Source organism: Dendropsophus ebraccatus, chromosome 7 (assembly GCF_027789765.1).
Source record: "Dendropsophus ebraccatus isolate aDenEbr1 chromosome 7, aDenEbr1.pat, whole genome shotgun sequence".
NCBI lineage: Eukaryota > Metazoa > Chordata > Amphibia > Anura > Hylidae > Dendropsophus > Dendropsophus ebraccatus.
Genome location: NC_091460.1, coordinates 20,130,643 through 20,202,731, shown reverse-complemented (window position 1 = coordinate 20,202,731; position 72,089 = coordinate 20,130,643). Strand labels below are relative to the sequence as shown.

The 72,089-nt window shown below is 43.0% G+C and overlaps 1 pseudogene; it reads left to right on the top strand.

Annotated features, from left to right (window-relative positions):
• Positions 1–52,179: 52,179 nt before the first annotated feature.
• On the top strand, positions 52,180–52,290 carry LOC138797988 (U2 spliceosomal RNA; annotated as a pseudogene).
• Positions 52,291–72,089: the final 19,799 nt, after the last annotated feature.

The window sequence follows — 72,089 nt, the reverse complement described above, 5'->3', positions numbered from 1 at the left end:
AATTTTTTTTTTCTATTTTCCGCACCCTATCGCCGCTGAGTGTTGATCAGCATGGCACGAAAGTGCGCTGCTAATCAGCAACTCCTCCTTTTTGGCGTAGGGTGGTTTTTTTTTATATCCTACTGCCACGGTCTGCTGATAAGTGCCGAACATAAGTGCGGCATTTATCAGCAACACCATTTTTGGCGTAGGTTTTTTTTGTATACTTACTGTAAAAAACACGTAAAAAAACACTACATTACACCACACTACATTGAATAAAGTTTTACACTACACCACTACATACCCCATATACCAATCCCCGTATAAAGATGGCCCCCAGGGTGTTTTCGGTATCGGACGCATACGTTATTATTGCCTCCGACACTGAAACAGCCAGTGAAGATGAATGGGGGGATCCTTCTTTTCTCCATTCATCCTCATCATCCTCATCATCCAGTGACGTGTCTGGGGGGTAGCGTAGCGTACGCTGCCCCCCAGACACGTCTTTTCCGCCAGTACCGTCCCAATAAGAGATGACGGTATGGCGTGAAATTCTACAAACTCTGTGAGAGTACCTCAGGGTACTCTTACAGATTTAGGGTACGTGCACACTGCGGAATGGCGAAGGATAACCCTTTGTGCATTCCGCAGCTGGCACCCGCCGGCGGACTGATGCAGGCGCGCGTCTCCACCCGTGTCATAGACTCTATCCTATGCATGGGCGGATTCCATCATCCGTCATTCCATCAACACGTTGGACGGAGAGCGGAATCCGCCCGTGCATAGAATGGAGTCTACGACACGGACGGAGACGTGCGCCTGCATCAGTCCGCCGGCGGGTGCCAGCTGCGGAATGCACAAAGGGTTATCCTTCGCGATTCCGCAGTGTGCACGTATCCTTAGAGTGTATGAAGGAAGGGACACACAAATCCTGCATACCCCCCCCCCTCCCATCCTCGGAGTTAGTGGGGAGATCATTCGGGAACTGATCTTCCCACTGCTGGATAAAGGTCACCACCTGTACGGGGATAACTTTTATACCAGCACCCCCTCTTCTGGTCCGTCGCTGCCCGAGCTACTGTAGCTTGCGGCACGATCCGAACATATCAGAAGCAGTAATAAGCCCTAATATTTAGCAGCCATGGAGCGGCCCCAGCGCTTCTGGATATGAAGGACCCCGTATCGCACCAGGAGAACATTTTCCAGGTGACGTCCCCCACACTGGAGAACGGGAGACCCCAGAAGAAGTGCAGAGTGTGGCGTAACAGGGGGATCAGGAAGGACACCATTTTCCAGTGTGACACCTGTCCTGATCCCCCCGGCCTCTGCATACTGGATAGCTTCAAGGCGCACTACACGTCACTGGGGTTCTACATTATCTAAATTCTGTCCCTTATTCCTATTTCAGGGGTCACGTTCATCCAGGGATTATTCTGATTGCCATTATGGAGTAGGGAAGGAATTTTTCCCCTGTGATGAGGCTACTGTCTGCCTCACGAGGGTTTTCTGCCTTCCTCTGGATCAACACAGGTTGAGTTTGATGGACACCTGTCATTTTCAACCTTATAAACTAATAATTGGCCTAATACCCCCAAATAAATTAGAATTGTCCCTTTTCCCCAGCTAAATAGGTATGGCCGCCATTCCCATTAGAGGAGGCCATGATGCAATTACAAAGCCTCTGTACTGCCAGGACAGTAGAAACCCCCCACAAGTGACCCCATTCTGGAAACTACACCCCATAAGGAATCTAACAAGTGGGGCAGCGGGTATATGGCCCCCTGGTGACGGCCACATTTGGGACGTGAAAATGAAAAAAATTGTATTTTTTATTTTCACGGCACATGTTCTACACATGTGCCCATCACCAGTGGGGTCCATATCCTCACTGCACCCCTTGTTAGATTCCTTATGGGGTGTAGTTTCCAGAATTGGGTCACTTGTGGGGGGTTTCTACTGTTCTGGCAGCACAGGAGCTTTGTAATTGCGACATGGCCTCCATCCCCCATTCCAGCCTCTAAATGGCGCTCTGTCCTTTTGGTGACTTGCCCTGTGCCCATATGGCACATTATGTCCACATGTGGGGTATTTTCGTATTCAGGAGAAATTACCCTACACGTTTTGTGTTCATTTTCTTTTTTAACCCCTTGTGGAAATGGAAAAAAATCAAGGCTAGACCAACATTTAGTGTAATTTTTTTTTAATTTTTACTCTAAATCATTGATCTTGTCTTGATTTTTTCATTTTCACAAGGGGTTAAAAGATAAAAAAAAACACAATGTGTAGAGCAATTTCCCCTGAGTACGGAAATACCCCACATGTGGACATTAAGCGCCATGCGGGTGCAGGGTAAGCCTCCAAAGGGAAGGTGCGCCATTTGGTTTTTGAAGGCTGGATTTGGATGGAATGGATTTCGAGGGGCCATGTTGCATTCAAAAGGCCCCTGTGTTGCCAAGACAGTTAAACCCCCAACAAGTGACCCTATTATGGAAACTACACCCCTCAAGGAATGTAACAAGGGGTGTAGTCAGCATATGGACCCCACTGGTGACGGGCACAAATGTGGAACAATGTGGCGTGAAAATGAAATATTAAATTTTTTACACTATAATGTTGGTCTAGCCTTGAATTTATCATTTTCACAAGGGGTTAAAAGAGAAAAAAAAACACAAAATGTCTAGAGCAATTTCCCCCGAGTCCGTAAATACCCCACATGTGGACATAAAGCGCCATGTGGGTGCAGGGCAAGCCTCTGAAGGGAAGGAGCGCCATTTGGATTTTAGAGGTTGGATTTGGCTAGAATGGATGATGAACGCCATGTCGCATTTACAGAGCCCTTGTGCTGCCAAAACACTGGAAACCCCCCACAAGTGACCCCATTCTGGAAACTACACCCCTCAAGGAATCTAACAAGGGGTGCAAAGAGGATATGGACCCCTGGATGACGGGCACATTTGTGCCATGAAAGTGAAAAAATGAAAATTTTCACTTTTACGTCACATTTTTCCACATTTGTGCCCGTCACCAGTGGGGTCCATATGCTCACTGCCCCCCTTGTTAGATTCCTTGAGGGGTGTAGTTTCCAGAATGGGGTCACTTGTGGGGGGTTTCCAGTGTCTTGGCAGCACGAGGGCTCTGTAAATGCGACATGGCCCTTGAAATCCATTCCATCCAAATCCAGCTTCCAAAAGCCAATTGGCGCTCCTTCCCTTTGGAGGCTCGTCCTGCGCCCGCTTGGCACTTTATGTCCACATGTGGGGTATTTCTGTACTCGGGAGAAACTACGCTACATGTTTTGTGTTTTTTTTTTCCTTTTATCCCTTTGTGAAAATGAAAAATTGAAGGCTAGAACAACATTTTAGTGTAAAAAATACTTTAGTCTTTTTTCAAGCCATATTGTTTGGAAAATCTGTGAAGCACCTGTGGGGTCCAAATGCTCACCGCACCCCTTGTTACATTCCTTGAGGGGTGTAGTTTTCTAAATGGTGTCCCTTTAGGGGTGTTTCTTAGGTTTTGGCACCCCAGAGCCTCTGCGAACCTGAAGTGGTACAGTCAAAAATGACCAAAAATAACGGAGCCATTGAAATTCACTAGGCGCTCCCTTATATCTGAGGCTTGTGGTTGCGTCAAATAGCGCAATAGGGCCACATATGGGGTATTTCTATAAACTGCAGAAACGGTGCAATCAATATTGGGGTGCATTTCTCTGGTAATAGGCTTATAATTATGAAAAATATTGGATTACAATAAAATCTCTGCACAGAAAATTAACATTTTCAAATTTCTTACACACTTAGCTTTTATTTCTGTGACTCCCCTAAAGGGTTAAAAACTTTCTGGATGTGCTTTTGCAGAGTTTAGGGGGTGCAGTTTCTGAAATGGGGTGCTTCGTGGGGCTTTCTAACACACAGTCCCCTCAAATACACTTTGAACCTGAACAGTTCCCTAAAAATATCTGATTTTGAAATTTTACTGAAAATTCGGAAATTTGCTGCTAATGTTTTAAGCTTTCTATTGTCTATAAAAAATGAAATATAGTTTAATAAATGCTGCCAACATAAAGTAGACATGTTGCTAATGCTATTTAATATATAATTTATGTGGTATAACCATTTTCTGTATAAGCAGAAAAGTTTTAAAGTTGGAAAAATGCATTTTTTCACAATTTTTCACGCTATTTTGGGTTTTTTCATAAAGATTCGTTATAAGTATCGACTCCAATTTACAAGAAATGTGAAGTACAATATGTCACGAGAAAACAATCTCAGAATCAGCCGGATAGGTAAAAGCATCCCGAAGTTATTAATGAATAAAGTGACACTGGTCAAATTCATATAATTTGCTCCGGTCCTTAAGGCCATTTCAGGCCCGGTCCTTAAGGGGTTAAATAACAAACATAACATTATTGAATGGGTACTACGGTGGTAAGCTTCTCTCTTAATCTGGCATGGCATGACTAAGTTATATAACATTGTTGTGCTGTACTATTACCTAATCTTCCTGCTAGGGATGGTCTGAACAGAGTTTGGTTCGGGTTCGGGTTCGTACGAACCCGAACCCTCGGTAACGATTCCCGCTGTCTGCCCGCTCCGTGGATCGGGCGGATCCAGCGGGAGGACTGCCTGGAAAACTGGGATACAGCCACAGCCATAGGCTGTATCCCAGTTTTCCAGGCGTTACTCCCGCTGTATCCGCCTGCTCCACGGAGAGGGCAGACAGCGGGAATCTGCTGCCGAGCGTTCGGATTCATACGAACCTGAACCTCGGCAGGTTCGGACCATCCCTACTTCCTGCATATACCTCTCACCCCCCACTCACTAGAAGTTTTCTTTGCCATTGTGCCATCCCATACCGTCCGTCCCATGGCTAGGCCAGCCCCCACCTCTTTGTCGTCAGGTTATGTTGTTTGCATAGGTACAATGGGTCTGTAGAGAGAAGGACCAGTCCAGCTCGCAGCACCATATGAATTGTAGGATTTAAATGTTGTGCACCATACTGCCGAAACAGGAAATTGGGATGAGTGAGAGATGGACGCTTTCCGGGATGAATCGAGCTTCCAGTCTTACCAATGAGTATTGGTAAGACTGAATTTTTTTTTTTCCAAATGTCAAAGTACTTCTTTAGTTCTATAACCAATGGTGGAAAACTAACACCTGTAAACTGGATATTCCGTTAATAAAATTAGACAAATTAAAATAACATTACTTTAAATAATTACAATAGTATTACACTATTTTAAATAATTAATTCATTTATAGTTTAAAAAAAATTCCTGTTTCCTTTGTCCTGTACTCTTCTTCTGCGGCTGCCTCAGGATATTGTAACATTTCGGTAAAAACATGCAGCACAATATTCCTCCCCCTGAGGCCAATATGGCGAATATCTCTACAGTGACCATGTGTTTCCCTGTACTGCTCAGATAGGCCGGGATGGCACAGATCCAGACACTGCAGAACACCAGCATGCTGAAGGTGATGTACTTGGCTTCATTGTAGATATCAGGTAATGTCCTCACCAGGAAAGCTAGAACAAAGCTCACTGCTGCCAGAAACCCCATATAACCCAACATGAGGTAAAAGGCCAAGACTGACCCTTCATTACACTGAATGATGATCTTCCCAGGATAATCCAGGTTATACTCCTGATATGGAGGAGACAGTGACAACCAGATAACTGCATTCAGGATCTGAATAGATGAACAGACCAACACTACAGTATAAGGAAGCTTAACCCCCACACACTTTCTCCAGGGACTGTCAGGTCTGGTGGCCTTGAATGCTATGCAGACTATGATGGTCTTGGCCAGGACAGAAGACACGGCTACTGTGAAGAAGACCCCATAGAAGATTTGTCTCAGCATGCAGGTTATATCCACTGGGCGACCGATGAAGAGAAACACACAGAGTAAGCTGAACATGAGAGAGATCAGAAGAATGTAGCTGAGGTTCCGGTTATTGGCTCTGACAATGGGAATGTTCCGGAATAAAGTGAATATTCCAATTATACATAAAGTTATAAGAGAGAGTAATATGGAGATGATGGAAAAGACTAAAGCAACAACATCAGTCTCATAGGACAGAATCTCATCATCTCTCACAACACATTGGTTCTTCCCCTCATTCGGCCAATTATGATCAGGACATCTCTGGCAATTTTTACTGTCTGGGGAAAATAACAAAAAATAACTCAAAAGCAGAAAATAACACAGACAAGCCTCAGAAATATTGCTGTGGGGAAAGATAATTAGAGACATAACAGGTCATTGAAGAGGAAATGTGGTAAATATGAGCAGGAAATCATGTGGAGCATCTGTGAGAAAGAGGGAAACTTTTTTGCAAAAACAGCAACACCCTGACCGAAGGTTGTGTGTGGTATGACAATGAATGTCAATTGAACTGAGCTGAAAAACCACAACCAAACTGAAGACAATCGCTACTGGTAATAGCGGTGGCGAAACACGTTGGGATGCGGACGGAGTAAGGACGACTAACCAGGGTGAGTGTGATATCCCTGGGATACAAGATCTGAGGGACTGAGTAGCTGTGTTATTGGTTATTGGGCATGGGCAACATAGTTGTGTGATAGAAATAGGTAATAGGTGTATGTGTATTAGTCCCTGAACTATTCAAGTGCTCATTGTTACTGTCAGATATAAACTATAGGGTTGGAGTATATCTAAGTGGTGATTTACTTTTTTGTGCAATATACAATTGCTGCCACTTCTATCTTGGTACAATATTCAGTTGCTGCTATTTCTATTTTTTTGTGTAATATATAGTTGCTGCTATTTTTGGTTAGGTGCAATATCCAATTCCTGCTAACTTTAATTTGAGCAATATACTTTATAGGTTCTGTTTTTTACATTGGTGCTACACAAGCCAAAGTAATGGAAGATAACTAATCATGTATACCTATAATATTTGTCCTGATTCCTTCTGTTTCTAACATCTCTATGTGTGTGTGTATATGGTTTTTATGGGACTACGGATTGTTGTGAACAAATAATAAAAAATATAATTTGGATTAAAAATGTATTTGATTAATGGGGTTATTATAAGAAAAATAAGTTAGAAGGGACCCTATAGAATATTTTTGGATCAAATCCAATTTTTTTAGATCAAATATATAGGTTATTTATGAAGACAAGAGCTATTTTGTTTCTAAAAGAAAGCCTTGATAACCCCTTTAACCTTTTGGTGACTTTTGCAGTAAATGTACTGTGCATTGCATATGTGTCGGGGGAGCGGAGTTGACTCTGGGGTTTTCTTCATACACAGGAGGTGTCAGCTCTTTTGTGCTTACTGTCATCATCAGTGACTAGCATCAGAGAGGTGACACCCAAGAAACAGGTCTCTGTGACTGCATTATTTATACTCCTATTACACTCTGTAAGACCATAGGTAGTGATAAAGACGTGTAGAGACTTACAGACCATTGCTGCTCCACTGAAAAACTGCAGATGGTATTTTTTTTCCTTTTGGAGAGATTGTTTGGCTTGGCATAAAATCCCCAGTCAATGTTCTAAGGCTCCTTGACTGAGCGAGACTTGACTTGTAGGGATATCTCTTTGCTTAAGAGGTGTGAGAGCTATGTATTTTGCATTTCCTTTCTTCCCAGAATTCTCAGTGGAGCAGCAATGGTCTGTAAGTCTCCACACGTCTTTATCACAAGCTCTCCTTAAGGAGAGTCACTACCCCTTTGACCCACGTCGATAGACCTCTCACTAGCCAGACTACCCCCTGCTCTCACTGATGAGGGGCAAAAACCCCGAAACAGCTGTCTGCAGATGGGAAATCTTTCCTTTTGGAGAGATAGTTTGGCTTGGCATAAAATCCCCAGTCAATGTTCTAAGGCTCCTTGACTGAGCGAGACTTGACTTGAAGGGACATCTCTTCGCTTAATAAGTGTGAGAGCTATTTTGCATATCCTTTCAGACCATAGGCAGGGCATAATAGGGAAACTGTAAAAAGATAGGAAACTGCAATAAACTAGTTTACATCAGTTTTGAGGTTGAAAAGGGGGGGGGGGTGTTAAAAAAAAGGAAAGAACAGCAATAAGCAATATATATGTTGTTGTTTTCTGTTGTTATTGGTTTTTTTTTTAACACTTTAGTGCTGTGTAAGTTACATTAGTGGCCAGTGGTAACCATAAAATCATTACCTGTAGCGTTTGTAAATTCTCCTTCTGGACATGGGGCGCAGTCATAGCAGCAGCTGTGATATCCCTCCCTGAGAACCTTCCTGGTTCCTGGCAGACAGGGGTCATTACATCGGCCTTTTGGCTTCTGAAAGTATAAAATATTTTCTTAACCCCTAGACGACCCAGGGCGTACCCATATGTCCTGGCATCGCTAGTGGAGTTAAGAGCTGGGCCGCGCAGCAGCTCTGCTTTAAACCGCGCAATCCCAGGTGCCGCTTATAGCCTTGGACCGCGGCTATTAGAGGGCACGATCTGATCGCCGTGCCCGCTAATTAAGTATTCATATGCAGCTGTCAAAGTTGACAGCTGCATCTGAATACTAACTGTAGCCTGTTTCCTGGTGTCTAGTGGGCGGATCGTCCCCCCGCAACGCGATCGCGGAGGGGCTATCCCTGCTTCTGACGTGGGCCAGGGCCTACGCCGTAATGGCGCTGATGCCAGCTCGGCACTCTATTGCTTTCAGCTGCAGCAGCCGAAAGCAATAGAGTACCTATCTCATTGATCAATGCAGTATTACTATACTGCATAGATCTTAATGAGAGATCAGTGTACTTTTACTAGGAGTCTCCCAGGGGGAATAACCCTAACCCCAGGGGGAATAACCCTAACCCCAGGGGGGCTTCTAGTATAAGTGTAAATCAGGGGCGGATTAAGTTTACCATTGGCCCCGGGCTGTTCACCCCACTCAACTGTAACTATGGTAACACTAGCGTGGTGCTAAGAGTACAGGAAAGATAATGTCCTGATGCCCTGATTTGTGCAAAACTGCGGTAAAAAAGCAGCAATCTCAATTTTTTGTAAATCATGGCAGAAGTGTAACCAGGTAACAATACACCACTGAAAGTATAAGAATATTTGGGTGGTCATGGGCCCCCCAGGAACTCAGGGCCCTGGGCTACCGCCCGAAACACCCCTATTATAATCCACTACTGGTGTAAATAAAGGAAAAAAGTGTTATTAATAAAAAAAAAACCTCCCCTAATAAAAGTTTGATCCCCCTTTCCCCATGTTATAAATAAAAATAAATAAACATTTCCCTGCATGTGTAATTGAACGAACTATTAATTAATCACATTCCTGATCTCGTACGGTAAACGGCGTAAGCGCAAAAAAATCTCAAAGTACAAAATTGCGCATTTTTGGTTGCATCAAATCCAGAAAAATTATAATAAAAAGTGATCAAAAAGTCGCATATGCGCAATCAAGGTATCGATAGGAAGTAAACATCATGGCGCAAAAAATGACACCTCACACAGCCCCATAGGCCAAAGGATAAAAGCGCTATAAGCCTGGGAATGGAGCGATTTTAAGTGACGTATATTTGTTAACAATGGTTTGAATTTTTTAAAAGCCATCAGATAAAAGAAAAGTTATACATGTTATATATCGTTGTAATCATAACGACTTGAGGAACATGCATAACAAGTCAGTTGTACCCCAGGGTGCACAAAAAAAAAAAAAACACAAATAAAAAAAAAGTGTTTTGTTTTTTTTTCAGTTTCACCAAACACATTAATTTTTTTCTGGTTTTGCATTGTACTTTATGCAAAAGTTCAGCCTTTCATTGCAAAGTACAATTAGTGTCACAAAAAAAAAAAGGCTCATGTGGGTCTCTAGGTGAAAAAATGCAACTGCTATGGCCTTTTAAGCAAAAGGAGGAAAAAACTAAAACGCAAATAATTAAAATGGCCCAGTCCTCTAAGGGTTAATGGCTTCTTGTATAAAATGTATAAGAACAGTTTTAAAGTTAAAATATGTCTATCTATCTATCTCCTATCTATGTATCTCCTATCTATTTATCTATCTATCTCCTATCTATCTATCATCTATCTCCTATCTATGTATCTCCTATCTATCTATCTATCTATCTATCTATCTATCTATCTATCTATCTCCTATCTATCTATCTCCTATCTATCTATCTCCTATCTATCTATCTATCTCCTATCTATCTATGTATCTCCTATCTATCTATCTATCTATCTCCTATCTATCTATCTATCTATCTATCTATCTATCTATCTATCTCCTATCTCCTATCTATCTCCTATCTATCTATCTCCTATCTATCTCCTATCTATCTCTCCTATCTATCTCCTATCTATCTATCTATCTATCTATCTATCTATCTATCTCCTATCTATCTATCTATCTATCTCCTATCTATCTATCTATCTATCTATCTCCTATCTATCTATCTATCTTCTATCTATCTATCTATCTATCTCCTATCTATCTATCTAATTATCTATCTAATTATCTATCTATCTCCTATCTATCTATCTCCTATCTATCTATCTATCTATCTATCTATCTATCTATCTATCTATCTCCTATCTATCTATCTATCTATCTATCTCCTATCTCCTATCTATGTATCTCCTATCTATCTATCTATCTATCTATCTATCTATCTCCTATCTATCTCCTATCTATCTATCTATCTATCTATCTATCTATCTATCTCCTATCTATCTATCTCCTATCTATCTATCTATCTATCTAATTATCTATCTCCTATCTATCTAATTATCTATCTATCTATCTATCTTTCTCCTATCTATCTATCTATCTCCTAATCTATCTATCTAATTATCTATCTCCTATCTATCTATCTATCTAATTATCTATCTATCTATCTATCTATCTATCTATCTATCTATCTATCTATCTATCTCCTATCTATCTATCTATCTATCTCCTATCTATCTCCTATCTATCTATCTCCTATCTATCTATCTATCTATCTATCTATCTATCTATCTATCTATCTATCTATTGCAGTTGCACTCCAATAGTAGTGAAAAAAATTCAAGTGTTTATTGTGATACAGATCATCTTCAGCACAGCAAAGAAATTAGGCAACGTTTCTGTGGCCTCTCGCCACCATTTTCAAGCCAAAGTGTGTGAACAATCCACTCATTTAAATACTGGTGTGTTAAGTCAGACACTGTCTTTCTATTGGTGCCTGATGGTGTCAGTCAAAATAATTATGTGCACATGTTTCAGTGTTCTCCCCAATACATATCAAAGTGAGCCATAACATTATACATCTTAAATATTGTCATATACTTCTGTGCTTCAAGTCCCAATGTGTAATAAAGTTCATCTCAGTCCTTAGAAAAGAATGTCTGCTTGAAAAGATAAATACATGTTGCAACAATGTGCGGATCCACTTCGGAACTCATCTGGTCGTAGAGCTGAATGTGTGTAGTAAACAAGAAACTCCCAGTATCCAGGACCCAGTCAGCGCTTGGCAGTTAAAGGCATCGTACACTATGTTTTAGTCATTAGCAAACCTGGCAGTCCGCAAAAACTCCAGTAGCAACCACTCCATAACCGCATGTGTTTCAATCTTTAGCAGACCTGGCAGTCCGCAAAAACTTTTAGTAATAGCCGCTTCATAACCGCATCACGGTGGAGTGATCTCCACCCCTCCAGAGCTTGTTAGTCCGCAGGCAGGATCCAGCCGACCTCGTAACGCAACACACTATTAGACTTATTTCTCAAAAGTGCTTAATCTGAACTGGTCCTTACCGGTAGAGGCTGAAAAAAACACATTCTTGCTCAGATTTATACGATCCAGTAGTGAGTTCCATTCGTATCTCCATATTCCATCTAAAAGAGTTAACAACAGGGAAACTATTAGTTATATCATAATATAATACATGATTTTTACGGCTGGTGAATTGTTCACTCTCCACCGGTTACACTGTTTCTTATCCTGGGGCCGTTGGGGAGAATTACCTTATATATGTCTAGCTGTTTTGTATTCAATATTGAGACCATGTTCACCAAGGGCATCTGTTTTAAAAATCCACTCCCAATTCTTTTCTTTTTAGAAGGAGTTGTCTATCCCCTCCTCTCTGAGGTTTTTCCACTCTGTCCACTATCATGAATCTGATGTCCCTTTCTGTATGTCCTTTCTCAGTGTAATGTTTGGCTACGGGGAGATCCAACCTCTGCCTCCTGATCGTGTATCTATGGTGGTTAAGTCTGGTTTTTAAGTCCCAGGAGGTCTCTCCCACGTAGATCAACCCGCATGGGCACCATAGGACATACACAATCCAATCCGATGCACATGTCAGGTACTTGTCTATTTTGAACCTTTTTGTGTGATGGGGTGCACAAATTCTGAGCCTTTATTCATAAGTCTGCAATTGACACAGTTCAGACACGGGTAAGATCCTGTGTTCTTACTGCTCATGTAGAACTGAAAGTGATTTTACACCCACCAATGTCTCACCTGCCATTGATACATTTGCACAGCTCATTAGGGATCAACCGAAGGAACTAAGAACCCAGAGTGAAACACATGAAATATTACACCCCAACTTATCGACATTAGACATGACTGCACTTAAGGAACTCACCCATAATTCACATATAGTGATAAAACCGGACGATAAAGGCGGAGCTATAGTGATAATGGATAAACAACTATATTTACATGAGGCACATAGACAACTCTCAGATAGAGAAGTTTACACTCCGATAGGAAATGACCGAGACCAAAAATAAAGAAATTGATTGAGAACGTCACACTGGAAGCCCTGAATCAGGCCATTATAGATAAAACGGTAGCAGATTTTCTCACAGTCGAGCACCCAAAAATGCCTGTTATTTATTTTTTACCCAAACTACACAAAGACCCAGTTAATCCCCCGGGTCGGCCGATAGTCTCGGGCAGGGATTCGGGATGAATCACATATCTATATTTTTGGATAAAGTGCTCAGACCATTAGCAACCAACACAAAATCCTATGTACGTGATACTACACAATTTCTTCGAGACATTAAAGAGTTACAAATAAGTGCACATAGCATTTTGGTTACGCTTGACATATCAAGCCTTTATACCTCCATTGAGAACAATATGGGGAGGGAAGCAGTCACAACTAAGTTGGGAGAATTAACACTAAAACCGAAAGAGCAACTTCTGGACATTGCTCTTACTAATAACCACTTTATATTTGAAGGTCAGACCTACATACAAAAACGCGGAGTGGGGATGGGTGCTAAATATGCACCAACATATGCAAATATTGTGGTTGCACATTTAGAAGAGACACGCATCTATACAGCGCCCCTCTTCCAACACGTGAGGATGTGGAAACGTTATATAGACGACGTGTTCATGGTATGGGACAGTGACATGACACATCTGGTTGATTTTGTCAACTTTTTGAACACCATTGATTCCACAATTAAATTTACGATGCAATGCGACTACAACAGGATCAACTATCTAGACGTGCTTGTAACTAAAGAAGGACAGAGACTCATGACAGACATTTATAATAAACCAACTGACTGCAATAACATTCTGAAGTATGACAGTTGTCACCCACGACGCATGGTGAAAAGCCTACCAAAAAGCCAGATGTTGGGAGCTAAACGTATAATAGAAAAAGGGACTGACTTAGACAAAACCTTGACAAAGATGACTAAGGACTTTAGAGACAGAGGGTTTCCAAGCAGAATTCTCGATGAATGCAGAAAAGAGATAGAGGGTATAGACAGACAGCAATTATTGGAAGACAAAAGTGTGAATAGTAAACTAAACAGAATACCCTTTGTCTCCACTTATACGGACATGTCACCTAAAATATCAAGAATTATTAATAAATATTGGTATGTAATGAGAGATGCGCACAAAAAATTTTTGGAATTTCAGGTACCCCCATTGATGTCATACCGAAGGGGGAGAAATCTAAGGGATCAGGTAGTGAAGACCCTGGTTAGTAATGAACGTGGCAGCAAACAAACGTACATGAGCAGTAAGAACACGGGATCTTACCCGTGTCTGAACTGTGTCAATTGCAGACTTATGAATAAAGGCTCAGAATTTGTGCACCCCATCACACAAAAAAAGGTTCAAAATAGACAAGTACCTGACATGTGCATCGGATTGGATTGTGTATGTCCTATGGTGCCCATGCGGGTTGATCTATGTGGGAGAGACCTCCTGGGACTTAAAAACCAGACTTAACCACCATAGATACACGATCAGGAGGCAGAGGTTGGATCTCCCTACCTGCGGACTAACAAGCTCTGGAGGGGTGGAGATCACTCCACCGTGATGCGGTTATGAAGCGGCTATTACTAAAAGTTTTTGCGGACTGCCAGGTCTGCTAAAGATTGAAACACATGCGGTTATGGAGTGGTTGCTACTGGAGTTTTTGCGGACTGCCAGGTCTGCTACGGACTAAAACATAGTGTACGATGCCTTTAACTGCCAAGCGCTGACTGGGTCCTGGATACTGGGAGTTTCTTGTTTACTACACACATTCAGCTCTACGACCAGATGAGTTCCGAAGTGGATCCGCACATTGTTGCAACATGTATTTATCTTTTCAAGCGGACATTCTTTTCTAAGGACTGAGATGAACTTTATTACACATTGGGACTTGAAGCACAGAAGTATATGACAATATTTAAGATGTATAATGTTATGGCTCACTTTGATATGTATTGGGGAGAACACTCAAACATGTGCACATAATTATTTTGACTGACACCATCAGGCACCAATAGAAAGACAGTGTCTGACTTAACACACCAGTATTTAAATGAGTGGATTGTTCACACACTTTGGCTTGAAAATGGTGGCGAGAGGCCACAGAAACGTTGCTTAATTTGTTTGCTGTGCTGAAGATGATCTGTATCACAATAAACACTTGAATTTTTTTCACTACTATTGGAGTGCCGTTGACCTTACTGCAATATATACGGAAGCTTTTTGGTTGGAAGCTACAACTGGCACCCTCAACTTTTTTTTGTGCTGCTGAACATACAGTGGATATCTATCTATCTATCTATCTATTCCAAGGAATCGCCCACAGCACTCCAAAATACGGTGAAATCAAACGTGATTTATTTCAGATCATAGTGATACAGCACAGCAATACAGTCCATAGCCTATGGACTGCTATGGACTGTATTGCTGTGCTGTATCACTTTGATCTGAAATAAATCACGTTTAATTTCACCGTATTTTGGAGTGCTGTGGGCGATTCCTTGGAATATATACAAGAAGGTTACTGGTCAAAACCACCTGCTGGCACCCGCCATCTTCATTGTACAAGTAGTGCTGCTTACAAGATTCTTCAGACAATCTATCTATCTATCTATCTATCTATCTATCTATGTATCATTCAATCATCTATCTATCTATCTATCTATCTATCTATCTATCTATCTATCTTTCTACCATCTATTTATCTATAATTTATTTCATCATGTGAAGAAGTATAACATTGTGCATCTATATCATAAAAATGAAAGTCTGTCTGTCTGTCTGTCCTCTATAGACTTCCAAACGCCTGAACCGTTTGACCCCAAATTTGGCACACAGATACATTGGGTGCCTGGGAAGGTTAGAGCGAAGATCCCGTCCCCGCCAGATGTACAGGAGGGGAGGGGGAGGGGGGGAAGAGCGCCCCATAAAAAGGAATGGGGAATTCTCCACACTGCACACACAGGTGATATAATTAGCTGCAGCTCTGCCCAGGAGCAGTTGGGAGCCTTAGCAACCAATAGGATTACTACTTTCATTTTCATAGGGAGCTGGAATCTAAATGGTTGCTAGGGCAGTTTCCTCACAACAGATCCACAGAAATAACTGGTAGACCCCCTACTCCATCTATACAGTACATGTATTCAGGACCCCCTACTCCATCTATACAGTACATGTATACAGGGACCCCTACTCCATCTATACAGTACATGTATACAGGACCCCCTACTCCATCTATACAGTAGATGGAGTAGATTTTCTGGCAAGTCTGAACAGGAGGTGAAAGACTAGAAAAAAAAAAAAAATTAAAAGTTGTTTCCTTCCCCCTGCTCCCTGGTGCTGCCCTAGGCAGGTATACAGGCAGGTATACAGGACCCCAAACTATACACTACAGGTATACAGAACCTCCACCAACTATATACTGCAAGTATACAGCACCCCCACCAACTCTATACTACAGGTATACAGGACCCAAAACTATACACTACAGGTATACAGGAACTTCACCAACTATATACGACAGGCATACAGGACCCCAAACTATACACTACAGGTATACAGCACCTCCATCAACTCTATACTACAGGTATACAGGACCCCCAAACTATATACTACAGAAAACTACAGGTATGCAGGACCCCAAAAGTATACACTACAGGTATACAGGACCTCCATCAAATATATACTACATGCAGGCCTGGACCCCTAACAGTGCTGAGTGCCTGGCTGTCCATACCGCCCTTCCCAGGAACTGCTGGGCTTCGTCTCTGTGATGTGTACAGTTAGTTCCTTATACTTTGCACTGCAGTACCCTTATGTATTAAGGGGGGGGGGTGTCACATAGCACAGTTGCTTTATTAACCCCTGCTATATCATATATGTACTGTATACTGTATATATAACAGTCCTCCCCTATATAGTGTACACATTGTCTGCTGTTTCATATGTGTGCTTTATATAGAACAACTTGCCCCTATATAGTGTAAACATTAACTGCTATATCATATATTTACTGTATATATAATACTCCTCCCCTATACAGTGTATATATAGTCTGCTGTATCATATATGTGCTGTATACTGTATATATAACAGTCCTCCTCTCCTTTTTAACCCCTCCAGCACTCTTATGTTATGTATTCTGTGGGGTGGGGTGGGGAGTTTTAGGGATGCACATGGCACAGTGACTTTATTAACCCCTGCAGTTGAATAAAGTCATTGTGCCATATGCACCCCCCTCCCCCACTTGAATACATTAGGGTGCTGCAGTGCATGTATGTATGTATGTATGTATGTATGTTATGATGTTCTGCAGCAGCTGAGGTGTAGTGTGATGTTCTGCAGCAGCTGAGGTGTATGATGAGGTTCTGCAGCAGCTGAGGTGTATGATGAGATTCTGCAGAACATCATAATACATAATGAGAAAATAATAAGTTTACTAATAGCTGAGGTATTGACGTGAAAATACATGAGAATAGTTCCAACACAATTGATTCTAGTATCGGGGGAGGGAGGGCACCATTTTAATTTTCGTCTCAGGCAGCAGAAAAGCTAGAATCGGCCCGGACTACATGTATACAGGACCCCAAACTATACACTACAGGTATACAGGAACCCAAAACTATACACTACAGGTATACAGCACCCCCACCAACTCTATACTACAGGTATACAGGACCCCAAACTATACACTACAGTTATACAGGACCACAAAACTATACACTACAGGTATACAGAAACTCCACCAACTATATACTACAGGTATACAGGACCGTTAAACTATACACAACAGGTATACAGGACCCCCGCCTTATATACTTCAGGTATATAAGATCTCCACCAACTCTATACTACAGGTATACAGCACCTCCACCAACTCTATACTACAGGTATACAGGACCCCCACCAACTCTATACTACAGGTTTAAAGGATCCCAAACTATATACTACAGGTATACAAGACCTCCACCAACTATACACTACAGGTATCCAGGACCCTCAAACTATAAACTACAGGTATAGAAGACCTCCACCAACTATACATTACAGGTATATAGCACCTTCACCAACTAAATATTACAGGTATGCAGGACCCTCAACTATACAGTAGAGGTATACAGGACCTCTACCAGCTATACACTGCTGGTATACAGTACTTCCCAAACTATACAGTACACAGCCCACCCCCCACCCCCAATTATACACTACTGGTAGGGGCATATAGGGCTACTGGCGATTTCCCCTTAAACAAAAAAAACAAGGACATAGATGGCCTCCTGGGCACCTTAGAATAAATCTAATTGACACACTGAAACTTTATACCCGACAGCGCCGGGTACATTTTCTAGTATTTACTATTTCTAGAGTAACTGTTCCAAGAGTCTGAACACCTCAACTTGTGTGGAAGGCCTCCCGTCTTTAATAAAAGTTAACTAACCAGTTGACCATTCAGTTGGCATGCCAGTAGAAGGTGGATACAAATTGTTGTCTGAAGGACAAAATATGTCTTATGTTTTCTTGAAGGAAAAAGGTCTTGAATAGAAAAAAGCTCACTGCCGTTACAGGGCTCCCAGCTGTCCTAGATCCAGCAGGACAATCCTGCATTAGGCCATGTTCCCACAACGTAAGTTTTGAATTAATCACGGCCATTGTTGTAGATTGTTGTAGGAGTCATATATGTGATATCCCAGAGTGATATTGGGTAAAATATATATGTGATTGTTGAGAGATTCAATTGTATACAGAAAAGCCAACACATGTGCGTATTCTCTGTTGTGAACTCTATGGAAAATATTTCACAGTGAGGCAGTTATACATGTTATCAAAATTCAAGGGGCATTTCTATCATATCTATCTATGAAATATTCATACACTACGATAACAATGTCTTCTAAATGTAGGTATCATCACCGCCTGTATGATGGTAAATTTACAGTTACCTACCCCGGACCTGCCTGCTCCGCCAATCACTGGCTAAGATGGGACACCTCTGGAGCCATTCATTGGTTGATCAGGCATGTTCTGCTCTAAGCTCATCTAAGCAGAATAAAGTTGGGAAAATTAGGGGTCTGAAAAGAGGCAAACAGAAGCAAGGGGAAACAGAGGGACACCCGGGGGTAGGTAAGCTTTTAAATAGTTTACAAAGGAAGGATTATTTAAAGAAATGTTGAAAAAAAGTTATAGCTTAACTGTGAATTTAACAATGAGACAGATACAATAGGCAGTAATAAGTACAGAAAGCCTGCAAAGAATACATTTTAAAAGTAAAGTTGCCTGAAACTTGGTGTTATTCCTCAATAGAAACATAGAAGATTGTCGGCAGAAAAAGACCACTTGGTCCATCTAGTCTGCCCTTTCCTTTCTTATTATCTTAGGATAGATATACTGTTTGTATACACCAGGCTGGCTTATATTCACTTACTGTAGATTTACCAACCACATCTGCTGTAAGCATTTACTACTTTCAGTAAAGTAATATTTTCTGACATAGATTCTGATCTTTCACCCAACTAACCTCTCAGTCTTGCTCTAAAAACACTTCCCTCTTGCACGTTATTTAGTCCTTTAACATACATACTTTAATATGACCCACGGATAGAACGACGCCGTCATGGGGAAGCTGGTGCAGCGGTCCGGTTTTTGAACTGTGGCCCGGTTCCCGTGTATGGCGCCTTTCCATCCACGGGTAGCGGGCCGGGGCTGAAGCACTATCCTTACCTACCAAACCTTCTCCTATGTTACTATCCTTACCTACCAAATCTTCTCCTATGTCCCTTACAAACATATTAAAAAGAATAGGACCCAGAACAGACCCTTGTGGCCACCACTTTTACCAGTCTCTGCTTAGAATACACACCATTACCAACAGTCCTCTGATATCTATAATTCAGCCAACAAATCTACTGAACTATACAGGGATTAAGTACAATTTTCACTGGCTTCAATATAAGCTCTTTATGGGAAACTGTATCAAAGGCTTTGCTGAAGTCCAGATAGGCGATATCCACGGCACCACCTTTATCCAACACTTTTGTGTACGGATTTAGTGGGAAAACAGTTTCTCTTTCAATCTAAACTTAAAAATAAGCCCGTATTTTGTACCATAGGAGCCCCTATTTTACACTAAAGTACACTAAATTTTTCATTTTGTGTTATTGTTTGTACTTACCCTGCACAGTTTGTACTTACCCTGCACAGAAAAGGTTAAGTTGAGAAAAGGTTCCAGGGACAATGTTCCTTCTGTCATTCCAATAAGACACCAATGAATGTACCATGGAGATTCCTCCTATAATGATGTCTCCTTCCTGAGAATATTTGTAGTCAAAGGTGTAATTCTTCATTACAAGATGACATTGAGCTGTAGGCTCCTGGATCTCATAGATGCAAAAGGTCACACAGAGAACCAATATCAGGAACATTTCCAGAAACTGATAATATACAATGAGAGTAATGCTCCTGTACACGTCTGTCACAGCATTGTGTACAGCATCATAGAGAATTGTGCAGGGGATGGAAGAGAAAGATTTATATAGTCATACTTACATCTCAAAATAAGAATAAGGAAGTATTGTGGAGTAACATCAGAGAGACACCACCGTAAAATAGTTACATCCACCAGAGACCAAACAGAACTACAGCAAGAAAAGTAATCTCTAGATTGTCAATCTTTTATTAACTATATATCATCCACATTACCTCAATAAATTATTTTGTAACAGAGGTTTTACTATTATTTTGGGTTAATTCATATGACTGGCTTACCAAACTATCTAGGCTAGGCTGCCAGGAAACAACCAGAAACAGGACAGGTTACACAAGGACAGTGAGCACTGGACTGGTCCAATCCCTGCCTACTTGCCATTGAACAGCCTTAGGCAACTTGGTGACGGTCCCTTACCTGAGACCAAGGTGTAAACACAAAACAAGGACAAGACAGAAAATAGTGATGAGTGAACATGCTCGTCGGAGCTTGGTACTCGTTCGAGTATTAGGGTACTCGATGGTACTCGTTACTCGGACGAACATCTTGTGATATTGGAGAAAATCTCATCATCCATTTCTTGTAAGTTTGGGCGCTATTTCTCAGCCAAGAAACATGCAGGAGACTCTTTGGTACATCCTGCGATGACGTGGGACCCATACATGTCGATAGCAGCAATTGTTTGGCCAGATCAGATGACCCTGCCATATAAAAATCTCGGCCGCCAAGGCTCGGCTCACATGCATGCTGGAAGAGATTAGGGACAGAGCTGCTGCTGGCCAGGGAGAGAGCGTTAGGGAGGGAATTAGTGTTCCAGTAGGCAGGGAATACTAGCGAAACAACCAAACAGCCCTTGTAAGGGCTTCAAATCGTTTTTTATTTGTATTACTCCAGACTGCTGGCTGGGACACACTGTGGTGATCGGCTGCTGGCAGAAAGGGGACATTAGGTGTTGCATATAGACCCCTAAGAAGTGCTCAGTACTATTTTATGATTTTGTGGCTGGTGCTGCTGCTGTCGTAGATTGTATTGCTGTGATTTGTAGTACAGCTGCATAGAACTTCACTGCTCATTGTCCAGTGTAACAGGTGCCATAGACCACAGACCACCACTTACACACAGACTCTATACGACAGCCTCCATATACTAGTGTGACCTGGCCACCAGTATATTTTCTGATTTCTGTATTTCTTACTGATGGCATACCCAAGCTCACTGCAAATTGCCCTGTATTAGGGGGTGTCATAAAGTGTATAGCTGCAGTCAGCAACAGATTGTATACCACAGCCCCCCAAAAACTAGTGTGACCACCAGTATATTTTCTGATTTCTGTATTTCTTACTGAGGGCATATCCAAGCTCACTGCTAATTTCCCTGTGTAAGTGCTGCTATACACCATATACTATGTACTATATAGCACTTACACACAGACTCTATACGACTACCTCCAAAAGTAGTCTGAGTATATATATATATATATATATATATATATATATACAGATGTAGCCAGGGTTAACATGATCCCTGACACAACAATTGTGTCAGGGAGCTGGGTTAAGTCAATTAGAGTGTCTAGTTAAATGCGTCATTGTGATCAAGTTAACACAGTCTACATCTATATTTATTTATTTAGTTTTTATCTATATATATATATTTTTTTTTTCTTGGCTTGCTGTGATCTGTAGTCCAGCTATCTCAGTCTTGATTCTGCAGTGTCCATAAAATGGTGAAGCCCAGGGGTAAGGGTCGAGGACGAGGGTGTGGGGTTCCAAGCGATGCAGTGGGCACAGGCCGTGATTCTGGTCAGGGTGACACAGCAGCACCCGTAGAGGAGGGAGCAGTGGCACACCACAGACGTTCCCTCCCTAGCTTCTTCTGGCAACTTACGGGGTCTCAAAGTACACCATTATTGAAACCACAGCAGTGTGAACAGGTGCTGACGTGGATAGCGGATAATGTGTCCAGTAACTTATCCACCACCCAGTCTTCCACGCAGTCCACCCACGCTAGCCAAGGGAGTAGAACCCTTGCTCCAGAAGCTCAGCCTCCTTCCCCACAGCCTGTGGCCACCAGTATATTTTCTGATTTCTGTATTTCTTACTCAAGGCATATCCAAGTTCACTACTGATTGCCCTGTGTAAGGGGGTGTCATACAGTGTATAGGTGCAGCCACCAACCACCAAGCGCAGTGTTCAACTGTCCCTACAACAAACCTTTGAACGGAAGCGCAAATACGCTGCAACTCACCCACATGCACAGCCCTAAATGTGCACATAGGCAAACTGCTGACCCTGGAGATGCTGCCCTACAGGCTGGTAGAGACAGAGGCTTTTAGTCAGCTTGTCAGTCACTGGCACAGTTCAAAGGAGCAGAGAGTGAATATGGTGGATCCTAATTTAGCATCCTTGTCTTCTCCATTTTTGACAACACCGATTACTGGGTGTTCACCCTCCTTACTTACGATCTGACACCACTAGCACCAGAGGACGTAGTTCTGTGGGCCAAAACGCGGGGGAGAGGAGGGGTGGAGCAGGCAGCTTGTCAATGGGCAGGGGAACACTCTCCAAGGCCTTTGACAGTTTCATGGCACCTCAGCAAGACTATGTCACCGGTCCCCAGTCTAGACAGAGTAGGGGGTAGGCCTTCAGAAAGATAGTGAGGGAGTACATTGCTGACCATATCAATGTATACAATCTGTGGGTAACTGTAGCTACATAGTATATGCCACCCTCTTACACAGGGCAATTAGCAGTGAGCTTGGATGTGACTGCAGTCATAAATGTAGAAATAAGAAAATATACTGGTCACACTAGTTTCTACAGGTTGTCGTATACAATCTGTGGGAAACTGCAGCTATATAGTATATGCCACCATCTTTCACAGGGCAATTAGCAGTAAGGTTGGACGTGACTCACCACTTCTCCCCACCGCTGATTCGATTTTGAGTTTGAGTTTGACTTGGAGGTGCTGGGCTGCCCTGCCCCTAGCGTGTTGTCAGAGCGGGTCTTCAGTGCAGCTGGTGGAATCATAAGCACACCCGCCTGTCAAGTGACAGTGCTTACAGGCTAACGTTTATTAATTTTCTTATTTCTTTATTTCTTAGTGCAGCCATATCCAAGCTCACTGCTAATTACTCTGTGTAATTAGCAGTGAGCTTGGTTGCGTGTGACAACGGGCGGAACCTGGTGGCAGCTCTGCAACTCGGCAACCTCACACATGTACCATGCCTGGCCCACATCTTCAACCTAGTTTTGGTGTAGTTCCTTAAAACCTACCCCAATTTGTTTGACTTGCAGGGAATGTAACCCCAACTGTTACAGTCAAATTCAAAGTCAAATTCAATTAAGCATGCTTGTCTTGTCCATTTTGAACCATATTATGTGTAATTGTCATCTTATGGATGTCCTCTGCCGTCCTTTCACCAGTAATAATAATAATTTTTATTTATATAGCGCCAACAGATTCCGCAGCACTTTACAATTCTGTACCTTCTACCTTCTTTGGATGTTGTAGCCGTTTTGAAGACAGGATTGGTCAGGTCTTTTTGATAAAAATGCGGGGCCTTTTAAGAAGACTGTATTGTTATTCTTCATCCCTACCTCCAAAGATGTGCCTCTCACGCACAACTGTATGAGGTTGTGAGGCTAAATCTAGCCATAATCCGGCTATTTTAATAGGATGATTGTATTGTCCATCTTGGTCTGGGTCAGTGGTGTCAGGCTAAGTTTTTGGGTGGTCCATATGCTACCTGTGTTTGAATGGTTCCCTGTGTCCTCACTGCCATGCTGTGTCAGTGTCATAACCGCGCCTGAAAAGGCATCAGTGCCACACTCTGTTGCAAAGGTTGGACCTGTGCGCCAAAGACTGCGCTTTTGGCATTAGGTCCGTGCCTGGTTTTCTTATGTTCTTTGCCTATGTCATCTGTGTTCCGGTCCATGTTTTCTTTAGTTCTCCCTGCACTTTCCTTGCTGTGGTCTGTTCACTGATTGTTATCTGCTGTGTTGTGATGGACAGGTCTCCTCACCTCTGGCTTTCTGTGATTTCTTGTGTTTCTCCTGTCCTGAAGGGGACATCTATAAGGAAGGGGGGGGAGAGGGACATCTATAAGGGAGGGGCAACTTAGGGGGAGAGGGGGCCATCTATAAGGGGACAACATAGGGGAGAGGAGCACAACATAGGGGAGAGGGATATTATAAAGGGACAACATTGGGGGGGAGGGGAACATCTATAAAGGGACAATATAGGGGGAAAGGGGGCCATCTATAAGAGGACAACATAGGAGGGGCCATCTATAGGGGGGGCAACATAGGGGACCATCTATTAGGGGACAACATGGGGGGCATCTATAAGGGGGACAGCATGGGGGGCTTCTATAAGGGGGGGCAACATAAGGGGGCTATTTATAAGGAGGGGCGACAGAGAGGAGGGCCATATAATAAAATGAGATCACATAGAGTCAGCCTTCCCACTAAATGAGGGTGTAAAGGGGCCAATGCAGATGTGCAGTATAGAGAGATGAGGATGGTGCCAGTGTGAGGAGACTAATATGTTTTTCTGGCAGATTCTGTGGATTTGTGGCTCGGAGAAGGAGATGGAGAAGAAAATGAAAAGGGAAGAACTCCGATCAGAGAAGACGTCCCCTGTAAGTAACCTGATATAACTGTACTGTAATTTATATGGTGTACAGGACCTGTGTAGAGCTGAGTGTGTTGATGGCGTAGTGGTCGATCGAGAGGGGATGTTCCTTCGTCTGTCCCCTCCAAACCTCTGCCTACTATGTCTCGTCCTCTGGTCACCATGGAGGAACCTTCAGAACTGGGCAAAATTAAAAGATCCCTGGCCCGTAAAGAACACAGAAGACTGAATGGACTATGTTTTTATTGCGGTTAAAGTGGACACTTCATCAGCTTTTGGGGCAAGCGTCCTTCAAAGCCAGATCATCAGCGTCCAGATGACTACCAGGAGGGTCATCTGGGCGCCAAGGTGGGTGTATTTGGTGTGCATTGTCCCGCTGATAACATGTCAGTAAGTTCGTGCAATGTGGAAGTTGGCTCTGTGTGTCCCGCCGAGGATACCATGTCTGCTAATTCGTGTAAGGTGGAAATTGGCTCTGTATATCCTGGTGATGGTACTAGGTTTGTGTCCTCATGTAAGGCAGAATTTGGATTTGTGTCTGGTATTGATTTGAGCAGTTATGGGAGATCTGCCAGAAGACCGGTTACCTATCTCTTGGAGTCTGATTCTGATGAGTGGGAGATGGACGACGATATTTCTAGCGATGTTGAGACATGTATTGTAAGAGGTCCGTTTCCTCCCAGGTCTGGTTCGTCTGGTAAGGGTCCGGAGGCCCCTCTTAAAAGGGGGGGTACTGTCATGACTGTGCCTGAAAAGGCATCAGTGCCACACTTTGTTGCAAAGGTTCGACCTGTGCGCCAAAGACTGCGCTTTTGGCCTTAGGTCCCTGCCTGGTTTTCTTATGTTCTTTGCCTATGTCATCTGTGTTCTGGTCCATGTTTTCTTAGTTCTCCCTGCACTTTCCTTGCTGTGGTCTGTTCACATTGTTATCTGCTGTGTTGTGATGGACAGGTGGTCTCACCTCTGGCTTTCTGTGATTTCTTGTGTTTCTCCTGCTCCACCTATCAGCTTGGAGTCCGGAACTTCTGATCCCTTATACCTGTGCCTCTCCCTTCACTCAGTGCTCTTGATAGCGTTGTTCAGCTTGTCTGTCTGCTAGATCCTGCTTTTCCTCAGATTGTCTGTATTCCTGGGTAGGTGAGCGTCAGCGCCGCTGACAGACAGCAGGCAGGATGTGTAGCACTAGGTAAACCTTGCTGAGGAGTTTAAACAGCAGAGTGATCCCATGTGCAGCAGTAGTAATAATCAAGAGGTCTAGTAGCAGGACTCTGGAATAAGAGGACCGCAGGGATATACAAACAGGAGAGTTTGTAAGCTAGAGGCAGACAGAAGCTAAGTTCTAACTGATACTCAGGCAGGGAGGGGCACAGGTGCACACATTATTATAGCCTCAGAGAGCAGGTAAGATGGCCACTGAAGCTGCAGTGGCCATCTTGCAAAGAGGCAGAAATGCCCACAAACACAGCAAGCATAAAACCAGGACAGGATCCTAACACTACCCCCACCTCAGGAGCGGCCTCCGGAAACCCTTTGGCCAGGCTTCCCAGGATGTCTTCGGTGAAACTCGGATAACAAGCTGGGAGCATTAATATTTTCCACAGGTTCCCAAGAATTTTCTTCGGCTGGATACCCTTCCCACTTGACTAAATATTGCAGCCGGTTCCTATGGATCCTGGAATCGAGAATTTCCTCCACCACAAATTGTTCCTCACCATCAATCAAAACCGGAGCGGGTGGTTGGGCAGAGCGTCCGGGGAAAGGATTAGGGACAGCAGCCTTCAATAGTGAGACATGAAATACTGGATGGACCTTCATGGTCTTGGGGAGCTTTAGCCGAACAGCCACTGCACTTATGATAGCACTTATTTTGAATGGACCCACAAATTTCTGCCCAAGCTTCGGAGAAGGTACTCTCATTTTTAAATTTTTAGTGGAGAGCCAGACAGAATCTCCTACTTTGAACATGGGTGCTGGTCTACGAGACTGATCAGCTGATCTTTTATATCTCTCCTGGGCTGAGGTCAAGGTTTCCTTCAGCACTTCCAGGTTCTGCTGTTACACGTTCTGCAACTGCTGGCATGGCAACATCAATTGGCAGTCTTGGTACAATCTTGGGATGGAACCTCAGATTGGCATAGAAGGGTGACATCTTTGTGGAGGCACTCTGGGAGTTGTTGTAAGAGAACTCCGCCAGAGTGAGAAGATCCAGCCAATCATCCTGCAAATGACTGATTAAACAAGGCAAGTACTGTTCCAAGGTCTGGTTCAGCAGTTCCATTCTCTCCAGTTCGTGTTTTACAGTTCTCCCTCTCTGAACAGCTAGCACTCCTTTATAAGACCCACATGACCAAAATTAGCAGGATATGCCTGTGCTCACATGTCTGGACCCTATGTCTTCCCCATTCTGTGAGAGCAGCAATGGTAAGTGTAATACCATATCCATACTTGTGTCGTTTGGGGGCAGCCTTCCCCGCCGGTGGTGCTGGCTGGGTTTTGGTGGGGCTTTTTGGGTCTGGTCTTGTGACAGTGGGGTTGCAGGGCTGTTCCATGGCCTCCCTTCCCTGCACGTGCACGCTTTGCGGGGTTGGCGGTCGCTGACCGACACAGTGTGGAGTTAGCGTAGGGACCCGTGTGGACCAGAGGACCTGCGCGGTGGTACACGGGGCAATATGGCTTGATCAATTCATATACAGACACTCTGGTGTTGATTTTTAATATAGGCCTAGCGGCATTAGTATCAGCCATGCATGGGATGTGCAGCAGTTCCATTCTCTCCAGTTTGTGTTTTACTGTTCCAAGGTCTGATTAGTCCGTTCGGTCTGTCCATTTGACTGTGGATGATAAGCAGAAGACAAGCAGACCTTGATGTCCAATGCCGAACAAAATCCTTGCCAGAATCTTGCCATAAATTGGGCTCTTCGGTCTGAAATGACTTTGTCGGGGACCCCGTGTAGCCGAAAGACATTTTGAATAATTAATTCCACAGTGTCCTTCGCAGATGGTAGTCCAGAGCAGGGTATGAAGTGAGCAGCCTTGGTTAATCGGTCAACCACTACTAGAATGGTGTTCATTCCCTTAGAGGTGGGCAGTTCGACAATGAAGTCCATAGAGATGGAACCCCATGGACGAGAAGGCACCGGCAACGGTTGTAGTAGTCCAGTCGGAGGAGACCTGGGTGTCTTACACCTGGCACAGACCTCACAGGAGCGGACATAGCTCTTAACATCCCCCTGATAGTCGGGCCACCAGAAGAATCGTGAAAGGAACTCCTGAGTCTTCTGTACCCCTTTATGACCTGCCACCTTGGAGTCATGCATCAGTTTCAGCACTCTTAATCTAGCAGTTTTAGGCACATATAGGCATTGACCTTGGAACCATACTCCACTTTTGAAGGTTAAGTGCACGTCATCAGCCGGCCGGGACAAAAGAGGGTCATTGGCATAGGCTTCCTTAACGATATTAATTAGGTCTTGATTCTGTATCACTCCTACTACATTAGCATCTGGTACTATGGTCTTAGATGATGAAGCAGAATCTAATTCAGTAGAGAACATCCGGGAAAGGGCGTCAACCTTGCTTTTACGGCAGCCTGGTCGGTAGGAGATGATGAAATTAAATTGGTTTAGAAATAGGCTGCAGAGAACCTGTCGGGGGGAAAGACATCTTGCTGAATTGGACAAATTCCAAATTACGGTGATCGGTGAGTACGACAATTTGCTGAGAAGCCCCCTGCAAGTGATGCCTCCATTCCTTGAACGCGGAGATGATCGCCAGTAGCTCCTTGTTTCCAACATCATAGTTCCTCTCAGCAGATGATAACTTTCGAGAGAAGAACGCGCAGGGGTGCCACAGACCTTTTTCCCCCGTCCTCTGGGATAAAACAGCCCCCACAGCACAATCTAAGGCGTCCACCTCAATTATGAATGCCAACTCTGGATCAGGATGTATTAATACTGGGGCAGATGTGAATTTTGATTTAAGGCGGGTGAATGCCTCCTGGGCCTGAGGTGTCCAATGAAACACTGTCCCCTTCTTGGTAAGTTGGGTGATAGGACTGACGATCTCTGAAAAGTGCTTGATGAAGCGCCGGTAAAAGTTGGCAAAGCCTACAAAGCGTTGTACTTCCCGGATGTTCTTTGGGACTGGCCAATCAATAACTGCTTGGATCTTGCTGGTATCCATATGCAACCCTTGTGGCGAGATTACATAGCCCAGAAACTGGATCTCAGTCTTGTGGAACTCGTATTTTTCAAGTTTGATGTAAAGATGGTTTACTCGAAGGCGGTCCAGAATGGTCTTCACATGCTCCTGATGTTCTTGTAGGGTATTGGAGAAGATAAGAATATCATCGAGATAGACCACCATGAACTGATCCAAGAGATCCCGGAAGATGTCATTAGCAAGGTGCTGGAAGGTAGCTGGGGCATTGCAAAGCCCAAATGGCATGACGAGGTACTCAAAATGTCCATAGTGACACCGAAAGGCAGTCTTCCACTCGTCCCCAGGTCTGATCCGCACCAAATTGTAAGCTCCACGAAGATCTAATTTAGAGAAAATTTTGGCATGACGAACTCTTTCCAGAAGTTCAGGGATCAGAGGAAGCGGATAGCGATTCCGGACAGTTACTTTATTTAGCTCCCGATAATCAATGCAGGGTCTAAGGGACCCATCTTTCTTTTTCACAAAGAAAATTGGAGCACCCGCTGGGGATGAAGAAGGACGGATAAATCCCTTTGCCAGGTTCTCATCAATGTACTTCTTGAGGGCCTTTAACTCTGGTCCAGCCAGGGGATAAATGTGACCAAACGGTATTGCTGCACCGGGCAGAAGCTCAATCGGACAGTCGTACGGCCGGTGCGGAGGAAGCTTATCCGCATTCTTCTTGTCGCATACATCCAAGTAGTCATGGTAGACTAATGGAAGATTGTTTGAGACACTGTCAGGAATAGATTTGGCTGGGCAAATGGCTGACGTATTACTTGCTGGGAAGCGTATCTCGCTAGTTTCCCAATTGATAACTGGGTTTTGCTTCTTCAACCATGGGAGGCCTAAGATGATGAGGAGGAGAGGAGATGAGCATGAAAGAGAGTATCTCTTGATGATCGGGTGGCATGGAGACCCTCAGGGATCTTGTTTCCTGATCTATCGGCCCTGAGGCCAGGGGGGAACCGTCCACGGTCTCCATAAGCACAGGTGAAGCTTTTAGTTGGGTGGCAATACCATGTTCCTTGGCAAAGGCAAGATCCATGAAGTTGCCGCTAGCCCCAGAATCCACCATAGCTGAAGTGGGGACCCAGCACTTGCTGGTCCAAATCTGAATAGGCAAGAAGCAATGGGTGTTCTTTTTCTTCTTCTCGAGCTGTGGTGCCACAGAAGACAGGGTCTGAATAACTGCATTCAACTGCTGTGATGCTTCTGAGAGCTCTGATTCAGAGTCAGACAGATCACCTTCTGCCAAGGCTGCGGCTGTTCTGCGAGGCCGATTAGGGAAATTTATAAGAAAGTGGCCAGACTCTCCACAATAAAGACATAAACCTTCCCGCAGCCTGCGCTCTCTGCGAGCATTACTCTCTGATCTCTGTACTGCATCTAATTGCATCGGCTTAACATCCTGTGGGGATTTGTTAGAAGGTTCCCTGGGGTATGCAGATGGGGAAGCTGATGGACTGTCCCTTCGATTCAATGCTGCCCACTTCTCTTGTCTCCGTTCAGATAAACGAATATCTATCCGAATGCAATGATGTACAAAATCTCCAAATTCTGAGGGAGCCTCACTGCGGGCCAGCTCGTCCTTGATGGCGCTAGATAATCCTTTCCTAAAGAGAGGGAGTTGGGCCTCAGAATTCCAAGCCATATCAATGGACCATCTCTTAAATTCCATGGCATATTCTGTGACGGAACGTCGGCCTTGTCGGAGCGCCAATAAGTTGGTCTCTGCGGTGATGCGACGATTTGGATCATCAAACATTAGCCTCATGCCAGCCAAGAGTCAGACTGTTCAAACAGGGATCACCGGTCTCAATTAGTGGATTTGCCTATGCTAGAGCCTTGTGTGTCAAAAGCATGATGATACAGAGTACTTTGGCACGGTTATTCGGGAACTGGCTGGCGTGTGCATCAAAGTATAGCTGACACTGATTAACAAAGCCATGGAACTTGTCACGATCTCCACCGAACCTGAACGGTGGCAATTTAGGAGGACCCAGTACTACAGGGGAAGCTGGCATCTGCGCCTCAACAGAGGTGGTCCGAGCGCGCAAATCCTGGATTGCTATGTTAAGTTCATGCGCATTTTCATTTGCTTGTGTCTCCAGAGCAATTATTTTAGTCTTTAGTGACTGTACTTCAGTATGTATAGAAGATGTGATTTGATGAAGTCTCTTAAGACGGGCTTCCAAATCCCCAGACCCAGCGGCCTCCATCTTGTGGCCTGAGTATCCTGTTACACTTTATGTGGATACTTTGTGGAAGCCTATGGCTGGTAGGGGTGTACACAGCAGATAACAGTCACAGTAAGTATATGCAGACTCACGTTTTGTTGCAGCAGCGCCGGAAGTTGTCCGGCAGGTGAGCAGTGTGTGGTTCAGCAGAGCTGGAGGTGGTAAGCGGCTGTTCCACTAACGGATCTGTGGGAAGATAGCACACAGCAGGAGCGGGTCCTGGGTAGGTGAGCGGCAGCGCCGCTGACAGACAGCAGACAGGATGTGTAGCACTAGGTAAACCTTGCTGAGGAGTTTAAACAGCAGAGTGATCCCATGTGCAGCAGTAGTAATAATTAGGAGGTCTAGTAGCAGGACTCTGGAATAAGTGGACCGCAGGGATATACAAACAGGAGAGTTTGTAAGCTAGAGGCAGACAGAAGCTAAGTTCTAACTGATACTCAGGCAGGGAGGGGCACAGGTGCACACATTATTATAGCCTTAAAGAGCAGGTAAGATGGCCACTGAAGCTGCAGTGGCCATCTTGCAAAGAGGCAGAAACGCCCACAAACACAGCAAACATAAAACCAGGACCGGATCCTAACAGTTAGTTTGTCTCGTCTTGTTTTGTGTTTCGCACTTACTGCAGCGTAGGGAACGCCGCCCAGTTGCGGGCGGTCGTTTAGGGCCTGCTCTGCAAGTAGGTAGGGACAGCGTGAGGGGTCTTAGCCATAGGGCCCACTTGTCCTGTGTGTCTTTGTTCCAAGGGGCCCTGACAGTCAGGCTAAATTTTGGGGTGGTTCATATGCTACCTCTGTTTTTAATGGTTCTCTGTGTCCTCACCGCCATGCTGTGTCAGGCAAAGTGTTTGGGTGATTCATCATATGCTACCTCTGTTTTAATGGTTCCCTGTGTGCTCACCGCCATTCTGTGTCAGGCTAAATTTTGAGGTGGTTCATATGCTATAAAGAGAAAATACACACGGAATACTATGCTCCAATTTTCTTTATCCAACCATATATACAAGGATACAAATGCACAAAGGTATATTCACCCCACTCTAGTGCTCAAAGTCCAGATGCTGTGTGAGAGACAAAGTCTTTTTCAGAATCAATCAGAGAGCTGTCATCCTCATGAAGGTAATCGGCGTTGCGGAGGCAGACGCCGGATTCTGCGATGTTTCGTGGAAATGTTCCACTTTGTCAAGCATCACGTGATCATCCCACCACCAGTATAAAAAGCTAGAAGGCATCGCGAGACTTCCCTGGCTACAGATACAAAAAGATGCATTATAACCTTATACAAAAGTATATACAAATTTTGTACATTATACCCAATATGCAGCATTATACATTGTAGGCACCCACTTGCTAGGAAGCATCTCGCGATGCTTCCTAGCTTTTTATACTGGTGGTGGGATGATCACGTGATGCTTAACAAAGTGGAACATTTCCACCAAACATCGCAGAATCCGGCATCTGCATCCGCAACGCCGATCACGAAGATGACAGCCAATTTGCATTTCCGCACTTCTGTTTTTTTCCTCCTTGTGCTTAAAAGGCCATAGCAGTTGCATTTTTTCACTTAGAAAACCACATGAGCCCTTATTTTTTGCGCCACTAATCGTACTTTGCAATGAGAGGCTGAATTTTTTCATAAAGTACACTGCAAAAGCAGAAAAGAATTCAATGTGTAGTGAAATTGAAAAAAAAAACAACAGCATTTCTTTTATTTGTTTTTTATTGTTTTTACGCTATTTGTTCCTCAAGTCGTTATGATTACAATGATATGTAACATGTATGACTTTTATTTTATTTGATGGCTTGTAAAAAATTCAAACCATTGTTAACAAATATATGTTCCTTTAAATCGCTCTATTCCCAGGCTATTCCCAGGCTTATAGCGCTTTTATCCTTTTGTCAATGGGGATGTGGGAGGTGTCATTTTTTGCACCATGGTCTGTACCTTGATTGCGCATATGCAACTTTTGATCGCTTTTTATTACTATTTTTCTGGATTTGATGCGACCAAAAATGCGCAATTTTGCACTTTGTGATTTTTTGCGCTTACGCCGTTTACTGTGCGAGAACAGGAATGTGATAAATTAATATTTTGGGCGATTACGCATGCGGCGATACCAAACATGTTTATTTATTTATTTTTAACATGGGAAAAGGGAGGTGATTCAAACTTTTATTAGGGGAGGGTTTTTTATGAATAATAACACATACGAGAAGTCCCCCTGGGACCCCAAGCAAGGAGAAACTTGTTGAGACCATGGTGTGTCACCATATGTGTCATTATATTGGTTTAATTGCATACATTTCATTTCAATTGACGTAGTGTATTTGAATGCGTAAAGTATTTTAATGCATATCCAATAAAGTATTTTAGTTTTAATTTACATGTTACGGTAATGGGCCAAACCTTAAAAAGGGTAAGACTTCTTTAGATACTTCAACATCCTTGCAGAGGACAATTTATTGCAACACAAGGGGAGGTGAAAAGGTACTTGAAGGGTGATTAGAACTTAAATTGTTATTGTTTATTACCAAGATTTTCAAATCAAATTAAAATTTAACTTAAAAATTTTAATTAAACTCTGAATTGAATTGAAATAAATTTAAAAATTTAAATTAATCTTCAAATTGAGTTGAATAAAAAAAACTTCGAATAGAATTGAAATTGAATGTAATATATATTAAAATTAAACTTCTAATTAAATTGAAATTTCATCTAAACAATATTAAAAATAAACTTGGATAATTAGATTCACATTGAAATAAATTTAATAAAATTGAATTAATTGAAATTTATATGAAATTGACACCTAGATTGATGCGAGGTTGCTAAACAAGAGGTGGTGAAAGGGCACTTGAGAGGGGTATGGAACGTGTGAAATGTTTTATTAGACAGATTTCCAATTTTATGCAGTTGATACTACAATGTCCACTGCTCTCCTAGGAGAAAGTTTATAATATGCTGCTAATTCACCATGGTCCACTGCTGCCCAATGGCGGAAATTAAATGATTGACTGGCTCATCCACATTTTTTTTTAATTGTCATTTTCCAATTTTTGACACTGACACTTTAAAACTCACTACTAGTTTAATACAAACGAGATTCATTTGTATCAAATTCGTGAATAATTACCAATCCAACCCAAAAATTGTGAACCTCGCAAAAGGAATTTTCAGCTGCTTCGCTCATCCCTAGTCCCAGCCCAAAAAAAAAAAAGGGTGTTCAACACAATCACAATGACTATTATTATTATAAATTAGTTTTCATTTGGAAAATGTGATTTGCTGTTTTTTTTCAGGCTCCATTAGGATATTGTAACATTTCGGTAAAAACATGCAGCTCAATATTCCTCCCCCTGAGGCCAATATGGCGAATATCTCTACAGTGACCATGTGTTTCCCTGTACTGCTCAGATAGGCCGGGATGGCACAGATCCAGACACTGCAGAACACCAGCATGCTGAAGGTGATGTACTTGGCTTCATTGTAGATATCAGGTAATGTCCTCACCAGGAAAGCTAGAACAAAGCTCACCGCTGCCAGAAACCCCATATAACCCAACCCAATAGTAATCATTTTTATTTATATAGTGCTAACACATTTCCCAGCACTTTACAATTCTGAGGGTACAAACATAGACAAAACATAGACAAATACATTACAGAGATACACATGTAATTATCAAGCCAAACATGAGCAAGATCTTACAGACTACCTTACCCTTTCTCTGTGTCCAGTTATATTGAAGGACAACTCAATAGCGTTTTGCTTTTTTTTGCTTAAATTTACTACCCCTACTGGGAAGTGAAGGAGACCAAAAGAAGCCGATCAGAGCTGACAGGCACGGCCGGTAGGAAATTCAAGCGGTGATCCTCATCGGAGGGATGGTGAGTATAAAATGTATGTGCACAAACTGGAGAGGAAGGAACGGCTGCACATCCCATCTATGGCTGATACTAATGCCACTAGGCCTATATTAAAAATCAACACCAGAGTGTCTGTATATGATTTGATCAAGCCATAATAGCCCCGTGTACCACGTGCAGGTCCTCTGGTTCACACGGGTCCCTACGCTGACTCCACACCGTGTCGGTCAGTGACCGCTACCCCCGCAAAGCGTGCACGTGCAGGGAAGGGAGGCCATGGAACGGCCCTGCAACCCCAATGTCACAGGACCAGACCCAAAAAGCCCCACCAGAACCCGGCCAGCACCACCGACGGGGAAGGCTGCGACCAAACGACACACGCATGGATATGGTATTACACTTACCACTGCTGATCTCACAGAGTGGGGCAGACATAAGGTACTGACATGTGAGCACAGGCATATCCTGCTTATTATGGTCATGTGGGTCTTATAAAGGAGTGCGAGCTGTTCAGAGAGGGAGAACTGTGAAACACGAACTGGAGAGGAAGGAACGGCTGCACATCCCATCTATGGCTGATACTAATGCCGCTAGTCCTCTGGTTCACACAGGTCCCTACGCTGACTCCACACCGTGTGGGTTTTGGTGTGGCATTTGTAGGTCCCTCCTGTCTGTCCCTTTCTATCTGTGATAGCTATGGCGAGTGCAATACCTTATCCAGACTTGTGCTGTTTGGAGGGCAGCTTCCACCGCCGGCGGTGCTGGCTGGGTTTTGGTGTGGCATTTTTGGGTCTGGTCCTGTGGCATGGGGGTTGCAGGGCCGTTCCATGGCCTCCCTTCCCTGACTGTGCACGCCTGCGGGGGTGGTAGTCACTGACCGGCACAGTGTGGACTTAGTGTAGGGACCCATGTGTATCAGATACCTGCACGAGGTACATGGGGCAGTGTGGCTTGATCAATTCACATACAGAATTCTGATGTTTTTTATGCAGCCGAGAGGCACTAGTATCAGCCATAGGTGTGAGGTGCAGCACTCTTTTTCTTCCCTGAACCATAAAATGTATGTGTGTCTGTGTTTCCCCACCCAACACCCCCCCACCCCCCAAAACGCCGGAGTTGTCCTTTAAATGCTGTGCTGGACAGTAAGGAAATAGAGTCTACGGCACAGGTGCAGCCGCCAGAGTCCGTGAACAGGTGCGAGCTGTGGAATCCACAACAGGTTTTCCGTCGGGATTCCATAGTGGGCACCAGTGGCGTAGCTACCATAGAGGCAGGGAAGGTGGTTGCTATGGGGCCCGTGGAGGGAGGGGGCCCAGGGAAGATAAGAGCCTTCTGTGTCCTTTTGCTTAACCCATTATGTACTGCAGTGTGTAAGTGACCCAGTGTTCTCTTACATGCTGCAACACAAAATAGGGTTAATAAGCTCAAGACAATTAGCTCTCTGATAACATCTGACCTCTGTTCTCTGAGCTCCTGCAGAGGTCAGGGGTTTTTAGTGCAGAAGTAGTGAGGGAATTGTCTTCTGTATTAACCCTTTGTTTGTGTTGTAGCATGTAAGAGAACATTGGGTCACTTACACACTGCAGTAAATAAAGGGTTAAGCAAAAGGTAGTCAGCTTCTACACCTATGTATATAACCATGAGGCTCTTAATAGGCTGTTATAGTTAAATACAGTGGATGGACAGAACAAGCAGACATTGGCTTTCTCCTCTGCCAGTCATTGTTGTGGGGCTGCACGCAGGATTCTGCCTCTGGCCACAAGAGAATTTTTTTTTTTGCCACATCACTGTGTGTATATATATATATATATATATATATATATATATATATATATATATTAGTGTGTAGGGGAGGGGGTCCCATACAGTTTTTTTCTATGGGGCCCCATGAATCCTAGCTATGCCCCTGGTTGGCACGTACCCTAGGACGGTAGGGCATTTATAGATGTGATAATCTACTTAGTGTTTTGGGTATATTCAGTATTCCATATATTGGCAGTAGATGGTCCAGAAGAGCCTAAAACCAGTTACTATCTGCTGTTTAGAATTGCCATTATTCATTATAATTGTAGATTAACATTTATATTTTTACAATCTCAGCAGCCCACTACAGTGTATGGCGCACTACATTTGACTCTTGCAGTTCACATATAGTGACAATCGGTTGTTAAAGAGAACCAATCACTTGAAGTTAACTGTCCCTATAATAAAAGATTCTCTGTCCCTAAGTCTATTCCTGAAGATACAGACTGCCTGTGCAGTCTGTATCTTATGCTTTTACCTAATCCAGTACAGTGGAGAAGTAAGGCCGGGGGCGGCCATCTTGATGACATCACAGTGGTGCGTTCCAGCACTGGAACGCAAGGGACGTAATCAAGATGGCGCCCCGCCTTTACTGCACCGCTACAGAGGAGTAGGTAAAGTATAAGATACAGACTGCCTTTGCAGTCTGTATCTTCATGAAGTTTATTTCTGAAGATACAGACTGCCTTTGCAGCGCTAGAACGCACCACTGACGTCATCAAGATGGCCGCCCCCGGCCTTACTGCTCCGCTATACAGGATTAGGTAAAAGCATAAGATACAGACTGCACAGGCAGTCTGTATCTTCAGGAATAGACTAATAGGCCCAGTTAGGACATTTATACACAGCGATCTCGCGCTATATAGCGCGGGATCACTGTGTATTTACAGAGCGGTGGCAAAGGCTCATGGGAGCCCTTCCCGCCGCTCGGCATGCCGGGAGCTTCCTGTCGCGCGCCGGATCTTTTCAAAAGAGCCGGCGCGAGACAGGAAAAGAAAATAAGTATATTGTGAAAACGCGGCCCTAAAAGTAATTAATTCAAATTACAAATATTAATAAAATAACAATTTTAATCTAATTATCGGGAAAAAAAAATTAATTTTCGCCCATGATTGGTTCTCTTTAACAATCATCAGCTGCATTCAGCCTATAAAAGCCGAGAGAGTAGTAACTGGATTAAAACTATAAACTTAGTCCTACACATTTCTCCACTAATGTGGCATCCTCAGGGGTCCAAGGCTAATGATGGGGCTTTCACAATTTCAAAAGATTTTAGAACCTCCCCTTACCACATCATCATTCCATATGCTGCTGCCTTCAAGTCTTCAAATACAAAAGTGTCATGAGTCAGGTCAGGGCTCAAGCACTTAGAGTAAATGATGAAGCAAGCACTGCACAAGCCCAACCACTTTGTTCACACCATAAACAAGACCTACACAATGTCCATGGGAAGAATAGATGTGGTACTGCAAGACAGCTGGGGTTGTAGCACAACCACTAAAGTCTATGAGCATACACAGGCTTTGGGGTCTAGCTGGCCACCTATGTCCTCTGATTGTCCTACAACTTTTTGTAATTGGGAGGTCTGCACAGATATACAAGTCCTTGTCTGGGTGTTTCTTAACATCCAACATAATATTAACATTCTAACTGCATAACCTATGAAGTAATAATAATAATATATTTGAGTATAAGGTAGATTGGGACTGCACAATGGAATTATGGAATACAAGTGTCGCGTTGGGGTTGTAATAATGGTATTTTAATAAAGTTCTATCATAAGCTTCATCTTCTGTGTAATCGTTATTAACGTTCTCCTAGTTACTGCAGGGAGATCTACATAAAGACTATATGATACTGTCACTCTGTCACTCATAGTTGAATTGTCCCTAAGATAAAAATTACAGAACTTTATTCTTTGTAGGTGTAGTACAGTATCTGCAGTGTATCAACAACTTATTCCCCCCCCCCGTAGGTATATATAACTACTAATTCTCTGCTATTAATGATGTTATCTATACGTAGCAAAGTGACATTTGTTAAAGAAAAGGTTTGAGGATAGAGTATAGGTTTTATGCTTCAGACCCTCCACCATTTTTGTAGAACTTCTTTGGACCTGTTCTATTTTATCAGTATCTTTTTGTAGGTGATTTCTCCAGAACTGGACACAGTATTCCATGAAATGGCTCAGTACGAGAAAGGATTTGGTCATAAGGAGGGCGGATAAGGGGGGGAATACTGTGCTAATGACAAAGAAATATTATATGGAAGAAGCACATAGACAGCTTACTAACACCACTACTTACACCTTGTTATCCACAGATCCAACAGCAAAAATACAGAGAAAGTTATCCATGTTACTTGGTAGGTACGAGCAACAACAAATTCTTACACCTCAACATGTCAAAAAATTACAATATGAATTTCCAATAAAACCTGTATGGCACTTTTTGCCTAAAATCCATAAATTCTTAAAGGCCCCCCCTAGGAAGACCCATAGTCGCCGGCATCGGCTCTGTGTTAGAGCCATTGTCTAAATATATAGATTGGGCTTTATGCCCCTTACTAAAAACCATTCCTTCATATTTGAAGGATACTGGCGACTTCTTGGAGATTGTTAGGAACATAGATATACAAGATGGTGATATGCTATGTTCGATCGATGTTGAAAGCCTGTTTACCAAAATCCCGCATGATTTAGGTGTGCATCCCGGAGCCGGTAGGTCTGAATTATACCTAGATTTCATATGCGATTCCCTTAATCTTATTTTGAAAAATAACGCTTTCTTATTTAATGATAAATGGTATATTCAGAACACCGGCACGGCGATGGGCACTCCTGTCTCATGCACATACGCAAATTTATTTTTGGCTTATTTTGAAAAATGCTTTATTTCCACTGCTCGGAATCCCTTTTCCAGATTTTTTAAAAATTACCATCGGTTTGTCGACGATATCTTTGTAGTCTGGACAGGTACAGAAGAACATTTCATACAGTTTGTCCAATATCTTAATGCTAATGATATGGGAATGTTTTTTACAAGTAATATGGGGGGAAATACACTAGAGTTTCTAGATGTTAAAGTATCCATTCAGGAAGAGAGACTGAACACCACAGGATATAGAAAGCCTACAGCCACTAATTCACTCCTTCATTACTGCAGTTTTCACCCATATCATGTAAAGAAATCATTACCGTATGGCCAGTTTATGCGACTAAAACGCATTTAACAACACTTATGAGGCTTATTCAGAACAAGCGCAAGAACTCCAATCTAGATTAAGGGAAAGAAGTTACCCCAGGGATCTATTACACCAAGCTAGAGATAGGGCGGATGCCACTACTGTATATAACATCAGAGCTAAGAACAATAATAAAAGATTCAATTTTTCTTTTAGACACACCGTAATGAACGACACCAATAGATCAGCTATAATGAAACACTGGCATATAATACAAGCCGATCCCGGCCTCAGAGACATTACCCTTGAAAAACCACTAATTTCCTATCGCCGAGTGAGAACACTGAGTGACATCTTATCCAATACAATGGTCTGCACAGATTCCAATAACTGGCTAAAAAATAAATATATATATATATATATATATATATATATATATATATATATATATACAGCCCAGCATAAAATTTGTTTTCCTTAACGCATAGCTGCACTGGTGACTCATTTTAAGGCTGTCAGAAATCTCTCCCCCTAAATCCTTCTCTTCTGAAGTCTTTGCCAACACAGAACTGTTAAATCCTGTTAAGGAGGGTGGATAGCCATATCTTTTAACAGTTACTACTCTGCTCTGTGGCTTGCAGATAGTTGAAGGACTCTAAAGAATCCATGGGATAGTTGTAAGCTATGGGACAAAATACTGAGGTATTTATAGTCTAAAATTCAGAATTGTTTTTTCTAGGAAGCTTTAGTTTTGAACATTTAAAAAATTTACAGTTTTAGAGATATGGTCAGCAATTATTCATTTTAACATTTTCCACAGGTTTTAGTATATACTGAATGGGAGTAATATCTACAATATGATGCAAGGAACGAGTTTAAGTTCCTTGTAAATCTTACATCACTTTAATATCATTTATAAATCAATTTCTCATTTTGTTCATTGAAACCTATAGAGATTACAGATGGGAGAAAAAGTTTCTACAAAGTGTCTTCATTGCATCAGGCCTATAGGGAGCGCTCATACTGGGGCATTTTACAGTTAAACTCTATGGGGAGGTATAGAAGACATATGCTGTTTTCAGTTTTGTAAATATATCCCACTTAACTGTTTGATTATCCAGCATAGTAAGTGATAGAAGTTATGATTGTAATATTATACAGATTGGGGCATATTGTTTTTATAATGCACTCAATGTGCTAGAACTAGAATTTTATGATGTTCTAGAAAATGTACCCGGCGCTGCCCGGGTATAAAGTGTCAGTGTGTTAATTAGATTTGTTCTAAGGTGCCCAGGAGGCCAAGCTAAAGGTATTGTTTCATCTGAGTTAATCAGTGGAATTAGTGTGTACCTGTAGTGCATAGTTGGAGGGGTTCTGTATACCCACAATGTATAGTTTTTAGGGGTCTCGCATATCTGTAGTGCATAGTTGGGGGGGGGCTGTATACCTATAGTGTATAATTGTGGGGGTCCTGTATACCTGTAGTGTGTAGTTGGGGGGGCTGTATACCTGTAGTGTATAGTTGAGGGAGGTCCTGTATACCTGCAGTGTACAGTTGCTGAAGGTCCTGTATACCTGTACTGTATAGTTCGGGGGTCCTGTATACCTGTAGTATATAGTTGGTCCTGTATACCTGTAATGTATAGTTGGTGGAGGTCTTGTATACCTGTAGTTTATAGTTTGAGGGTCCTGGATACCTGTAGTGTATAATTGGTGGAGGTCCTGTATACCTGTAGTGCATAGTTTGAGGATCTGTATAACTGTAGTATAGAGTTGGTGGAGGTCCTGTATACCTGTAGTGTATAGTTTGGGGTCCTATATACCTGTAGTATATAGTTGGTGGAGTTCCTTTATACCTGTAGTATATAGCTTTGGGGTCCTGTATACCTGTAGTGTATAGTTTGGGGTCCTGTATACCTGTAGTATATAGTTGGTGGAGTTCCTGTATACCTGTAGTATATAGCTTTGGGGTCCTGTATACCTGTAGTAAAGAGTTGGTGAAGGTGCTGTATACCTGTAGTGTATAGTTTTGAGGTCCTGTCTACCTGTAGTGTATAGTTTGGGGTCCTATATACCTGTAGTATATAGTTGGTGGAGTTCCTGTATACCTGTAGTGTATAGTTTTGGGGTCCTGTATACCTGTAGTGTATAGTTTGGGGTCCTGTATACCTGTAGTATATAGTTGGTGGAGGTCCTGTATACCTGAAGTATATAGTTGGTGAAGGTCCTGTATACCTGGAGTGTATAGTTTTGGGGTCCTGTTTACCTGAAGTATAAAGTTTGGGGTCCTGTATACCTGGAGTATATAGTTGGTGGAGTTCCCGTGCACTTGTAGTGTATAGTTTTGCGGTCCTGTATACCTGTAGTGTCCTGTATACCTGCAGGGTCGTATTTACCATTAGGCACCCATGGTCTGGTGGGCATATGGCAGTGTTATTCAGTCACAGTGTGTTGGTATTGGTCATGTCTGGTATGGCGGTGTTATCCAGTCACAGTATGGCGGTATTGGTCAGGTCTGGTATGGCAGTGTTATTCAGTCACAGTGTGTCGGTATTGGTCTTGTCTGGTATGGCAGTGTTATTCAGTCACAGTATGGCGGTATTGGTCAGGTCTGGTGTGGCGGTGTTCTCCAGTCACAGTGTGGTGGTATTGGTCAGGTCTGGTATAGTGGTGTTATCCAGTCACAGCATGGCGGTATTGGTCAGGTCTGGTATGGCAGTGTTATCCAGTCACAGTATGGCGGTATTGGTCAGGTCTGGTATGGCAGTGTTATCCAGTCACAGTATGGCGGTATTGGTCAGGTGTGGTATTACAGTGTTATCCAGTTACAGTATGGCGGTATTGGTCAGGTCTGGTATAGCAGTTTTTTCCAGTCATAGTATGGTGGTATTGGTCAGGTGTGTTATGACAGTGTTATCCAGTCACAGTATGGTGGTATTGGTCAGGTCTGGTATAGCAGTGTTATCCAGTCACAGTATGGCGGTATTGGTCAGGTCTGATATGATGGTGTTATCCAGTCACAGTATGGCGGTATTGGTCAGGTCTGGTATGGCAGTGTTACCCAGTCACAGTATGGTGGTATTGGTCAGGTCTGGTATGGCGGTGTTATCCAGTCACAGTATGATGGTATTGGTCAGGTCTAGAATGACAGTGTTATCCAGCACAGTATGGCGGTATTGGTCAGGTCTGGTGTGGCAGTGGGGTCCTGTTTTCCTGAAGTGTAAAGTTTGGGGTCCTGTATACCTGGAGTATATAGTTGGTGGAGGTCCCGTGCACCTGTAGTGTATAGTTTTGGGGTCCTGTATACCTGTAGTGTCCTGTATACCTGCAGGGTCGTATTTACCATTAGGCACCCATGGTCTGGTGCGTAGGGTAGCACCTTGCAGAGGGGCAGTACCCTCCCGTTCAGACTTGCCAGAAAATCTTTGGTCAGGTCTTGTAAAGCGGTGTTATCCAGTCACATTATGGCGGTATTGGTCAGGTCTGGTATGGCAGTGTTATTCAGTCACAGTGTGTCGGTATTGGTCATGTCTGGTATGGCGGTGTTATCCAGTCACAGTATGGCGGTATTGGTCAGGTCTGGTATGGCAGTGTTATTCAGTCACAGTGTGTCGGTATTGGTCTTGTCTGGTATGGCAGTGTTATCCAGTCACAGTATGGTGGTATTGGTCAGGTCTGGTGTGGCGGTGTTCTCCAGTCACAGTTTGGTGGTATTGGTCAGGTCTGGTATAGTGGTGTTATCCAGTCACAGCATGGCGGTATTGGTCAGGTCTGGTATGGCAGTGTTATCCAGTCACAGTATGGCGGTATTGGTCAGGTCTGGTATGGCAGTGTTATCCAGTCACAGTATGGCGGTATTGGTCAGGTGTGGTATGACAGTGTTATCCAGTTACAGTATGGCGGTATTGGTCAGGTCTGGTATAGCAGTTTTTTCCAGTCATAGTATGGTGGTATTGGTCAGGTGTGGTATGACAGTGTTATCCACAATGGTATGTGGAGAGGGTTTCACCGGCACTACTCCTAGCACTTAGTCAGTCAGTACAGCTGGACGTGAAGTGGACTGATGTGGTTCGAGACCGGGGGTGCTCCTTATTTAGTATAGGACATCATAATGCAATTTCATGTAGAGAAAAAAGAAGAAGCCAAGGGCACTCACCCGTCGGTAGTGAAGATTCTTTTATTCCTTTATTTTTATTGCACTATGAAATAAAGGAATCTTCACTACCGACGGGTGAGTGCCCTTGGCTTCTTCTTTTTTCTCTACATGAAATTGCACAGTGTTATCCAGTCACAGTATGGTGGTATTGGTCAGGTCTGGTATGACAGTGTTATCCAGTCACAGTATAGCGGTATTGGTCAGGTCTGGTATGACAGTTTTATCCAGCACAGTATGGCGGTATTGGTCAGGTCTGGTGTGGCAGTGTTATACAGTCACAGTATATGGCAGTATTGATCAGGTCTGGTATGGCAGTGTTATCCAGTCACAGTATGGGTGGTATTGGTCAGGTCTGGTATGGCGGTGTTATCCAGTCACAGTATGGTGGTATTGGTCAGGTCTGGTATGAAAGTGTTATCCAGCACAGTATGGCGGTATTGGTCAGGTCTGGTGTGGCAGTGTTATCCAGTCACAGTATATGGCAGTATTGATCAGGTCTGGTATGGCAGTGTTATCCAGTCACAGTATGGGTGGTATTGGTCAGGTCTGGTGTGGCAGTGTTATTCAGTCACAGTGTGTCGGTATTGTTCATGTCTGGTATGGCGGTGTTATCCAGTCACAGTATGGCAGTATTGGTCAGGTCTGCTATGGCAGTGTTATTCAGTCACAGTGTGTCGGAATTGGTCAGGTGTGGTATGACAGTGTTATCCAGTCACAGTATGGTGGTATTGGTCTTGTCTGGTATGGCAGTGTTATCCAGTCACAGTATGGCGGTATTGGTCAGGTCTGGTGTGGCGGTGTTCTCCAATCACAGTGTGGTGGTATTGGTCAGGTCTGGTATAGTGGTGTTATCCAGTCACAGTTTGGCGGTATTGGTCAGGTCTGGTGTGGCAGTGTTATCCAGTCACAGTATGGCGGTATTGGTCAGGTCTGGTGTGGCAGTGATATCCAGTCACAGTTTGGTATACCTGTAGTGCCCTGTATATACATGTACTGTATAGATGCAGTAGGGAACCCTGTATATACATGTACTGTATAGATGGAGTAGGGGGCCCTGTATATATATGTACTGTATAGATGGAGTAGGGGGCCCTGTATATATATGTACTGTATAGATGGAGTAGGGGGTCCTGTATATATGTACTGTATAGATGGAGTAGGGGGCCTGTATATATATGTACTGTATAGATGGATTAGGGGGCCCTGTATATATATGTACTGTATAGATGGAGTAGGGGGTCCTGTATATATATGTACTGTATAGTTGGAGTAGGGGGTCCAGTATATATATGTACTGTATAGATGGATTAGGGGGCCCTGCATACATGTACTGTATAGATGGAGTAGGGGGTCCTGTATATACATGTACTGTATAGATGGAGTAGGGGGCCCTGTATATACATATACTGTATAGATGGAGTAGGGGGGTCTACCAGTTATTACTGTGGATGTTGTGAGGCAGCTTCCCTAGCAACCATTGCTGCCTGTGAAAATGAAAGCAGTAATCCTATTGGTTGCTAAGGCTCCAACTGCCGTGTCTGCTGCAGCTAATTATATCACCTGTGTTTGCAGTGAGGAGATTTTCCCATTCACCTCTATGGGGCACCGCTCTTTCCCCTCCCCCTCCCCTCCTGTACATCTGGCGGGGACGTGACCTTCGCTAAAACCTTCCCGGGCACCCAATGTATCTGTGTGCCAAATTTGGGGTCAAACGGTTCAGGCATTTGGAAGTCTATAGAGGACAGACAGACAGACAGACTTTGATTTTTATTATATAGACTAGAAAATGTACCCGGCGCTGCCCGGGTATAAAGTGTCAGTGTGTTAATTAGATTTGTTCTAAGGTGCCTAGGAGGCCAAGCTAAAGGTATTGTTTCTTGTGAGTTAATCAGTGGAATTAGTGTATACCTGTAGTGCATAGTTGGAGGGGTTCTGTACACCCACAATGTATAGTTTTTAGGGGTCTCGCATATCTGTAGTGCATAGTTGGGGGGGCTGTATACCTATAGTGTATAGTTGGGTACTGTATACCTGTAGTGTATAGTTGGGGGGCTGTATACCTGTAGTGTATAGTTGAGGGAGGTCCTGTATACCTGCAGTGTACAGTTGGTGAAAGTCCTGTATACCTGTACTGTATAGTTCGGGGGTCCTGTATACCTGTAGTATATAGTTGGTGCTGTATACCTGTAATGTATAGTTGGTGGAGGTCTTGTATACCTGTAGTTTATAGTTTGAGGGTCCTGGATACCTGTAGTGTATAATTGGTGGAGGTCTTGTATATCTGTAGTATATAGTTCAGGGGTCCTGTATACCTGTAGTGTATAGTTTGGTTCCCATATACCTGTAGTATATAGTTGGTGGAGTTCCTGTATACCTGTAGTATATAGCTTTGGGGTCCTGTATACCTGTAGTATAGAGTTGGTGAAGGTGCTGTATTCCTGTAGTGTAGAGTTGGTGTAGGTCCTGTATACCTGTAATGTATAGTTTTGAGGTCCTGTATTGTATAGTTTGGGGTCCTATATACCTGTAGTATATAGTTGGTGTAGTTCCTGTATACCTGTAGGGTATAGTTTTGGGGTCCTGTATACCTGTAGTGTATAGTTTAGGGTCCTGTATACCTGTAGTATATAGTTGGTGGAGGTCCTGTATACCTGAAGTATATAGTTGGTTGAGGTTCTCTATACTTGTAGTGTATAGTTTTTGGGTCCTGTATACCTGTAGTGTAAAGTTTGGGGTCCTGTTTACCTGTAGTATATAGTTGGTGGAGGTCCCATGCACCTGTAGTGTATAGTTTTGGGGTCCTGTATATCTGTAGTGTCCTGTATACCTGCAGGGTTGTATTTACCATTAGGCACCCATGGTCTGGTGCGTAGGGTAGCACCTTGCAGAGAGGCAGTACCCCCCCGTTCAGACTTGCCAGAAAATCTGGTGTCTTTTCGAGGGGGGTATGGCGGTGTTGGTCAGGTCTGGTATAGCGGTGATATCCAGTCACAGTATGGCGGTATTGGTCAGGTCTGGTATGGCGGTGTTATCCAGTCACAGTATGGCGGTATTGGTCAGGTCTGGTGTGGCGGTGTTCTCCAGTCACAGTGTGGCGGTATTGGTCAGGTCTGGTATAGTGATGTTATCCAGTCACAGTATGGTGGTATTGGTCAGGTGTGGTATGGCGGTGTTATCCAGTCACAGTATGGCGGTATTGGTCAGGTCTGGAATGGCGGTGTTATCCAGTCACAGTATGGCGGTATTGGTCAGGTCTGGTGTGGCGGTGTTCTCCAGTCACAGTATGGCGGTATTGGTCAGGTCTGGTGTGGCGGTGTTCTCCAGTCACAGTGTGGCGGTATTGGTCAGGTCTGGTATAGTGATGTTATCCAGTCACAGTATGGTGGTATTGGTCAGGTGTGGTATGGCGGTGTTATCCAGTCACAGTATGGCGGTATTGGTCAGGTCTGGAATGGCGGTGTTATCCAGTAACAGTGTGGCGGTATTGGTCAGGTCTGGTATAGTGATGTTATCCAGTCATAGTATGGTGGTATTGGTCAGGTCTGGTATGGCAGTGTTATCCAGTCATACTATGGCGGTTTTGGTCAGGTCTGGTATGGCAGTGTTATCCAGTCACAGTATGGCGGTATTGGTCAGGTGTTGTATGACATTGTTATCCAGTCACAGTATGGCGGTATTGGTCAGGTGTGGTATGACAGTGTTATCCAGTTACAGTATGGCGGTATTGGTCAGGTCTGGTATAGCAGTTTTTTCCAGTCATAGTATGGTGGTATTGGTCAGGTGTATTATGACAGTGTTACCCAGTCACAGTATGGTAGTATTGGTCAGGTCTGGTGTGGCGGTGTTATCCAGTCACAGTATGGCGGTATTGGTCAGGTCTGGTATGGCAGTGTTATCCAGTCACAGTATGGCGGTATTGGTCAGGTCTGGTATGACAGTGTTATCCAGTCACAGTATGGCGGTATTGATCAGTTCTGATATGATGGTGTTATCAAGTCACAGTATGGCGGTATTGGTCAGGTCTGGTATGACAGTGTTATCCAGTCACAGTATGGCGGTATTGGTCAGGTCTGATATGATGGTGTTATCCAGTCACAGTATATGGCGGTATTGGTCAGGTCTGGTATGACAGTGTTATCCAGCACAGTATGGCGGTATTGGTCAGGTCTGATATGATGGTGTTATCCAGTCACAGTATATGGCAGTATTGGTCAGGTCTGGTATGATAGTGTTATCCAGCACAGTATGGCGGTATTGGTCAGGTCTGATATGATGGTGTTATCCAGTCACAGTATGGCGGTATTGGTTAGGCAGTGTTACCCAGTCACAGTTTGGTATACCTGTAGTGCCCTGTATATACATGTACTGTATAGATGGAGTCGGGGGTCCTGTATACATGTACTGTATAGATGGAGTAGGGGGCCCTGTATATACATGTACTATATAGATTGAGTAGGGGGTCCTGTGTACATGTACTGTATAGTTGGAGTAGGGGGTCCTGTATACATGTACTGTATAGATGGAGTAGGGGGTCCTGTATATACATGTACTGTATAGATGGAGTAGGAGGTCCTGTATATACATGTACTGTATAGATGGAGTAGGGGGTCCTGTATATACATGCACTGTATAGATGGAGTAGGGGGTCCTGTATATACATGTACTGTATGGATGGAGTAGGGGGTCCTGTATACATGTACTGTATAGATGGAGTAGGGGGTCTACCAGTTATTACTGTGGATGTTGTGAGGCAGCTTCCCTAGCAACCATTGCTCCCTGTGGAAATGAAAGCAGTAATCCTATTGGTTGCTAAGGCTCCAACTGCCGTGTCTGCTGCAGCTAATTATATCACCTGTGTGTGCAGTGAGGAGATTTTCCCATTCATCTCTATGGGGCGCCGCTCTTCCCCCTCCCCCTCCTCTCCTGTACATCTGGCGGGGACGGGACCTTCGCAATAACCTTCCCGGGCACCCAATGTATCTGTGAGCCAAATTTGGGGTCAAACGGTTCAGGCATTTGGAAGTCTATAAGGGACAGACAGACAGACAGGCAGGCAGACAGAAGGACAGACTTTAATTTTTATGATATAGATGATTTACATGTAAGGTATAAATCAGATGGGGAGTTATGGAGAGGGCTCAGAAGTTTAACTTACTCAATACTGGGCAGCTGTCATATACCTCCCTAGATGACATGGTCAATAGCGACAATTCCATTTAGTGTCAAGAATTTACCTGTCCGCAGTCATTGTCCTGCCCCTACTTGCTGCGGGGAAAGAAACTGGGCCGGGGTTTGGGATCTGGCAAGTCTGCTGATGCTGTGGTCATTGCTGCAGGAACGTCAGGCCAATCATGCGGCTCAGCGCTTATGCAGTGAAATTGCACATTCACTTTAAGTTTCTCACATGGATGGAACGGCGATGGCATGGGTAAGCTGCGGGGGGGTCCTTTTTTTAACTTTTTTTTTTGTTCCATTGAGTCTAATGGAGCCGGGTCATAGAGGGGAGGGACTTCGTCCCATTGGGGGGCGGGCTGCCCCACCTCCAGTGTTTCAGCCTCAGCCGTAGCCCATGAATAGAACGATGCCATAAGCAGGAACCGGCTCAAAAAAAAAGACTGCAGCACTGGCTTCCCCGCACCGATCTATCCATGTGAAGAACTTAAAGTGTCACTGTCGTTTTGTTTTTTTTCCTGAAATCAATAGTACAGGTGATTTTAAGAAACTTTGTCATTGGGTTTATTAGGCAAATATGCTATTATCTGCATTCAATAAGACTTTTCCCAGGTCCCCCTCCCCCTCCTCTCTCTCATCCACTGCTCATTATCAGGAAATTATGTCTTGTTGCATCAGACATGCCCCTGTCTGTTCTATGAAGAGTGAAGAGGGGAGGAGGAAGGAGCGAGATTAGTCAGCAGCAGAGAGCAAAGAACAAAGGATTACACAGAGGGAGCTGTGTGAAAGCTGTATTCAGAGGTCAGTGCTGAACTCAGAGGAGATTTCTCTCGGGGGAGAGTTTCAAACTGCTTTTTCATGATTAAAAATGCATTTTTCGCCTAATAAACCCAATTACAAAGTTTCTTAAAATCGCCTGTACTATTGATTTCTGCAAAAAAAATATAAAATAAACGACAGTGACACTTTAAAGCCAATGTACTGCTGGTACATTCACTTTAAAAAGCCGACTGCCTCCAGCAGACATCTGTGATAGTTTGTGGCATGCCCATGTACACCAGCGTTCTTATCCTTCTGCATTGTCTGTGTACCTGACCTCTCTTTGTATTCCTGATTATCTCAGGCCATTCCATTACTGCATGCACAAAATGTCGGCAATCCGGAGTGTGGTGCTCAAGGACAGGATATACGGCAAAATAGGAAAAATACCCGGCACTCAAGTTGCTTGCAATTAGGTTTTATGCCATACGAAGGTGCACATAACAAACAGCAGGACGCGTTTCGTCCTGGTCCGCCTTTTTAGACAGTTGAGAGAAGCGGACCACACTGAAACGCACCCTGCTGTTTGTTACGTGCATCTCCCTATGGAATAAAACCTAATTGCAAGCTAGGAGCTGAGGAAGGAGCTGAGGAAGGTTGGACATAGACAAGTGTATTACCACTGTAGGCAAGGTCTGCATCTAGGCCCCAAGAGTGTGGATGATCAGGTTGTGTGGCATAGAGCTAGATAGCAGCTAGCCACTACAGGGACAAGTTCTGGACAACTGGTGCAACTATGGTTCCATGTTGTAGTATTCAGTGGGGTAGAGAGGGTCTCCTCAATGACCTGAAGAGGAACATAGGTTTTGAAAGAGTCACTTTCCGGTCACTTTTTAGGCAGTCTCCTAGGTGGTTAAACACCAAATAAAAGATTGATCTGGTAAGTTCAATATAATAAACATTCAGAGTGTTTAACTACTTAGATGCCACTGTCAATAAAAAGGGGAGAGTCCCTCTGAAAGTGTGATCATGTTCTGATGAGTTTCCATAGGTGGATATATATGAGATATTGTTGCATATGGAGATGTCTGTGAGATGGGTGTATATAGATACCCAATAAGACATGTAAGCATGTAAATTGTCTGTGAGACATGGCAGTATATGAAGTTGTCTGTGAGACATAGGAGTATATGAAGTTGTCTGTGAGACATGGGAGTATATGAAGTTGTCTGTGAGACATGGCAGTATATGAAGTTGTCTGTGAGACATGGGGCATATGGAGTTGTCTGTGAGACATGGCAGTATATGAAGTTGTCTGTGAGACATGGGAGTATATGAAGTTGTCTGTGAGACATGGGAGTATATGAAGTTGTCTGTGAGACATGGGGGCATATGGAGTTGTCTGTGAGACATGGCAGTATATGAAGTTGTCTGTGAGACATGGGAGTATATGAAGTTGTCTGTGAGACATGGGAGTATATGAAGTTGTCTGTGAGACATGGGAGTATATGAAGTTGTCTGTGAGACATGGGGGCATATGGAGTTGTCTGTGAGACATGGCAGTATATGAAGTTGACTGTGAGACATGGGGGCATATGGAGTTGACTGTGAGCGGGGTTTGTAGGAGGAAGTTTGTAAAATGGAGTCATATGGAGCTATCTTTGAGATAGGGGCATATAGGGCTGTTTGTCAAACATGAGGGCATATGAAGCTGTATTTAAGACATTGGGCATATAGGGTTGTCTTTGAGACTTGATGTATATGTAGCTGGTTATCCATTCCCACTGGTTTTGCTGTAGACTTTTGACTGTTCTTCCCTGACAGCCCCAGCACTTAGCAGCGTATGGACCATCACCCAAGTGGGGTCAGCCACCGACAGCAGCACATCGAGTGTGCAGGGGCAGAGGGCCGGGTTCAGAGTGGTTAAATTGTCCTACAATTGCTCTACGTAGGACCCCTCCCCAGCCCCTCAAACGTCAGATCCTATCGCTTCTCGGCCTTTTGGCTAAGATCAAGTTTAGTGTCTGTTGTTATCAGTTTGATGTCTAATGCATCCCCTATCTGGGGATTCTGGTCCTGCTTTATCTCCACTTATTCACAAGCAACTTAGTTCAGCAAGAAAAGTTAGAGCCCCTGTTATTCTATAATGTAATGGGGATGATGTATAGTTAATAAAAGTTTGACAATCTGAAGTTCTGTTCTTCAGTTCTGTTTGGTCTCTGGTGGATGTAACTATTTTACTGTTGTGTCTTCTGATGTAACTGATCAGCAATACAGCCTTGTGCTTATTTTATTATATAAACCTCTCCCTGTCATACCCTGAGCGGCATTGCTGCCAATTCCTTATAATGCTGTACACAATGTAGCCATACACGTGTATAGGACCTGTCTTCCTGTCATTGTATATTATTTGATTTTCTGAAAATGTTCCTGATGTTGGTTCTCTGTGTGACCTTCAGCATCTCTCAGATCCAGCACTCCGCAGCTCAATGTCATCTTACAATAGATGATTATTTATTCGAGTACAAATATTCTCAGGAAGGAGACATCATTATAGGAGGGATCTTCACTGTCCATTCCTGTATGGACCAATGGTTCAACAAAAGGAGGCTTGTCTACCATCGTGTATGTTCAGGGTAAGTACAAGCACCAAAAATTGCAGGGATACACACACTGGCATCTTTACAGACAATTCCTTATAGGACTATAGCAGGAGCATAAACACAGGGGCTCATATGTGCAAATTACACAGAAATTTTATGTGATGTAATGTATGCTGTATATTAGTTTTCTCTAAATTCTTCTTCCACTAAATGTATATATCCATGACCCTCATATGCAGATAGCCGGGGAGTTAATCTTTAGGCTGAGTTTATTCATAGTATTTTGGTCATTACTTTGGTAATTACAAAAATTATAAATCCCGGCACTCGCTCTCATCCACTATGCTTGTTGTTTATTCACAGAGAAATGCAGAGACCATAGCTTTTCCCCACTAAATAAAATACAGAAACACATCCTGCGTTGTCTGTATTCACTTTCTTTATATGAATATACCACAGGCATAACAGTAAACAGTGAGTGCCGGGATTTATGTATCATTTCTGCACCACAGCCTAAGCACTGAGTGCCGACCCATTCACCTTATTAAATGTTATTAATCAAAACCAGGATTAGGTCAAAAACACAAATCTTTCTATTATATTTTGTCTCTCTCTGTCTCACTCCTGGCTAAAATAAAAATACTGACTAAAGATGAGCGAGTAGTAGTCGATAGAGTAGCTATTCGATCCATTATTATACTATTTGAAATATTCGTTTTCGATCAAGCATCCGACTGAAAATGCAGTAAAAATTAGTTTTTCCTCCCACCTTGCCTAATGCTTTATTCTAGCCAATAACTTTGCAGGGGGGGGTGACAGGCCCTAGGAGCATGCAGGCATCGCAAGAATAATCATTGACTGGCTTAATCATGTGACCTCCAAACTATAAGAACTAGGCTCTTCCTGCTCGTCATCAGATGCCATCTTAAAGGTAAAGAAGGAGAGATCCTGGAGTAGGGACAGTGCGGATCTTAGCAGATTGTAGGCAGGCAAGACCCCAAAAGCCCTTCTTAGGCTCAGCACAGCATATATTGAAAGATTTACTCTGAATAGGCTGGCTACCAGGATATCTGCAGCTTATTCTCACAGACAGCCAGGCAGCTGCTCATTGTGAAGAATAGGCTTCAGTTCATCTATTTGCTCCTACAGTCTAAGTGTTGCAGGTAGTTGAGGGATAGATACTGGAGTAGGGACAGTGAGGATCTTAGCAGATTGTAGGCAGGTAAGACCACTAAAGCCCTTCTTAGAGCTACTACACAGCACAGCATAGAGCTCCTTCCATACAATGCATAGACTAGCAGCATATCAGCTAGTTAGACAGACATACAGATTATAATTCTCCAGTATAGACCTGTGTTTGTCTATTTTTTCCTACATTTGAATTGGTGCTGGACAGTTTATTGCGCCCTGCACCAAGTTAAAAGAACAGAAAAACCCTTTTATGTATCACCTGCTGCCATACGTGAAAGGTCAAAAATATACTGTACACGCCAGGATTGTCATAGTTCCATTGTGATATAAAGGTGGCGCAGAAGTTTATTGCGCTCTGCGCCAGGTTGAAAGACAGAAAAGCCTCTCGCCTATTACCTACTGCCATTTGTTAAAATTCAAAGATATACTGTATATGCCAGGATTGGCATAGTTCTGTTGTGATATAAAACTGTTGCAGTAGTTTATTGCGTTCTGCGCCAGGTTGCTGCCATACGTCAAAGTTTATATCTATACTGTACAGGCCAGGATTGGTCGTAGAAAGACAGTATACAAGGATATCAGAATATCCATGTCATTCAGTCAGTAAGTTACCAGAAAGTAGTAAAAGACAAAAAATATATATAAGGTTTTTAGAGAATCAAGGGACTCTCTTTGTGTATGTGAGTGGGGGTAGGTAGTGGCCCTAACAGCCATTGCAGACATATTCAGTCAATTGAGTGTGACAAATTACTGCTGAACCTTTCAGTTTCTTTATTAACCCATCTCCATGTGACAATTTAAACTGTGTTGTGTATTGCTCCTTTCAACATGCCTTTCACACAAGTGGTGATTTGACTAATATTGTCTATATGTATGTTGAGGGGAAATGTAATACAAAGTCACCAGTGCCACTTACTGTGCTACCAACTGGTTGGGTTGTGAGCTACATTCTGGAGCAAAGTCTTAGTACTTTCTGGGTTTAAATTTATACGCCTCCTGGATGCAAAAGCTGGTCTTAGCTGCCAGAAGGTACCCAATGGGGTAGACAGTACTGGTGCATGTCAGGCAGGAATGCATAGACAGCAGGTCAGACTGCACACTGGAGAATAAGAATATCACTCATTGATGAGTTGGGGACATAGTCCAATTTCGGGAGATAGTCAAGGAAAGTTTGGAAGGTTCAGGTTAGCAATTGGAAAGTCGGAACAGTACAAGGTGTTCCTGGAAACCAAGGAACAGACACAGGTCAGGCTAAAGAATAGAACAGGATATCATACTGTCCCTGGATTCAAGGGACAAACAAGTTAATAGTTAATACCATATATCATACAGTATATCTACTTGATGGCATCATTTGTTAAATATCCTTTTTCTCTTTAGGATGTTAGAAGCTTTAAAGATTTAGCAGCAGTTTATTTAATGTCATTTCCAAGATTTTTTTTGCACAATTTTTTGGGGAACAATTAAGCACTAAGGTGTACTCCATTTTAAAAACTGTATACTTATATTAATTCACATTTGGTAAAACTGGATTTGTAAAGGTTTGTCAGCAATGGATGAACTCACCTAAATATGTTGGTCTCAGCACAATATCTATCAGTGTGTATAAAACATACGTCGATGCAAGTCAATCCCCCATTATCTCAAGGTCCGTAGCTAAAGAAGCATGGAAAAACCCAATTAAGGAGACGTATTGAGGATCTCAGCTTGTAACCATTGATGATTAGAACCTGAGAACATTACACCATCTCTTTGACAGGGGTAGGTAGCAGCAGAATGGGTAATTGAGACAAGTCAAGGATGGATGAAGGAGAAAAAGTTGCAGTGTCTCGCTGGGGCCAATAAGACTTTTATTTAAGCCCCTATTCTCCTCAGATTTATTACATTCATTTCATCCCCATCATAATAATGCCTTTCACAAAACTACCAATATTTTCCATAGTCTTCACCCTAGAGAATCTACTGTCTTTTCTGTATAGAATAGGATCAAACAATAAAAAAACAATTATTAGATTGTACTTATACTCTTGGAGATTGGCAATGTATTAGTAAAGCATGTGGCAGGCTGTAATAGTGTATCTTATATGATAAGATGACAACCAATCAGCACTTCACCAATGTTTCACAGGGCCGCCGATCTAAGATTTCTTTGGGGGAAAAAAACATATATAAATGCCTCATTTTCTAATATTTTCCACAGTATTCACCCCAGAGAATATACATATATTTTGGCTTTTCTGTATGCAATTGAAGCTATTAACAATGATACAGATATCCTGCCCAATATCACTCTGGGATATCACATATATGACTCCTGTGGAAATGAGAATAAAGTAATAAAAGATGTTCTGCAGATAATGTCTGGACACACAGTAACAGCTCCAAACTATTCCTGTATGGAGAAGGATGCGGTGGTCGGGTTTATTGGAGATTTACGCTCTGTCACCACTCTCCCTATGGCCCAGCTACTAAGCTTATATGGATATGCACAGGTGAGTGACTTATTTTGCTAATCTTGATAATTTATTTGGCATGTTTTGTATATCTGTTGTCTCTATGTATACATGGCTAAAATGGCTGAATCACATTATTATGACGACTTCCTACTTTTGACATTGGCAGCATGTAGCTCTTAAAGGAAGTCATGCGTGGAGCACTCCCGCCAATGTTGCGAGAGGTGAATGTCAGCTACGAAGGTGCGCAAGGGTGGACTGACACTGCACAGTGGAGCAGCTCACCACCAATGACTACCAAACATGTGGCTACCATAACAGATGAGTGATCCCTACTGTGTATGGGGCTCTAAAGTAGATGGATAGTCACTACACCTCTGCTTATATGGTTGCTCTGTCAGAGAAGGCCTCAATCGTCCCATCAGCCTTGGAATCGGACCTCCGCTGATTATCAAAGAGTTGTTTTTTTCTATGAGTCAGGGTTTTTTGGTGGAAAATTTAGAGGCCAAACTTTGTGCATATTGCTGGAAATACACAATCAGCATTCTGGTTTGGGGAATTCTGTAGTGGCACTCTCTATATTGTAGGCATGTAGGATTTAGGAATAAATCCATCCTTTGAGATCATCTACACCCATAGATGTTGATTGTTTTCCAAGGGACAGATGGAAAATTTCACTAAGACAATTGAAAATGTTAATCGGCTAGAAATGTCTTACATCAGTTGGACCAAGACTTCCAAATACTACCTTTGGCAACCATTCCCCAGACAAAAAACCAGTTGAGCATCTGTGGGGCCACCTGGATCTTCTATAGATCCTCTTCTACACACCCACCAGCAGCTGTGGGATGAAGTCAGCATGGCTCCAGATACCTGGCACAACCTACCAGGACCTTATTGAGTCAAACCCAGACCATCTAGCTGTGGTCCACACTGCACACAGTGGATATTAGCTGCTGGTCATAATTTTTTAAATTTGAATTTTATTACATGTTTATTAACCACTCGGGCACACCCCTTACCCATTGAAATCAGGTGTCTCATTCAGTCCCATTCCCAGGTATATAAAACCAAGCATGTACCAATGTAGACTACCTTTACTACCTTTAGGTTGTTCTAAAGAAGTCCGAAAATGTCGCTGTGTATAGTATAATGAGCCCCTGAGTTACAGCAAAGTGAAGAGCTTGCTGCACTTACACATAACTGTTTATCAGTGCGGCAATTCTTTAGCAATGCCTCTACACGGTATGACCAGTCAGGTATCCAGGTCGTGGAAACGATCACTGTATGATTTGTTCAACCATTAAAATACAGTTAGTGGTCGCACATCTCCTTTTTAGGCAAAGAGATGTGCGGCTGATGAAGATTTTACTGGCCACATAAAAGATCAAACTGACCTTTCCCTAGTGCTGCTGTTGGGACAGACCTGGGACCCCACTGATTCTTGGTGCCATCTCAACATGGCCACCCTGCCAATCACTGGCCAAGTTGAGTCATTGACTTATATTTCCTGCATGTTGAGATGGGGACCAGGAAGCGGTGAGCAGTCTGATAGGTAGGTTCCTTTTTTTTTCTTTTTTTCTTTTTTTTTAGCTAGTCTAACTAACTCCTTTTAATAATTACCTCAGTTTTGTGTTGTAGTTGTTGTAGTACTTTGTTCAGTTTACCAAGAATTTGTTTCAAAATGTTTCTAATTTGGTGAACGGCAAAATGTATCCTTGTTAGGTTATGAGTAGAGATGAGCGAACCTCAAGTATGCTCGAGTCCATCCGAACCCGATTGTTCGGCATTTGATTCGCGGTGGCTGCTAAAGTTGGATAAAGCTCCTGTTTTCCTGAATAACATGGATACAGCCAATGACTATATCCATGATTTCCACATGGCCTTAGGGTTTTATGTAACTTCAGCAGCCCCCCCCTAATCAAATGCCGAACGATCGGGTTCGGATGGACTCGAGCATGCTCCAGGTTCTCTCATCTCTAGTTATGACCATCAAATTTTTAATCCAATGAAATTTATGAAATGCATTCTCTTTGGTATATTTGGTTCTCCATTACATATGAGTTCTTTTCTTTTTTTTCACATCAAACTTTTTTTTACCTTCCCATTAATCTATTTTAGATTAGTTACGGGGCTACAGATCCTCTTCTAAGAGACAAAACATTTTACCCAAACTTCTTTCAAACAGTCCCCGATGACATGATATACTATGAAGCATTGGTGAAGTTATTGGAAAGATTCCAGTGGAGCTGGGTCGGGATCATAACATCGGATGATGACAGTGGACAGAGGGAGGTACAACAACTAAGCACAATATTCAAAGAAAACCACATTTGTGTGGAATTCAAGATTCGGGTACCTGTAACACACTTGAAAAATGTTCTTTCGGACTTGAAGATTTATTCCACTGACGTTATTGTTATCTGTGGTTCCTACAATATATGGTACATCTCAGCTTTATACAGGGCAGCTCATCTTCTAAACAACAAGACCCTTATACTTCTGAAGTCATGGTCATTTACAGGGGAGCTGATAACTCTCAATGGAGATGATGTTCCGGCTAATTGCAGTTTAGCATTTACAACCCCCCTATACACTCTACAAGAAATGGAGGAGTATATTTCTAAAGTACAGTTGTCTGATCGACCTCATGACATGTTATTAGAAGAGATCTGGATGTTGGCATTTAGATGCCTCTCAAAAAATAAAATGAAGAATAGGATCATGTCAGAGATATATGGATTCAAGTTCCAAAATTGTTCAGGAGAGAAGCGGTTTGTGGAGTATTTTTATTTTCGTGATGATACAGTGTCAATTCAAGTCTTCATAGCAGTCATGATAATGGCGCAAGCTTTGACTTATCTGAACTCAATTCTTAATAAAAATGAAAAACACAACAATGCACAAATATATGACTATAAATACAAGGTGAGTATATTTTGTCTTTTTGGCAGTTTGAAATTTAGAAACCCAATAGTGTCTGCAGACAAGAATGTTTCGGTATATGCCTCCTCTTAATCTTTTGACCCTGAAGTTTTAGCTTATGCACCTCAGAATTTTTTTCTGTAAAGTCTTTTGTGCTAAAGTCAAGGGGGCAAAATCTTCAAAACTTTCTGGTCTTAGGGCCTGTTCACACTGTGGAAAATAGGCGGAAATTCTTTCAGCGGAGAGCTGCAGAGAGTGGAGGCGCCCTATACTTAACATTGAGGAATTGAGGCAAACGGACTTCTGAGCAGAGTTGGCGGCAGGGATTCCGCTTGGGATTTCCGACTGTTTTCTGCAGTGTGACCGGGCCCTTGGTGACCATTAAAGATGAGCAAATATTTTGAACTCTGTGAGAGTCCTGTCTGTGACCTACTATCTAGGTCTGAGGTCCGGTGTGGGGTCTGGACTTATTAAGAAATCTGAATTTATTCATGGGGTCAGTATTTATACTTGGGTCTGGTCTGTTGTCTGTATTTATTCTGGGGTTTTAACTGAGGCTGAAATCATTAATGGGGTTTAGTCTGGAATATAAGTTTATTCTAGGGAGTCAGAAATTAAATTTCATCATGCCCGACACCTATCTCTACTGACATCATCTGTCAGAGTCTCGGGAGACCCCTATACACTTAATAATAAAGCATTGGGCCAAGATAAGAATAAATTATATGGGGACCATTAGACTAAATTTACAGTGGGTACAGAAAGTATTCAAACCCCTTTAAATTTTTCTTTCTTTGTTTCAATGCAGCTATTTGGTAAGTTGAAAAAAAAGTTCATTTGTGCTCTTTAATGTACACTCTGCACCCCATCTTAACAGAAAAAAAAAACCAAAAATGTAGATATTTTTGCGAATTTATTAAACAAGAAAATCTGAAATACCACATGGTCATACGTATTTAGACCCTTTGCTGTAACACTCATATTTAACTTGCATGCTTTCCATTTCCTTATGATCCTCCTTGAGATGATTCTATTCCTTCATTGGAGTCCAGCTGTGAACTGATTAGACTTGATGAGGAAAGGCACACACCTGTCTATATAAGACCTCCCAGCTCACATTGTATGTCAGAGGACATGAGAATCACGACGTCTAAGGAACTGCCTAAGGAGCTCAGAGACAGAATTGGGGCAAGGCAAAGATCTGGCCAAGATTACAAAAGAATTTCTGCAGCACTCAAGGTTCCTAAGAGCACAATGGCCTCCATAATCCTTAAATGTAAAAAGTTTGGGACAGCCACAAGTCTTCCTCGACCTGGCCATCCAGCAATCGTGGGAGAAGAGCCTTGGTGAGAGATGTAAAAAAAGAACCCCAAGATCACTGTGGCAGAGGTCCAGAGATGGAGTAGGGAGATGGGAGAAAGTTCCACAAAGTCAACTATCACTGCAGCCTCCACCAGTTGGGGTTATATGGCAGAGTGGGCCAACGGAAGCTACTGTGCAAGACACATGAAAGCCCACATACAGTTTGCCAAAAAAACACATGAAACTCCCAGACGATGAGAATAATATTCTCTGGTCTGATGAGACGAAGATTGAACTTTTAGGTGTTAATTCCAAGCAGCATAAGTGGAGAAAACCAGGCATTTCTTATCACCTGCCCAATACAATCCCAACAGTGTAAAATGATGGTGACAGCATAATGCTGTGAAGGACAGGGACAGGACGATTGGTTGCAATTGCAGAATTGATGAATGTGGGCAAGTACAGAGATATCCTGGCTGAAAACCTCTTCCTGAGTATTCTGGACCTCAGACTGGGCCGAAGGTTCACTTTCCAACAAGACAATGACCCTAAGAACACAGCGAAAATAACAAAGCAGCAGATTCAGAACAACTCTGTGACCATTCTTGACTGGCCCAGCCAGAGCCCTGACCTAAACCCAATTGAGCATCTCTGGAGAGACTTGAAAATGGCTATCCACCAACGTTCACTATCCAACCTGAGGGAACTGGCGAGGATTTGCAAGGAAAAATGGCAGAGGATCCCCAAATCCAGGTGTGAAAAACTTGTTGCGTCATTTCCAAGATGGCTGTTCAAAAGGGGGGGGGGGCTTCTGCTCAATACTGAGCAAAGGGTTTGAAAACTTATGACCGTGATATTTCCGTTTTTCTTGTTTAATAAATTTGCAAAAATAACTACATTTCTGTTGTTTTCTGTCAAGATGGGGTGCAGAGTCAACATAAATTAGCTAAAAATGACCTTTTTTGATCATACCAGATGTCTGAAAAATGTTAAGGGGTCTAAATACTTTCTGTACCCACTGTTTATCTGTCAATCAGCATTTCTATGTTGCACTTTTCTTTGCCTCCTTCTATTGACAGTGTTAGAGATGTTTCTTCTAAGGCTGCATTCAGATGTCCCGTAAAATTGCCCATGGTCGCAGATCCGCGTTCACCAGAAGTGGCGTGGACTAAGTTGCCTTCTTCTCCCGGCAGCATAGTCCAGGCCCCTTCCAGTGAGAGTATGTAAGCCGTCCGGCACAGGGGAGTAGGTGAGAAGTCAAATGCGATGACAGGAGCGTTATGCGCTCCGGTCATCTCTGCTGCTGAACGGCGGGGGTGGGGTGGACTGCACTGCTAGGGGATCTGCGCCGCAATCCTTCTCCAGTCATCATGGCGCCGATCACGGCACTGATCGCGTGAATGAGGCCTAAAATATAAGTCAAGAGAAACCAGTCCCATTTTGCCTTTTATATAGTGTTTTTATCCAAATAAATCTCCCTAATATCTTCTTCCCAATTGCTGGTAAAGGTCGGGACGATTAGACATAACTGTACATACTTTCATTGAACGTTCCCGGTATCATATGACAATCAATGCTTCTCTTTGGAAGTTAATAGAGTCTATAAGAAAATCCATGTACCAAGGTTTCACAGATTTGGATTTCTTTCTGAATGAGAAAGGAGAAAGGAAAATGCCGCTGTATATTATAAATTGGGTGACCAGGATATCCGTATCACAATTGTCTACAACCATCACACAGGTTGGAATGTTTGATGGATTATATTCACATCAACTCAATGTGACACCAGCAATGATAACATGGAAACATAACCAGGTATGTTATATAGATTCTAATGAAGAAGGATAACGATGACCAGTATAAGCCATTGTATTCCTACACAGCTGTACTTGTCTGCACCGATGGCCATTTGTAATGAAAGTGACCGTCATCTGAGCCTTTCATTATATTTGACAAACCCTTGTCCGTCAGCTCACCGGCTCCTGCTCTCCAAACGGAGAGCGGAAAAACAGAAAACAGGATCAGCATAACAGAAAACAAAGTCCAGCACCTTGAATGGACTCAAAAACTTCCCAAATTTCTTTATTTCACACAGGATAATACAGAGGAACAGACAAAAGCTCTTGCCTTGCTTACAACCAGGTTGTCACCAAGTATGTCAACCAGCGCTTTTTTTGTTCTTCTATAGTATCCCGTGTGAAATAAAGAAAGTCCTTTAAATGTGTTGGACTTTATTTTCTGTTTCATTACATTTGGGCTCTAGGATCTGACGTTTAACCAAAGGTCATCGATGAACGTATTTCCGGGTCACACTAAACAGAAAAGAATTGGAAGAATGACTAACATAGTGTCCACCACGTTAGTCATTCTTCCAATTCTTTTCTGTTTATGTAGCCAGACTCGTGAGGACCATTTAGACACCTCTAAACTCAATCATCTAACTACAGATGACAGTAAAGCAGCGCTCCACATTTATTCCACCCGCTTTCTAAGAGCCAAAAGAGTTTTAAGAGTTTTCTACCTACAGGGCTGTTTGGGGCTTGCGCACTTCTTGCACCATGTTCTGTAGTATTTACTGGGACAGTATTGGTGTAGATAGGAATATTTGAGTGCTTTTTATAATTTTTGTAAGAAAAATTCAACAATCCTGGCAATCATGACAATTGCGGCCAAAAAGAAAGAGAAGTAATGATACTCACCTAGTCAAGGCACTCACGATAAATAATGTGAGATGCAGGGAATGGATCCCCAGGTAGGCATGAAAAGATCATGGCTGATTCATTACCCCTTAACGACATGGGGTGTACATTTACGCCCCCGCAGCCTGGGCCTTGGCGCAAATAAGCATAAATGTATGCGCCGCTGGGGTACGGGGCTATGGAGCAGGCTCAGGAGCTGAGCTCACTCCATAGCGGGTGAGGACAGGCTGCTCACCCTCAATGGCGGGCTACTGGGATTGCGCGGCCATCAGCCATTAACCCCAAATGCTGCGATTAAGTGTAAGTGTAAGTGACAGGAGCATCTCCTTAAGTGTAAGTGACAGGAGCATCTCCTGTCACTTACCGATTAGGACCCCAGCAGGGTGTCTGCGGGGGCCCGATCGCATGGCCTAACTGCCGGAGGTCCCTTACCTTCTTACATGCAGTCAGGTCTTCAATCTTCTACAAGCAGGCTCTATCAGAAGATCACAGATAACACTGGTACCTGCTGTGCTATGGCATAGCAGGGATCAGTGTATGTAATCCAATGCATGAATGTAAAAGTGTAAAAAAAAAATCAATAAAAGTTTTAAAAATGTCCCAAAGCCCCTCCCCCAATAAAAGTGAAAATCCCCCCCCCCTTCCCATTTTTTACATAAAACACATAAAAATAATAAAGTTAATCAACACATAATATACCGTAGCATGCATAATCGTCTGATCTCTTAAAATAAAACAATATTATTCCTGCACGGTGAACGGTGTGAACAAAAAGCAGTAATAAAGGGCAGAGATTGCTTTTTTAAAATTGAATTTTATGTAAAAAAATTTATAAAAAGCGATAAATACATCTAATATAGAAAAGAATGTTACTAATAAAAACTAGAGATCATGACGCAAAAAATGATGCCCTATACGACCCCGTAGGTGAAAAAATAAAAAGTTTTACTGCTAATAAAAATAGAAAAACATTAGAAAACCTAGTGAACATGCATATCGATGTGTTCAGTCTGACCTATAGAGTAAAGAAAAAATGTCAGTTTTACCATAAAGTGCATTACGTAAACATGGAAGCCCCCCAAAATTTGCGGAATCTTGTTTTTTGACCCAAATTCACCCAATAAATGATATTTTGGGGGTTCCGTCATTCATTTTATGGCAGATTGAAAGATGCCATTACAAAATACACCTGTTCCTGAAAAAAAACAAGCCCACATATGGCCCCATAGGTTGAAAAATGAAAGAGTTATGGGTATTAGAAGGCGAGGGGGAACAATTGGCCTGGTCCTTAAGATCATTTGAGGCCCAGTCCTTAAGGGGTTAAATAAGTTCAAGGGAGGCTTGCATGCTTTTTCTCAATAAATATAATATTACAAGTTATGGGTTATAGGTGGAACCTGATGGAATCCTGTTTTGTTTTTGTTTTTAACCCTTTTAACTATGTAACTATATGGCTGAGTGGAAAGGTGACAACTCCTGCTCCACCATTCCTCTTCTCTCTATCTGCATATGGAGGACACAGCATCCCCAGATGCTCAGTGCTAGCAATACCCCTGGTCTAAGGGGTTACTCTCCCCAACTTTAGATCCTTAAGACCATGAAGCAGATCAACAAATCTGTATAACTTTCTGACAGGAGGAGGGGGGGGAAACAGTGGGATCGAGGCAGTGGGATAGACAAGTCCTGTGTGACTTCCACCTGTTTATATTTTATGGACGTCAGTTTGTACACGTTGGCTGCGGATAGGCGAATACGCTTGTCTGTGATGACCACCCCTGGGCAGGGCTATATTAACAGCTGCTGCTGCCCCAGGCACTAAACCTGACGTTGCCCCATCTTCACTCACCAATGAGCCTCACGATTTTCTAGTTTCTGAATATCATATTGATATCTGACTAGAGATGAGCGAACCGGGTTCGGGTTCGAGTCCATCCGAACCCGAACGTTCGGCATTTGATTAGCTAAGGCAGCCGAACTTGGATAAAGCTCTAAGGTTGTCTGGAAAACATGGATACAGCCAATGACTATATCCATGATTTCCACATAGCCTTAGGGCTTTATCCAAGTTCAGCAGCCACCGCTAATCAAATGCCGAAAGTCCAGGTTCGGATGGACTCGAGCATGCTCCAGGTTCGCTCATCTCTACATCTGACCATCATACTGTGACTGGATAACATCAACATACATAACCTGACCAACACCACCATACCCTCCCCTCGAAAAGACACCAGATTTAATGAAAAGTCTGAAGGGGAGGTGGGAGAGGATAGGTGATGCGCGGGGGAGAGTTTTTGTTTTGGTGTTAGTTGATCTCCCCGCCGTGTCAGCTGAAATGGTGGTGTGGTAATGGATATAAGGTCACTTGGGCACTTCTCACAGCCTGGAGTGGTATAGAACCCATCCCGGACAGTCTTGTAGCCTCACCAGCTGCCAAAAGAGTTAAACCCAAGTGTACAGGTGTGTGTGTGAGTGCGGATGCGTAAGGATAGGCATGAATCCAATACTTCAGTACATAGATGGGTGTTCCATAAAAAAAAAAACTGTGTTTCCTATCACTCAGCCAGTTACTTATTTGCATATATTTTCCCCTAGGCACAACATCCTCATTTTATGGACCAACCTTTCATGCGGCACAGTATCAAATGCCCTTAAAAAGTCCAGATACACAATGTCCACAGCCTCCTCCAGGTCCAATCTATAACTGACCTCCTCATAGAAGCTGATCAGATCAAGATACTTCAGTACAGCAGCTCTTACCAATCCCTCAAATACTGCCCCTACTATAGATGTTAGACTTACCGGCCTATAGTTTCCAGGATCACTCTGTGACCCCTTATTGAATATTGCTACTACATTAGCTATGCGTTAGTCTTGTGAAACAATCCCTGTTTTTATAAAATCTTTAAATATTAGGAATAGGAGTCTAACACAATACTTAATTTCTGCAAAACTCTAGGATGGATACCTTCTGGGCCCGAGGATTTATAGATTTTACTGTTTTTGAGGCGCCACCTCACTTCTTGTTGTGTTAGGCAGGTGAGATTTATGGGAGGATTTACATTATCCCTAGTCATGTCGTCTGGTATAGGATTCTCCTCTGTGAATACAGTATAGAAGAATGTATTTAGTAGATTGGCCTTTTCCTTATCTCCCTCCGCCATTCCACCCAGATTATTTTTGAGGGGACCAACATTTTCAGTATTAAGTCTTATTATTTATATAGGTGAAGAACATTTTCGGATTCTTTTTACTATCTGTGGAATACCTCCTTTCTGTGGCAATTTTTGATTCTTGTTTTTTTTTGTCTTGTCTATTCTTCTGCTTATAATTATTCAATGCTTCCCCACTACCTTCTTGTTTTAGTAGTCTGTAGGCTTGTTTTTTGTAATGTATTGCACCCCTAACAGCTGTAGTTAAGCGCATTGGTTTTCTTCTGTTTCTACTACACTTATTCCCATATGGGGATGTGTCGTTCACAAGGATCTACCCAGATTGTCCCATTTCTCTTGTGTACTTTTATTTCAGAAGGCACTGTCCTATTCTATGTCCCCAAGGTCCTCTCTTAGTTTTCAGAAATTAGCCTTCTTGAAGTTTAATGTTGAAGGGACCGCAACACCCCCTCCGCGCCATGTAATTGGGGAGAAAGGTGCCCACTATATTGCTGTGGGCTGCTCGCACACTCGCTGCAGCATGGTGTTTATTAAAGGGGTTATCCAGCGCTACAAAAACATGGCCACTTTCCCCCTACTGTTGTCTCCAGTTTGGGTGGAGTTTTGAAACTCAGTTCCATTGAAGTAAATGGAGCTTAATTGCAAACCGCACCTGAACTGGAGACAACAGTAGGGGGAAAAGTGGCCATGTTTTTGTAGCGCTGGATAACCCCTTTAAGGACTGAGCCAATTTTCGCTTTTGGGCTTTCATTTTTTCTTCTACATTTAAAAGGCCATAGCGCTTGCATTTTTTCACCTACAGACACACAAGCCCTTATTTTTTACATCACTTATTGTACTGTGCAATTACAGACTTAATTTTTCCATAAAATATGCTCCTAAACCGGGGAAAAATTATTTGCGTGGTGAAATTGAAAAAAAAAAAGCTATTTTTTTTTTTATTGGGAGGGAGGGGTTGTTTACGCCATTTGCCCTATGGTAAAACTGACTTGTCAGAGTATGATTACAAAGATGTGCAACTTGCATAACTTTTATTTTAATCGACAGCTTTTAAAAAATTAAAACTTTTAAAAAAAACTAAGGGGGGCATTTATTAAGTCCGGCGTTTTTTACGCCGGACTTATAAATGCTCCGGCGCTACGGGGATTTATGTAGAGGCGGACTGCCTCTACATAAATCCCGTGCACGCCGGTGCGCACCGCCGAAAACCTACGCCAGCTGAGGACTGGAGTAGGTTTTCGGCGTACATTTGGGCGGAACGGATGGTAAATCGCGCGGACTCTGAGTCCGCGCCCTCCGTTCCGCCCGCTACACGCCCCCTTTCTGCCCCCCCGGCGTACTCGGCGGAAAGTGCCGATTTGCGAATATTTTATTCGCAGATCGGCCATTTGCGTATAAAAAAATACGCAAATCGGCACTTTCCGCCGAAAATCATCTGTTCGCCGGATGATACATGTGGCCCTAAATGTTCTTTAAAATTGATCTATGACCATGCTTATATCGCTTTTATTTTTTTGTCTATGGGGCTATGTGAGGTGTAATTTTTTTGCGCCATGATCTGTACTTTCTATTGGTACCTTGCTTGTGTTTATTCTCTTTGATCGCTTTTCATTAAAATTTTTCTGAATTTGATGTAACCAAAAATCTTTTTCCATTTACACTGTTCGGGCAGATATGCACGCAGCGATACCAAATATGTTTATTTATTTATTCTTATTAATGAAATGGGAAAAGGGGGATGATTCAAACTTTTATTAGGGGAGAGAATTTTTTATTAATAAAAACATTTTTTTTTTACATTAATTAGAAGTCATCCTAGGGGACTTCTAATACAACTACACTGCACTTACTTACTACAGCACTGATCGATTAGATCAGTGCTATATTGCTCTGGGCTTCTGCAGCCGAGATCTACAGATTGTGACTCTGAGACCTGGCCAGGTAGGATGAACGGATTGCATCGAGGGAGGCGATCCTGCCACTAGACCACCACGGAGGGGCGATAAGAGGCATTTTAATGCAGCTGTCAGTTATGACAGCTGCATTTAACTATCTTTATTAGCGGGCACAAGATCAGACCTAGCAGCCAGGAGCCGCAGAATTCAGAGTGCGGTCATGGCCCGGCATCTCTCTGAATCCTCATAGTGGACACATGACGTATGTGTATCGGCATGTGTGCTTAAAGGGTTAAGTCACATATGAGTGGTGGGTGGGAAGTTAGGCTGCAGCGCACACAGGTGAGCAGCAGCAGGGTCAAAATAGGTAAAATGCACACACATGCGCGCGCACCAACTGGTTCTGCACATGCAGCAGACAAGGGATGTCCATCAAACAGACTGCAGGTCTGAAGTTTTGCCTGGTATCGCACACCACCTTGCCTGGATTGAGGTTAAGCCATAGTAACCGCTCATCTGTCTGCTGTTTCATACCCCATGGCAGCTCCGCTGAGGTGTTTGGTTCGTTCCCCAAACTGATGAGTTTCGGGACAGCATGCAATTGCTCATTCGTGGCTGTGCTGAAGCTGGTGATGCAGCAGCTATGGTAAGAGTATGAGGAGGTGGCAGAGCAAAAAGATTGGCAAGAGAATGAGGCAACAATTGACGTCTAGCCATCCTGGATAGTGGTAGGAAAAGTGCCAAAACACTTCACGTCGGAGGCCCAGCCGCCAGTACATTAACACAGTGGACTGCTCAGAGTTACTGTTCCACGTATTGCTGGTCATGTGGACCTTGCCACTGATGTTGTTCCACAGCTCACACCTTTTTTGGACCCACATCTTGGTTGCATTTGCAGCCTTATACCTCTTTCTACACCCACTTTGCAGCCATTTTTCTGGATTTAGTTTTTCTGGGTTTGAATGAACCAGTCGAACCTGAACAGCCACAGTTCTGCTCATCACTAGTTATAACACTAAAATGATTCTAGTGCATAATATATAAGATGCCAGTAACAAAATATTACTTCCAGATGCCAAAAGGTCGATGTAATGAACGTTGCCTACCAGGAAGCAGAAAGGCTCTCATGGAAGGATATCACAGCTGCTGCTATGACTGTACCCCGTGTCCAGAAGGAGAATTTACAAACGCTACAGGTAATATATTAGTAATATATCAGTTTATTGGCAGACAAATTGTACTAAAAGCCCCGGGTTGTTTACAAAACTTGACGGCCCGCCCCACACACAAACCGCACCCCATACACGCAAATTTCTACACATGGTTACACTAATTATGTTTCTCTCTAATTTACAGTTTTCTTTTATAATCAATAAGGGATTGGAGGCTGGAAAGCTGGTCACATGGCTTCTAAACACCTAGACGCTGTGGTCAATGAAAACATCAGCATCTGTTGGGTTAAATGAATGGGATCAGTCTCTAATTTAATTCTGATCGCCCTTAGCACTTGCCTAGTATAAAAAGGCTCAGCTTCTGACTACCCTCCATACTTACTCAGCACATACCTACTATACAGACCTTTAAAAATTAAATTAAAACCCTAGTCTAGCCCAAAACTCACATACATTGCTCCCATGGCCCTTTGGCCTTATTCACACATCCCGTAATTTACGGATCCGTAATTACGGATCCGAGTTAGTGCACATTGATGTCCATTGTCCTATTCACACTATCAGTAGCAGAAATGGATGAAAATCAATCCTGAAAAAAAAAAGGACATATCCTAGTGCGGACCGGGTGCGGACCCAGATTTATTTACGGATGCTCTTATTGACATCAATTGTCTACGGATTGTTTGCGGATTGCAACATGTTGGGCATCCGTATTTCCGTAAAAAATTATGGATAACTCATGCTCCTATTTGCACAGCAGTTTATAGAAGTGCTGGGATTTTTAGTTCTCCGGATCTCTGTTGCTGAACACCGTATGCCGATGGTAGCAGAATCCTATCGTGTGCCGATTATAGCAGAATCAGTAGACGAATGTATTGAGGCAGTGTTGGTGATGGTATATCAGAGAGCTGGGATCTGTAGTACTCCACAAGGTGAAGACCATACAGAAGGGTGCCTGCTCGGAACATTGCATACTTTATATTGTGCCGAATTTAGCTGACAGGCCATTCATTCACTGCTCACAGTCTCTCAATTGATTCATTGATACTTTCCTAACCACATAGTAAACACCAATTTATTGTGCTAATTGGTAATGATGATTGGCAGCTGGGCTACAAAGGTACAAGTACCAATTACCTCAATAAATTGGGGTGTTTACAATGTAGTTAGGAAAGTATCAATGAATCAATTAAGAACACTGAAGGCAGAACGGCACAGGAGGATCGCATAGGAGATCGCATCACTACCGCAGGAGGGGGTCTGATGCCGCAGAGGGGGTCTGATGCCGCAGGAGGGGGTCTGATGCCGCCGCAGGAGGGGGTCTGATGCCGCAGAGGGGGTCTGATGCCGCAGAGGGGGTCTGATGCCGCCGCAGGAGGGGGTCTGATGCCGCCGCAGGAGGGGGTCTGATGCCGCCGCAGGAGGGGGTCTGATGCCGCCGCAGGAGGGGGTCTGATGATGCCAATCCCGGCCGAGCACGGAAGCGTCCCCGGTTGCCATGGTGATCGCAGGAGGGGTCTGATGATGCCTGCGATCACCATGGCAACTGGGGACGCTTCCGTGCTCGGTGAAATGCAGAGATTTGCTACTAACACAGCTCTATGGCTCTCTGATGCGATCTCCTTCTTGTCCTGTGCGATCCTCCTGTACCGCTCTCTCTCTCTGCCATGTTCATGGATATGTAATAGGTTCGAAAATAAATAGTAAGGAAGGTTAAAAAAGTTAAAGTTAAAAATAGTTCATGTCAGTTGATAGCAGTTCATAGGTTTTTATCACATTCATCCGATATGCATAATTGTGTATTTATGAGATCATTAGCAGCATTAGATGATTAGTATCGTTGGACAATTAGCAGCAATAGATGATTAGTATCGTTGGACAATTAGCAGCAATAGATGATTAGTATCGTTGGACAATTAGCAGCATTAGATGATTAGTATCGTTGGATACTCAGCAGCATTTGGTGATGATCGGCATTAGATACTTAACAATAATAGATGATTGGCAGCTTTGGATACTGTTTGGTAATTGGCAGCGTTTGGTGGTGAATTATGTGATAACAGTTTAGTTTGTGACAGCACTGTATTCTTTATTTATATCTCGATGGTTGATACAGTGCATGTAATTTGAGAAAAACGCTGTAGCTGTGCTGTGAGATCGGCGATTTCCACAGGGATTCACTAAGCAGCATGCATATTAGACACCTCTTACCCTTCTGAAGTCTGGTCCAGCAACGGATGGAATACGGATGGAATACGGATGTCCAATCCACAATTTCTCACGGGTTGTTTCAGGACCAGAAAAAAATACTGAACGTGTGCATGAGGCCTTTCTCTTAAAAATTTTGCTTGACTTTGCGCCATGGCTCCCCTTTTTTCTTCCCCACTGATTGGACACCATGCCTACCCTTCCAAAGACATCATATACCCTCTCATTGCCTTCCTATATGGGTTGCCTTCCTCTTCTCTGGTGCATTGCAGGATAT